The sequence below is a fragment of the Ranitomeya imitator genome, chromosome 2 (assembly GCF_032444005.1).
Source record: "Ranitomeya imitator isolate aRanImi1 chromosome 2, aRanImi1.pri, whole genome shotgun sequence".
Classification (NCBI taxonomy): domain Eukaryota; kingdom Metazoa; phylum Chordata; class Amphibia; order Anura; family Dendrobatidae; genus Ranitomeya; species Ranitomeya imitator.
This window is the reverse complement of record NC_091283.1, coordinates 445,866,782-445,938,870: the sequence shown is the minus strand read 5'-3', so window position 1 is coordinate 445,938,870 and position 72,089 is coordinate 445,866,782. Positions and strand designations below refer to the sequence as shown.

Sequence of the window (72,089 nt, the reverse complement as noted above, 5' to 3'; positions counted from 1 at the left end):
GACTTTTAGTAGTCGTATATCAGATGCTCTGATCTACTATATAATTGTGTAAGGGTCACTTCCGTCTGTCTGTATATTCATTGGTCGCGGCCTATGTCTGTCATGGAATTCCAAGTCGCTGACTGGTCGTGGCAAAACGCCCACGACCATTGCCACGACCAATCAGCGACGGGCAGAGTCCGGCGGCAAAATGGCCGCTCCTTCCTCCCCGCAGTCAGTGCCCGCTCCATACTCCCCTCCAGTCAGCCCTCACACAGGGTTAATGGCAGCGTTAATGGACCGCGTTATGCCATGGTGTAATGCACTCCATTAACGCAGCTTATTAACCCTGTGTGACCAAATTTTTTCTATTGATGCTACGTATGCAGCATCAATAGTAAAAAAAACTAATGTTACAAATAATAATAATTAAAAAAAAAAAAAAAAAGGTTATTCTCACCCTCCAACGTGCGCGCTGTCCTCGGCAGTGCAAGCGGCAGGTTCCGGTGCCAAGGATGCTATGCGAGAAGGACCTTCCATGATGTCATGGTCATGTGACCGTGATGTCTTCACAGGTCCTGCGCTCATACCAATCCTGGGACCAGAAGCTGCCGCGTGCACCGCACACAGGCGCCAGGACTACAAGGGGCCTTCAGACGGTGAGTATATGTTTATTTTTTATTTTAAGTCTTTTTTTTAACCACGCATATAGTGCCCACATTGCTATATACTATGTGGGCTGTGTTACATACTGCGTGGGCTGCGTTATATACTACATGGCTGCTATATACTTCGTGGGCAGTGTTATACACTATGTGGGTAATGTTATATACTGCGTGGGCTGCGTTATATACTACGTGGTCAGTGTTATACTATGTGGGCTGTGTTATATACTGTTTGGGCTGTGTTATATACTGCGTGGCCACAGTTATATATTGTGTGGCCTGTATTAACACATAGGGTATTCAAGAATATGTTGTGGCCTGTGCTATATACTATGTGGCTGCTATATACATACATATTCTAGAATACCCGATGCGTTAGAATCGGGCCACCATATAGTCAATACATCGTGTCAGCGGTATCATCCTGGAGCGTGCAGGTCTGGTGGGGAGGAGCATGACGCCTACCATTTAATAATGAAGTTAGCAGATAAAGTGGGGGTTCAGGTTGTGGCTGTTTAGTAGTTATTACTGATTACTAATTTTTGTGTGTACATACATAACACTACTTATCCTGTATTATACTCCAGAGCTGCACTCACTAATCTGCTGGTGGAGTCACTGTGTACATACATTACATTACTTATCCTGTACTGATCCTGAGTTACATCCTATATTATACTCCAGAGCTGCACTCACTATTCTGCTGGTGCAGTCACTGTGTACATACATTACATTACTTATCCTATACTAATCCTGAGTTACATCCTGTATTATACCCCAGAGCTGCACTCACTATTCTGCTGGAGGAGTCACTGTGTACATACATTACATTACTTATCCTGTACTGATCCTGAGTTGCATCCTGTATTATACTCCAGAGCTGCACTCACTATTCTGCTGGTGGAGTCACTGTGTACATACATTACATTACTTATCCTATACTAATCCTGAGTTACATCCTGTATTATACCCCAGAGCTGCACTCACTATTCTGCTGGAGGAGTCACTGTGTACATACATTACATTACTTATCCTGTACTGATCCTGAGTTGCATCCTGTATTATACTCCAGAGCTGCACTCACTATTCTGCTGGTGGAGTCACTGTGTACATACATTACATTACTTATCATGTACTGATCCTGAGTTACATCCTGTATTATACTCCAGAGCTGCACTCCCTATTCTGCTGGTGCAGTCACTGTGTACATACATTACGTTACTTATCCTGAGTTACATCCTGTATTATACTGCAGAGCTGCACTCACTATTCTGCTGGAGGAGTCACTGTGTACATACATTACATTACTTATCCTGTACTGATCCTGAGTTACATACTGTATCATACTCCAGAGCTGCACTCACTATTCTGCTGGTGCAGTCACTGTGTACATACATTACGTTACTTATCCTGAGTTACATCCTGCATTATACCCCAGAGCTGCACTCACTATTCTGCTGGATGAGTCACTGTGTACATACATTACGTTACTTATCCTGAGTTACATCCTGTATTATACCCCAGAGCTGCACTCACTATTCTGCTGGATGAGTCACTGTGTACATACATTACGTTACTTATCCTGAGTTACATCCTGTATTATACTGCAGAGCTGCACTCACTATTCTGCTGGTGGAGTCACTGTACATACATTACATTACTTATCCTGTACTGATCCTGAGTTACATCCTGTATTATACTGCAGAGCTGCACTCACTATTCTGCTGGTGGAGTCACTGTGTACATACATTACATTACTTATCCTGTACTGATCCTGAGTTACATCCTGTATTATACTCCAGAGCTGCACTCACTATTCTGCTGGTGGAGTCTGTGTACATACATTTAGCTTTCTGGATCAGTCAGTATCGCACATGACACCCTTGTATTCTTATCTTATCCCAGAACGATAGGTTGTAAGTGCAGACACGTGATCTCTGATCCTTTATCTGATTGGCCCATTTTTGATCTATGCTAATGAGGCACCTTTGCCAGATTACCGGGGCAGTGTTGCATTTAGTAGCTAGGATCCAGCTCTGGATCATGGAATTCACTGTGGTGTAGAAAATCCATCCTTCCCTCTGGGATCGCTTCTTTGTCACACGTCTTCAGTGCTGGGACATTTATATTCCTAGCTGTCACTGATATCATCCACTGCATTTATAATGCTTCAAGCTGCGTTTAAGACTGCCTACCCTTTAATAGTGATGCACCTGTGTGTAGCAGTATATGGGAGGCTCTGAGCATAACAGAAATAGCGTCTCTTCCTCTCCTGTGACCCACTTTGCTGGCACACTGACCTGAACAGGCGCTCTGCTCTCCACAGAGATGACATATGTTGTGCAGAGCCGCTGCGTAATACGCTACGTGCCAGATCACATGGAGGAATGCCAGAATCCACAGCAGACACCTCTACTCCTAGATTGACTTCAGTTAGGTTCACAATGTAATACTTTTTTTTGCATTTGTTCTTTTTCTTTGTCTGTAGGGTGGTAGTTGGAAGACTGGTAAAGTGACCTGGCGCTCCAGACCCAACAAACCAATACAAGATGTCTAAGTTAAAGAGCTCGGAGTCTGTGCGAGTTGTGGTGCGATGTCGGCCCATGAACAGCAAGGAGATAGCTGCCGGGTTCGATAAAGTAGTCGATGTGGATGTTAAGCTCGGTCAAGTGGCCGTAAGGATTCAGAAAGGAGCCTCTAACGAGCTGCCGAAAACCTTCACTTTCGATGCAGTCTACGACGGTAACTCTAAGCAGGTGGAGCTTTATGATGAGACATTCAGGCCTCTGGTGGACTCAGTCTTGCTCGGCTTTAATGGAACCATTTTTGCATACGGCCAGACAGGCACCGGGAAAACATACACAATGGAAGGGTTAAGGGGCGACATCGAGAAGAGGGGGGTCATACCAAACTCATTTGATCACATCTTCACTCACATTTCAAGGTCCCAGAACCAACAGTACCTTGTGAGAGCTTCATACCTAGAGATCTATCAAGAGGAGATCAGAGATCTTCTCTCTAAAGACCAATCTAAGCGGCTGGAGCTGAAAGAAAGACCAGACACAGGCGTCTACGTGAAGGACCTGTCTTCTTTTGTCACCAAGAGTGTGAAAGAGATTGAACACGTGATGAACGTGGGGAACCAGAACCGCTCGGTTGGCTCAACGAATATGAATGAGCACAGTTCCCGTTCACATGCCATCTTCATGATTACCATTGAGTGCAGCGAGCTCGGGTTAGACGGTGAAAATCATATCCGCGTGGGAAAGTTGAATCTAGTAGACTTGGCCGGAAGTGAACGGCAAACAAAGACCGGAGCCCAAGGGGAAAGGCTCAAAGAGGCTACTAAGATTAACCTGTCCCTCTCCGCACTAGGAAATGTGATTTCTGCCCTCGTAGATGGAAAGAGCACCCACATACCATACAGAGATTCCAAACTTACCAGATTATTGCAAGACTCTTTGGGCGGCAATGCCAAAACGGTCATGGTGGCAAATATTGGCCCTGCCTCATATAACGTTGAGGAGACACTGACCACTCTACGTTACTCCAACCGTGCCAAAAACATCAAGAACAAGCCTAGAGTGAATGAAGACCCTAAAGATGCATTATTAAGGGAATTCCAAGAAGAGATCGCAAGGCTCAAGGCCCAGCTGGAGAAAAGGGTTGTGGGTAAAAGACACAAAAGGGGAAAAAGAAGATTTGGCGCGGGGGAGGACGATGAAGATGGAGATTCTTGTGAAGGAGAGGATGAGGTGGAGGATAAAGAAGACTATTGGCGGGAGCAGCAGGAGAAGCTGGAAATTGAGAAAAAGGCCATTATTGAAGACCACAGTCTGGTTGCAGAGGAAAAACTGAAACTCCTACAGGAGAAGGAACGGAAGATGGATGACCTAAGAAGAGAGAAGGAAGCTATGGAAATGCTGACAGCTAAAGTGAAGGTAAAAGGACTTTTTTTTTTTTTTTTTTTTTTTTTAACGTCGCCTCCTAACTTGTCATAGAGAACTTCATTCTGGTGAGTTCTTCTGTTCTTGATACAGTAACAATAGTATCAGTAGTTGGAAGTGTTCATGACCTCGTATTGACTGTGTGTCTTGTGCCCACTAGGGTCAACTTAGTGTAGATTAAATACCCATCCCAGGAGCTGCCTTAGATCTCACAAGCCCCTACCCAACAAACGCAAAATTTGTGGCCAATGGTGTGGTAGTTCTCTAAAGGACAATGAATATTTCTCACTCACTTTTTGGAAAGGGTCATACAAGATGTTTTTGATTTCACCCTTTTGTATCACGTCATTACCTTTCATTTCTCGATAGTACCATTCACTACTTATGTTATGCCAAGAGGACAGAGTTCTCTGATCATAACTGATGATAATTAATTGGGCTGGTCATTGGTTCTTTCAATATTTTATTTTTCTTAGTTGCAGAAAGCCTATTGGTGGCTTAAATGCTTGGTCATGTTACAAGATCTTGTTCCCTTTCCAGTCATTGTCTATCACACTGCCTAGTGTCCATCTTCTTCACTGGTCCTCATCGTCCTTCTGGGTTTAATCAAAGCTCCACACACTAATTCTATTGATTGTGGTCCTTTCATGGTTGCAGGATGCCAAATGTAGGGTACCTTAGTGTTTGTACTAATGGCCACTCTTCATAATTCACACTAATTTTGAGTCAATCTCTCAGGCTATGGAGAGTAAACTTCTTGTCGGTGGAAAGAACATTGTAGACCACACCAACGAGCAGCAAAAGATCCTTGAGCAGAAGAGACATGAGATCGCTGAGCAGGCAAGTAATAAATCAGCTTGAAAAAGCCAATATTTTGGCTACAGAGGGGGGCACAGAGGTCTCACTTGTCTGTTTTCTAGAAACGTCGAGAGCGAGAGATGCAGCAAGAGATGGAAAATCGAGATGAGGAGACGCTGGAGCTCAAAGAGACTTACAGTTCTTTACAGCAAGAGGTTGACATCAAAACTAAGAAGCTCAAAAAGGTGAGGGCCATTTGCACTTTGCTTTTTTTTGCCGATAGTTCCAACACGGATGATTGAAACATGGTATGGTGGCACCAATGAAAGAGTTCATTCTTTCTCATTTGTTCTCCAGCTCTTCTCTAAACTTCAAGCTGTAAAAGCCGAGATCCATGACTTGCAGGAAGAACACATTAAGGAGCGTCAGGAGCTGGAGCAGACGCAGAACGAGCTCACCAGAGAGCTGAAATTAAAGTTAGTGTTTGGGGTCAGACCATAGTTGGCACAAGTGATATATCTGCCTGACAACAAATACACTATGGAAGCAATGGTCACACATGCACACTACAGCTACCTTATGGAAGCAATGGTCACACACGCACATTACCGCTACCTTATGGAAGCCATGGTCACACACGCACACTACCGCTACCTTATGGAAGCCATGGTCACACACGCACACTACCGCTACCTTATGGAAGCCATGGTCACACACGCACACTACCGCTACCTTATGGAAGCAATGGTCACACACGCACACTACCGCTACCTTATGGAAGCAATGGTCACACACGCATTATGGAAGCCATGGTCACACACGCACACTACCGCTACCTTATGGAAGCAATGGTCACACATGCACACTACCGCTACCTTATGGAAGCAATGGTCACACATGCACACTACCGCTACCTTATGGAAGCCATGGTCACACACGCACACTACCGCTACCTTATGGAAGCAATGGTCACACACGCACACTACCGCTACCTTATGGACGCTATGGTCACACATGCACACTACCGCTACCTTATGGAAGCCATGGTCACACACGCACACTGCCGCTACCTTATGGACGCTATGGTCACACATGCACACTACCGCTACCTTATGGAAGCCATGGTCACACACGCACACTGCCGCTACCTTAGGGTGCGGTGTGGGGTAACACATGCGCATTAATGGTTCATTCACACTGAGGATATGGGATGCTCGTTTTCGGCCCAGGTTAGGGATCATGTATTAATTGCCTATCCTATAGATAGGTGTTTAGTGTTGTATGTGAGAGAATGGACAGTGACTGAACTTTCTCCTTTAGACTTTCACATTGATTTTCCAAATGGGAACTATGGAGATATTGGGGTGTTGATCCCTGATCAGAACTCCCTAATGAGACCTGTGCTCTGGAGTTGGTGCATAACTGTAAATAATGTGAGCACTTGCCAAGTGCTATTCTAGTATGTCAAAGTGATGGTGTGAGGTTGTAATGTCGTTTAAGGTCATCCTCAGCAGATACATAGACAGTGTCTGCCCGACTGCGAGCTCATCTCACTTTACTCTGTTTCCAAAACAAAGTGAATCCGTGAGAACAGTGCTAGAACAGATTTCTTCATCACTCTGGCACCACAATACCTGCACATGATGCCACCCTGACATACGACACGTACTGGAATATGGCCATCTTTAAAGGGGTATTCCCATTTCCAAGATACCATCCGAATATGTAGTAGGTATAATAAGCATATTAGAAAATACCTCCAATTAGAAATGTAGTATAGTTCTTCTGATTCGCTATGTCACTTTCCCCATGTACAGGGCATTGCAGTAGCTTTGGTTATGATCACTCATATAGTGACAGTTAGCTGTTAGTGGTCATAACCATGGATGCCTAACAGCCAGCTAACTGTAATAATAATAATCTTTATATAGTGCCAACATATTCCACAGAGCTTTACAGCTTAATTGTAACTATATGAGTGGACGCAACCATGGATACCTAAAAAGCTGCCTTGCCCTGCCCATGCGGTAAGCAACATAGTTAATCAGAAGAACTATACTACATTTCTAATTGGAGGTTGTTATTATTATTTATTGGATAGGCCTTTTGGAGATAGGAATACACCTTTCAAGTACCCATGGCCTTTTCTGCCATTCAGCGCAACCAGTAGGAGCTTCATCTGTCACTTTGGCATTTGATGAGTTATTTAGTGGCCAGAATTGTGCCCGCCAATTCAGCCTTGATAATGCGTGGTACAAATGCCCTATTAAAAGGCAAAGTGCCCTGTACGGCTACATCAGCTGCTGAGGGTAGGGCTGAGGATAAGGGGTCTTCTTTAGGCCTTATTCAGACATACATAATTTTTCACTAAGAAATGGTACGAGAGTCATCAGTGCCATCCGTGTGCTGTCCATGATTTTCACTGACCCTTAAACTAGTATGGGTAACTTTCGTCCATGACACTGATAAAAACGGACACGTCTCTGTGATTTTTGCACTGACACATATAGTCTGCAGAAAAACGAATGAGACCTTACCGCTTGCTTTGGAAATTAGTGCCCGCTTGGTCGGGATTGGGGTCCGCTGATGTTCGGGGCTGACTGTTTCTTCTTGTGCTGCAGGCATCTGATCATTGAGAATTTCATTCCAATGGAAGAGAAAAATAAGATGATGAACCGCTGCTATTTTGAGGAGGAGGAAGATCAGTGGAAGCTTCACCCGATCAGCAGGCTGGAGTAAGTACTTGTGACCTGCCTCTCGTAGCCTGCGCCAATTCTCTGACACCCTCCCCTCTGCATCTTTGGTAATGGCGCACTTTTCTCCATAGCAATCAGCAGATGATGAAACGACCCACGTCTGCCATAGGCTACAAGAGGCCATTGTGTCACCAGGCCAAGATGTCCATGATGGTCAGACCTGACCCCAGATACCGGGTAAGAAAAGCTCTTCTTTAAGGGCTCGTCTGCTCTAAAGGTACCGTCACACTATACGATTTACCAACGATCACGACCAGCGATACGACCTGGCCGTGATCGTTGGTAAGTCGTTGTGTGGTCGCTGGGGAGCTGTCACACAGACAGCTCTCTCCAGCGACCAACGATCAGGGGAAAAAACTTCGGCATCGTTGAAACTGTCTTCAACGATGCCGAAGTCCCCCTGCAGCACCCGGGTAACCAGGGTAAACATCGGGTTACTAAGTGCAGGGCCGCGCTTAGTAACCCGATATTTACCCTGGTTACCATTGTAAAGGTAAAAAAAAAAAAAGCACTACATACTCACATTCTGATGTCTGTCACATCCCCCGCCGGCGTCCACAGGGTTAAAACTGCTTTCAGCAAGAGCGCTGCTAATGCACGCGCTGCTGCCGAGAGTTTCCCTGCACTGTGTGAGCGCCGGCAGTAACAGTGTTGACATCACCGCTGTGCTCTGCTTTACGGCCGGCGCTGACAGTCAGCCGAAAGCAGTTTTACTGTGCACGCCGGGGGACCTGACAGACATCAGAATGTGAGTATGTAGTGTTTTTTTTTTTTTTTAACATTTACAATGGTAACCAGGGTAAATATCGGGTTATTAAGCGCGGTCCTGCGCTTAGTAACCCGATATTTACCCTGATTACTAGTGAAAACATCGCTGGATCGGCGATGACAGCGGGTGATCAGCGACCAAAAAAAAGGTCCTGATCATTCCCCAGCGACCAACGATCTCACAGCAGGGGCCTGATCGTTGGTCGCTGTCACACATAACGAGATCGTTAGCGGGATCGTTGCTACGTCACAAAAAGCGTGACGTTGCAACGATATCGTTAACGAAATTGTTATGTGTGAAGGTACCTTAAGACTCTGCAAATTTCTAACACTTTTTCTGATTTAATTTGTATGTTTCTAAGATCCCAGGCTTGCTGTCATTGAATGTTAAAATTCCTTTTGTAGGCAGAAACTCCACAGAAATGCTTCACACAGCAAGAGGGTTTGTGACACTTGCATCCAGTCTTTACAATCCTCTATGAAGTGAAAAGTTTGGACTCCAGATTCATTGATTTATTTTGCCTGCACTGATACATTGCTACAAACTCCCAGGACAAGAGTGATATTTGTGCTTGGCTTACAGGCTGGATACATGTGTAACAAACCCTTAGGCTGCCGTAACACTAGCAATATTAGGTCAGTATTTTACATCAGTATTTGTAGCCAAAACCAGGAGTAGAACAAATAGAGGAAAAGTATAATAGAAACATATGCACCACTTCTGCATTTATCACCCACTCCTGGTTTTGGCTTACAAATACTGAGGTAAAATACTGACCAAATACTGCTAGTGGACGGCAGCCTAAAGGTACCGTCACACATAGCGACGCTGCAGCGATACCGACAACGATCCGGATCGCTGCAGCGTCGCTGTTTGGTCGCTGGAGAGCTGTCACACAGACAGCTCTCCAGCGACCAACGATCCCGAGGTCCCCGGTAACCAGGGTAAACATCGGGTAACTAAGCGCAGGGCCGCGCTTAGTAACCCGATGTTTACCCTGGTTACCATCCTAAAAAGTAAAAAAACAAATGCTACATACTTACCTACCGCTGTCTGTCCTCGGCGCTCTGCTTCTCTGGTCTGGCTGTGACGTCACCGCTCTGCTTTCCGGCTGACCGACGCTCACAGCCAGAGCAGGAGGAGAGCAGAGCACAGCGCTGGAGGACAGACAGCGGTAGGTAAGTATGTAGTGTTTGTTTTTTTACTTTTAGGATGGTAACCAGGGTAAACATCGGGCTACTAAGCGCGGCCCTGCGCTTAGTTACCCGATGTTTACCCTGGTTACCAGCAAAGACATCGCTGAATCGGTGTCACACACGCCGATTCAGCGATGTCTGCGGGGAGTCCAGCGACGAAACAAAGTTCTGGACTTTCTTCCCCGACCAGCGACAGCACAGCAGGGGCCTGATCGCTGCTGCCTGTCACACTGGACGATATCGCTAGCGAGGACGCTGCAACGTCACGGATCGCTAGCGATATCGTCTAGTGTGACCGTACCTTTAGGGTGAGTACCGTGTATAACCCCTGGATCTATTTATCAATGTCTCCATTCACTGACCGCAAGTGGAGATCTCGAGAACATTGATGGAACATATCTATTACAGACCCTTTCATTATGCAATTATTAAATGCCATCCACCCAATACCCCATTAAATATATAGGTTTGGATACCCTTAGTGTTGCCGCAGTCCTACATTGGCACAGTTGAGCTCCAGCCATCCGTTTTAGATGGTCGTACACAAAACGTGCTATCAGTGGTCCCATCCAACATTACCAAACTAATAGTCTATGTATCGGGAAATGATTAAGGGGTCGATAATATATTCTCATATCCACAGGCTGAGAATATTGTTCTTCTGGAACTTGATATGCCAAGTCGTACAACCCGAGACTACGAGGGTCCGGCTGTGGCCCCCAAGGTCCAGGCTGCTTTGGAAGCTGCTTTGCAAGATGAAGATGACATCCAAGTGGACGCCTCAACGTTTGAGAGCTCAGTCAGCAAGAAATCCAAAGCCAGGTGAGTGGTCCTGCAATATTTGGGGCTGTACAGGTTAGGCCAGCGCACCTAATGCTACGGATACTGACCAGTATATATTTTTGGTGTTGTGGAATAACGTGGTCTCCTACACTGGCAAGGTACAATGCTTTGGATCGCTCTGTCCAGTGGCTCCAGCTTAGCTGCAACGTCTGCTGGAGTCTAATGCAGTCAGAAATGTACCCTCCTGTCTTGGCTTTCTTTATTTTACAGCTTTGTCTTCTGTGCTTTACATAGCAGCTTTGCTTGTTCCTATTAACTGCTGTGTATAAGCTCAGTGGATTTTTGCTCCAATTGCAGCTAATTATTTCTCTTCTGTGCACTCATTTTTGTTTTTCATTATTTCTTCCCCATTTCCAGACCTAAGACCAGCAGCCGAAGAACAGCTCCACCTTCGGGGCCTTCTGGATCTTCACTGTTCCCACAATCGAGGGGGTTGGTTCCAAAATAATTAAAGATGATGACCCCAAAACCAAGACTCTCGAATAGATAGACAAAGTATTAGGATGGACTAAATAAAAGACAACCTGCACGTGCCCCGGGGCAGATCCCCCTCACCTCCTGTGGTTGTTTCCCAGGAGGTGAAGCTGTGGGGGGAGGGGGTCATCCATAAGCAAGCCTAAGGCGCTGGGCTTGTAATGTGGCATCGCCCCCGTGCTTGGCATGACTTCAACTGTGTGGAAAGTGTTTCTGTGTAGGACTTAATTTGTGATGGATCTGAGGACACGGAGACCACAAGTGTATACAGCTCCACCTGACATTGAGCGTCGTCTGTGCACATATGGTGTACTGGGCGCTCGGCCTCTGCACTGATCTCTCAACACCCCAACCTTTCTTCTTTGGTATTTATATGATTTTTTAGCTGTATATTTAGTTGTCATCTTTTATACTGTAAATTAGTGACTTTTTGTTTTGGATTGCAACCTGTGTCATCTCGAGTGACAGGTCCAGGTACGAAAAATATCAGTGGCTAAGCTCGCGTCCTTCCCTCTTCTGCAGATATCATAGTCTCCCATTAGGCGGATACCAGAAACCTTCCGACCACTGGTGGATACAGACAGAAAAGGGGCCCCTGTGCAAGAACAATACATGGGCCCTTTTCAGCCCAAGAGCTCCTTAAAAAAAAAAAAAGAAAAAAAGGTTATACTTGCTTTGGAGTTAGAAATGGGCACTTACATCTTGGACCCCTATGCAGCCACACAGGTTCCAGCAATGATATGTCTGCCCCCACCTCACGCTGTCTGCCATCTTGCTGCTTAGTAACATGTCAATACTCGTTAAATGTTCATGGCTTCCCGTGACATCTGCTTGCTGGTTTGTGTCCATCTATGCTTCCCTTGGTGACATTGAGCCCCAGAGGTGCAATGTGACCAGGAGACGCGGCAGCTCCTCGGCCTTATCTGAAGAAGCCATAGATACTGTGAATTTTATACGGCAACGCAGTGTGATGGCTCCTTCCCCGTCCAGGATCGCGCAGGGGGGAGATCTATTTATTTGTACCTTTCTCTATCAATGAATGTATATTTAAATAAAATCTCTTTACCGCCCCGCAGCATGTGTCCTACTTCACCATTAGCGTCACTCAGTGTGTCCTTAGACGCACATTCAGTTGAAATGTTGGACCTCCTGTGGTGTGGAGGTGAGGAGCAACAGCAGCAGTGGAGCTGCGGGTCACTGGAGGCAGGAGCCGGCTGCTATGGCTAACCACTGTGCCCGCTGCTAAAGAGAAATGCATTTTCACGACTCTCCACATCTATGGTAGTGGAGAGCAGTGAATATTCATTTCTCTTTAATAGCGGGCACAGTAAGCGCAGCGACCAGGAGATCACGTGTGCGTGCTACTAAAAATGAGTATTCACTGCTCTCCGCACCTATAGAAGGGGAGAGCAGTGAATATTCTTTTAAGTAGCAGGCACACGTGATCGCCCGGCCACAGGATGCCAGCTACTGTGCCCGCTATTAAAGATCAATGAATATTCAGTGCTCTCCACTCCTATAGTCCTGGCGTGGAGAGCAGTGAGTATTCTGGCAGCTGTCCTTTGCTTGTAGGCAGCGCATGACGTCACTGCCATGCGCTGCTTGGATGCATAAGTAAGCTGCTGGCATCAGAACAAGACGCTGCAAGGGAGCACGGGGAAGGTAAGTAGAATGTTGGGGGGGGGGGGGGTTTGCTTTTCTGATGGGGCTATGTATATGAGGATGAGGGGGCCATGTATACCTGGATTGGGGACATACCGTATATATACCAAGATGGGGGATATTCGTGCAGAATTGACCACATTTTTTGCCTCTTTTTTCTATTTTCCTCCTCTAAAACTTAGGGATATGACTACAATATGGGGACATGACTACAATATGAGGACCTGGATGTGGATATAACTACAATATGGGGATCTGGATGGGGACATAACTAAAATATGGGGACATGACGACAATATGGGAACATAACTACAATATAAGTGCACATTTGTTATCTTCACATCCATAATGACCCAAGCTCTAAAAAAATATATAAGAACAAGGCAAAAATGTTCTAAGTGGTGTGTAGAAAAAAAAATGGTATCACTAAAGGATATTGGCCCATATTTATCAAAAATGGTATAATTTGTTTAAATTAATAATTTATATTTATATATATATATATATATATATATATATATATATATATATATATATATATATATATATATATATATTTTGATCAAATAAACGCAGTGGTTGGCAGTGTTATGCAGTCTCTTTTAGTGGGTGCTGCATCACAGTTTCTGTTCACGTTTGCCCAAGAACATGACAGATGCATATTGCGCTCACTGACATAACAGCAATACTGCATAAATGTATGATCACCAGGGGTTCAACCAAGCAGCACTATAAGGCCGGTTTCACACTTGTGTTTGGGTAGAGCGCGTAGGGCTGCGTACTTCCTCCCTTAAGCCCCGCAACATGTTGCGCTCCCGTGCGGTCGGCGGGCATGTCAAAACGACGCTTCCACAAACAACGCATGTCCCTGCGTACCTAATGTTAAAGCTGAGTATGCAGGACGCATGCGGACGTAGGCGAAGCTTAAGGGAAGAAGTGGGCAGACCTTAAAGGGACTCTGTCACCTGAATTTGGTGGGACTGGTTTTGGGTCATATGGGCGGAGTTTTCGGGTGTTTGATTCACCCTTTCCTTACCCGCTGGCTGCAATATTGGATTGAAGTTCATTCTCTGTCCTCCATAGTACACGCCTGCACAAAGCAATCTTGCCTTGTGCAGGCGTGTACTATGGAGGACAGAGAATGAACTTCAATCCAATATTGCAGCCAGCATGCAGCCAGCGGGTAAGGAAAGGGTGAATCAAACACCCGAAAACTCCGCCCATATGACCCAAAACCAGTCCCGCCAAATTCAGGTGACAGGTTCCCTTTAAGGGAGGAAGTACGCAGCCCTACGCACTCTACCCAAACGCAAGTGTGAAACCGGCCTAACCTAGAAGAAGCCCTGAGATAAAACTGAACCAGTTAAAAATGATAGAGCAAAAAAGGGGAGAAGCCAGCGCAGCCTAAGGTTAAGACGCAATACATAAAGTGCAAATGCACATATTAATTTCTAACTGTATTATCAAAATGAGACATTTAGCAAACAATTGATCAATTCTATGAGCCACCCCGCCTCTTCACGGCAATCTCATATTGGGGCAGTCCTACACTACGTTTTTTACATTCGCTGTGCCATAAAGGCCTCCTAAATGAACTAAAAGCAAGACCACATTAAAAGCATGCTGTACCTGGAGCATTACTGAGTCACCCCCATGGCGCCAGAGTAGGCAAGCGAGGATAAAGGTTGACCAGGTCCAGACAGACATTTCGGATCCAACCTCCACACTGCCCATCCAGAGCCGCGCCTGGTTATGTGCGCCATTCTTTCTGTGTCTCAGTGATTGATAGGCTGCTGTACACACACATAGCAGCCCTGCCCTGCCTCAGGCTTTGTTTAATTATGCACCTGTGCCTCAGCCTGTCTCACTCTTCATCTGTGGTACTGGATGGGCAGTGTGGAGGTTGGATCCGAAATGTCTGTCTGGACCTGGTCAACCTTTATCCTCGCTTGCCTACTCTGGCGCCATGGGGGTGACTCAGTAATGCTCCAGGTACAGCATGCTTTTAATGTGGTCTTGCTTTTAGTTCATTTAGGAGGCCTTTATGGCACAGCGAATATAAAAAACGTAGTGTAGGACTGCCCCAATATGAGATTGCCGTGAAGAGGCGGGGTGGCTCAAAGAATTGATCAATTGTTTGCTAAATGTCTCATTTTGATAATAGTTAGAAATTAATATGTGCATTTGCACTTTATGTATTGCGTCTTAACCTTAGGCTGCGCTGGCTTCTCCCCTTTTTTGCTCAGTTAAAAATGATGGTTCGCTTAATCCCTTCATTCCCCAAGGCTGTGCACGTTCATGACCAGGCCAAATTTTACAACTGTCACTTTATGGAGTAATAACTCTTCAACGGAGCCCACTGATTCTGAGATATCTTTTTTTGTGACATATACTTTGATAGTGGTAAAATTTCTTCGATATAACTTGCGTTTATTTGTGATTAAAAACAAAAATTTAGAAAATGTAGCAATTTTTAAAGTCTTAATTTTTATGCCCTTAAAACACAGCTTTATATCACACAAAATAGTTCATAAATAATTCCCAAATATGAACTTTACATCAGCACAATTTTTGAAACGTAACTTTTTTTTTTGTTAGGAAGTTAGGCCGGGATCACACATACGCGAGATACGGCCGAGTCTCGCAGGTGAAATCCCTCCTCTGGCGCCGGCACTCCGGAGCGGAGCGTGCAGCCGCACAGCAATACATGGAGCTGCACGCTCCACTCCGGAGTGCCGGCGCCAGAGCTATTTAATGCATTGGGAAGCTCCGGAAAAAAACAAACGCATGAAACGCGCAAAAAACGTGAAAAAACGCATGCGGATTTCTTGCAGAAAATGTCCGGTTTTGTTCAGGAAATTTCTGCAAGAAATCCTGACGTGTGCACATAGCCACTGAACCCCAGACGCGAAATGATCCCTAAGGCTAACTCCGTTAGAGGATGTGATCACAACGGACGCAAGCGGTACGGGATGGGGTGCACATCTAGGGACCCTCTCGATACAGGGGTCCTGGTCCCAACCAGAAAGACATCAGACGTCCAATGTAAGAGAGTTATGGGCTGTAGAAAGGGCTGTAAAACATATCCTCCCTATCCTTCAGGGTCGTCATACCAGGATTATATCCGACAATTATGCAGTGGCAGCTTCTATCAACCACCAGGGGGGAACAAGGTACTTTTCCCTTATGGGGGCAACATCTGCCCTTCTCCAGTTAGCAGAACATCACCTACTGTCCCTCACAGCTCTGCACATAAAGGGTGTCGAAAACACGAAAGCAGACTACCTAAGTCGCAAAAGGCTAAGACAGGGAGAATGGTCGCTGAATCCCCGAGTACTCCAACAGATAGTACAGGCCTGAGGCAAACCGGTATTAGACTTATTTGCCACTCTTCACAACAGGAAGGTGGAGAGATTCTGCTCGTTGGACCCGAGAGGGAACCCGTTTGCGGTAGATGCCCTTCAAATTCCGTGGAAATTCAGCCTCGCTTATGTGTTTCCACCAATAGCATTAATTCCGGTAGTATTAAGAAAGATCAGAATGGAGCAAGCGAGGGTGATTCTTATTGCTCCATTTTGGCTGAAAAGACCATGGTTCTCCCTCAGACAGATGTCTGTAACCGATCCATGGATTCTACCAGAGGTTCCGGACCTGCTTACCCAGGGACCAGTATGCCACTCAAGTGAAAGGTTTCCATCTGGCCGCCTGGAATTTGAGAGGGCATTACTAAGTCGGCAGGGATTCTCACCAGGGCTAGTCGCCACCCTGTTGAAAAGTAGAAAACCGATCACTTCAAGAATTTATGGTAGGACATGGAAGAGGTTCCTAGAGTTTTTGGGACAACCTTTGGGGAACGAGGCTACTGTGGGTGCTATTTTATTTTCTACAAGCAGGCTTACAACTAGGGTTGGCAACCAATATGTGCAAAGTACAAGTATCGGCTTTAGGAGCCTTATATAATTGTAATTTAGCCTCCAATAGGTGGGTGTCCTGCTTTATTAAATCATGTAGTAGATCTAGATCAGTGGTAATTCAGAAAATTCCCCCTTGGGATTTGAATCTGGTTTTAGAAGCTCTAACTTGGGGTCCTTTTGAGCTTTTGCAAGAATTATCAGCAAAACTTCTCATTCTTAAAACAGTGCTACTGGTAGCTTTGACATAAGCACGTAGGGTGAGTGACTTGCAAGCCCTGTCTATTTGCCCTCCATACACACAGATATGACAGGGTGGTTCTAAGGCCAGACCCAGCTTATCTACCTAAGGTAGTTCTTAAATTCCATAGGAGTCAGGAGATTGTATTACCCTCATTTTGTTATAATCCTAGAAATCCAGGAGAGGAAAAGTTTCATACACTTGATGTAAGAAGGTCTATGTTACAGTATATATCCTTGACCAGACAGTGGAGGAAGGATCAGTCCCTATTTGTAGCTTTCCAGGGTAGCAGGAAGGGATATGGGGTGTCCAAAAGTACTATTGCTAGATGGATTAGGGAGGCCATTAGCTTATCATATGCTGTGTGGCACCCCGATCCCTGAAGGCATCAAGGCTCACTCCACCAGAGCTGTGGCTACTTCCTGGGCAGAGAAAGCAGAGGTATCGATTGATCAGATATGTAAGGCTACCTGGTCCTCACCGTCTACCTTCTTTAAACACTACCGACTGAATCTATCCTCCTCGACTGACCTTACCTTTGGCAGAAGGGTGCTGCAAGCGGTGGTCCCTCCCGAAGGTGTTCCTTTCTCCAAAAATCTCTCAGGTGTGCTGTCATGGGGGAAGGGAAAACACCAAGGTTACTTACCGGTAGCTGTTTTTTCCGGAGCCCATGACAGCACCTGTATATTCCCCCCCTATTTTTCACCCTTTGGTGTGCACTTTTAGCTGGGTGGTTTTTGTTATTAATATGATGTGGTGGTAGTTTGCCATGTGAACTAACCAGGGGGGCTCTCATGCTCCGAAAACCAACTGAAGCGAGGGAGAGGTACCGCCCTTTAATTTCAGTAGGTTTCCTGTCCTTGCTGGGCGGATCCCTTTCCCAGGTGTGCGGTCATGGGCTCCGGAATAACCGGCTACCGGTGAGTAACCTTGGTGTTTTTCAATGCAAAATTTGCTGGAATAATTAGTGGACGTCATGTCACATTTGGAGAGCCCCTGATGTGCCTAAACATTGGAAACCCCCGACAATTGACACTATTTTGGAAACTATACTTGCAGATGTGTGGTGAGCACCTTGAACTGGCAGGTGCTTCATAAAAGTTTATAACATTGAGCAGTGAAAATAAAAAAAATCACATTTTCCCCACAAAAATGTTATTTTAGCCCTATTTTCTCAGTCGCCCATGACAGCACTACCAGAGAGAGGGGATCCGCCCTTCAGGGACATGAAACCTACAGGATAAAAGGGAGGTACCTCTCCCCTGCATCAGTTTGGTTTCCTGTCCCTGACGGGGAACTTTCTAGGACGGTACCTGAGAAGACCGGAACCTGAAGAACCGAGGAATCCGGAGCCGGCCAGTCCGAGTTCTGGCAGCGGGGAGGCCCCTGCCACGGCTGGTCCAGTATCCGAGGCCGCCACGGCTACGACCGATGGGTCTGGAAGCGTGAGCGGGGGAAAGCGCAGCCGCCACTCCGGATAGGAGTTAGGGGCTCCTGGCATTCTGCCGCGCTCGGGACACCGGTGATCCAAGATGGCGCCGCAGCGGAAGTGGCAGGAGAGCTTCCGGTTCAGGGGCGGCGCGGTGAGTGAGGTACACCAAGATGGCGCTGCCCCGGAACCGGATTTCTTCATTTCCGGGTCCCTGTCTGCGCGCGCGCGCGCGCGCATGCACAGTAGAGTTCTTTAAAAAAAAAATAAAAATGAACGCTTCCTCTATCGTGCAGCCACAGGGGGAGGGGCTGATAAGCACCAAATTTTAAAAAGGTGCACATGGGAACTCTTGCTGCACACCGCCCCAAGGTAGTACCATGGAAGACGGCGATCAGCAGCTCCAGCCACCGCCACAGCAGCAGCAGTGCCACCATCAGTGACCGAAGCCGGACACACAGAAAAAACTATCTTCTGCTGGCACCCGGAGTTCTCGGTCTGGTAGCCATTCCACACAGCATAGCAAGATCTCCAGCGTGGTGAACCAGCTACCGCCTACGGATCCCACACCTCAGGATCCTACCCCTCCTCCAGAACCTGTACCTGTGGCTGCGTCAGATTGGTGAGTGATCTTTATGAAAGCTCACTTTTTATAATTGGGGTTCCCCCTTCTCCGTTTACCCTAGGGAAGGAAGAGAACGGGGAAAATAAAACACAGAACCTGCCCCCTGTGCGAAAAAAATGTACCGCCATCTTGGGATAAGAAGCTCTGTGACTCCTGTATAGGACGAGTCCTCTGTGAGGAGACCCCAAACTTCGCCTCTGAATTACGATCCGTAATTAAATCAATGGTGGAAATTGTGTTTAACTTCCTTAAAAGCGAAAAGAAAGCCAGTAAGAAAGAACCTATTCCTTATAGGAATTCTGATTCTTCCAGCTCTGTGAGTGGAAACTCAGTTACACAGGACTCCTCCTTCTCTTCTTCAGATAATGAGGGTGGAGGTCGGCATTGCTTTCCCTTAAGGTACCTTCACACTGAACGATATTGCTAGCGATCCGTGACGTTGCAGCGTCCTGGCTAGCGATATTGTTCAGTTTGACAGGCAGCAGCGATCAGGATCCTGCTGTGATGTCGCTGGTCGGGGAAGAAAGTCCAGAACTTTATTTCGTCTCTGGACTCCCGCAGACATCGCTGAATCGGCATGTGTGATGCCTATTCAGCGATGTCTTCACTGGTAACCAGGGTAAACATCGGGTTACTAAGCGCAGAGCCGCGCTTAGTAACCCGATGTTTACCCTGGTTACCAGTGTAAACGTAAAAAAAAAAAAACACTACATACTTACATTCCGGTGTCTGTCCTCTGGCGCTGTGCTTCTCTGCACTGGCTGTGAGCACCGACCTGACAAAACTGTACAGGACATCGTTTGGAGGACTATGCCAAAAAAAGCGTAACGTTTTTCCCCTTAATGAAAACGTACAAGCGTTAATTAAAAAGGAGTGGGAAAAACCAGAGAGGAATAATGCATCGTTTCCCTCTATTAAAAGGAAATATCCATTTGAAGAAGAGGCCTCTACTTCATGGGATAAAGCCCCCAAACTCAACGTTGTGGTAGCTAAGGCCTCAAAAAAATTTGCGTTACCATTCGAGGACATGGGAACCCTGAAAGATCCTCTTGATAAGAGAGAAGATACTTTTCTTAAAGGGGCCTGGGAGTCGGCAGGGGGATGTTTAAGACCAGCCATAGCAGCTGCTTGCATGTCACGATCCCTAATGATCTGGGTTGACAACTTAGAAAAACAACTAAGAGATGGGGTGCCCAGAAATAAGATATTAGAGTCTATCCCTATGATTAGAGGAGCCGCAGCATTTTTGGAGGACTCTTCTGCCGACTCAATTAAACTAGTATCTAAATCTGCAGCTCTTTCAAATGCAGCGCGTAGAACCCTATGGCTAAAAAGCTGGCCAGGTGATTTACAAACCAAGCAGAAACTTTGTTCAATCCCATGTGAGGGCAAGTTTCTTCTTGGAGAAACTCTGGACGATATCCTGCAGAAAGCAGGTGACAAAAAGAAAGGGTTCCCCAACCTGGCCCCAACTTTCGCTAAGCAGCCCTTTCGGAACAGAAAGTTTTTTTAGGAAAAGACCACCAAGGGATCAAAACCGATGGGATGATGGGAAAAGAAGAGCCGGGGTTCCTTTCGGCAATTCCTCACGAGGCAGGAACCACCCCCCCCCCCCAAGTGACGTCTTCCCCAGGGTGGGAGGGAGATTGTCTCAATTCCTCGCGGCCTGGGAGAAAATTTCAACCGGCCCTTGGATACTAAATTTAATAGGTGCAGGGCATCGAATAGAATTTCTATCCCTACCCACCTCCCCCCCCGAAACTATGTGGTAACAACGCTGAGATCCTCTCCTCAACAACAGGAAGCTCTAGAACTAGAAATCTTAAAACTGATAGACAAAGCTGTCATCCAGGAAGTTCCCCCTATGGAGAGAGGGAAGGGATTTTACTCCCCGTTATTCCTGGTTCCCAAGCCAGACGGGACCTTCCGGACTATAATAAACTTACGGAAGTTAAATACTTATGTAAAGAACCAGAGATTCAAAATGGAGTCAATAAAGTCAACAATAAAAAACTTGTTTCCAAACTGTTTTATGATGGTTCTAGATCTCAGCGACGCATATTATCCCGTTCCCATCCACGAGAACTCTCAAAAATTCCTCAGACTGGCAGTAGTCATAAGAAGACATATAAGGGAATACCAATACAGAGCTCTTCCCTTTGGTATATCAATTGCACCTCGCATCTTCACCAAATTGGTAGCAGAGATGATGGCACATCTAAGAGAGGAAGACATTTTAATTATCCCATATTTGGACGACTTTCTGATCATGAGCAACTCAGCCCAACTCTGCCGTCAGCAATGCGACAGAGTGATAGACATTCTAAAAAAATTAGGCTGGCTGGTGAACCTTCAGAAGTCAAAGCTAGAACCAACCAGGGTTCAGGAATTTTTGGGTCTCACTTTGGACTCAAGTTCTCAAGAATATCGCCTCCCAGACCAGAAAAACCAAAAGATAATACATCTAGTGTCAGAAGCTTGCTCAAACCCATCCATGTCTCTGAGAAAGGCGATGTCGTTACTGGGGTCCCTCTCTGCTTGCCTTCCAGCAGTTCAGTGGGCTCAGCTCCACACGAGACCCCTCCAGTGGGACATTTTGAGGAACCAGAAATTGCTAAGGTGACGGTTAGAGGGTCGCAAGTTTGCCTACTATTCATTCCCTAGCTTGGTGGTTAAATCCCACCAATCTATCAAAAGGGATTCCCTGGGTGGTAGAGGTGTCCCAGATAGTTACCACAAACGCAAGTCCCACAGGGTGGGGGCTCATCTGGACAACAAAGTCGCTCAGGGGCATGGACAAGTCAGGAACTGGGGGTTTCCTCAAATCAAAAAGAACTGAGGGCAGTGAATCATGCACTACTATTCTTCCTACACAAATTACAAGGGCATCATGTCCGAATATTTTCGGACAACAGAGTAGTAGTAGTCTACGTAAACCACCAAGGGGGGACCAGGTCCCAGACATTAATGAAAACCACCTCCGAAATCTTCAGCCTGGTACAGAACAACTTTCTATCCCTATCGGCCCTATATATAAAAGGTGTAGAGAACCAGAAAGCGGACTTCCTAAGTCGTACCCAACTAAAGCAAGGGGAATGGTCTATAAATCAGGATATCTTCAACAAAATTACAGATCTATGGGGAATCCCTGTAATAGACCTCTTCGCAAACATACACAACAGGAAGGTAAAAACCTTTTGCTCCTTAGATCCCAAGGGGAACCCTCAGGCTGTAGACGCATTCACGATTCCCTGGACACAGACTCTCGCATATGCATTTCCTCCCACCATCCTCATTCCAGCAGTTCTGCGAAAAATCAGACAGGACAGATCCAGACTCATCCTAATAGCCCCCTTCTAGCCCAAAAGAGCCTGGTTCTCCTGGCTGAGGATGCTTTAAATCACCGATCCCTGGGTCCTTCCGGATCTTCCGGCCCTCCTGTCACAGGGACCGGTGTTCCACCCTCAGTCAGAGAATCTCCATTTGACAGCGTGGAATTTGAGAGGTCACTATTGAAGGAAAGGGGGTTTTCTGACAAGCTAGTTTCTACACTAATGAAAAGTAGAAAACCTGTGACCACAAAAATATATGGCAAAACTTGGAAAAAATGTTTGTCCTCCTCTGGGGTTAGCTTGAAAGATGGGGTCCCAGTTGCTGAAATATTAGAATTTCTTCAAAAGGGGTTAGACCTAGGCCTTTTATTAAGTACCTTTAAAAGTACAGATAGCTGCCCTAGGAGCACTGTACTGTGAAAACATAGCGGCCAACCCTTGGGTAATACGGTTTGTCAGAGCAGCCGCAAGGTCTAAACCTGTAACTATATGTAGATTACCAACCTGGGATTTGAACTTGGTCTTGTCAGCTTTAACAGAATCCCCATTTGAGCCTATAGAATCAGTACCACTTAGGATTCTATCACTTAAAACGGCCCTCCTGATAGCCCTGACATCGACCCCCAGAATAAGTGATCTCCAAGCCCTGTCTGCAAACCCTCCCTTTTCACAAATCCTGGATGATAAGGTTATACTAAAAACAGACCCTGCCTATTTACCCAAAATTGCGTCCACATTCCACAGGTCTCAGGAAATAATCCTTCCTACCTTCTGTCCAGACCCTAGAAATAAGAAAGAAGAAAAGTTCCACACACTAGATGTGAGAAGGTGTCTAGTTCAATATATTAAAACCACCCAGCAGTGTAGGAAGGAAAGGTCTCTTTTTATCTGCTTCCAGGGACCTAGGAAAGGATTCGGGGCCTCCAAAGGCACTATAGCACGGTGGATAACAGATGCGATAGTCCTGGCGTACTCGTCCACCAAGAGGGTCTGAAAGCCCACTCCACAAGGGCTATGGCGACCTCCTGGGCCGAAAGGTCGGAGGTACCATTAGATCAGATTTGTAAGGCGGCCACCTGGTCATCACCTTCAACCTTCTTTAGACCTAGCCTCTTCGTCTGACCTAACCTTCGGAAGAAGGGTTCTGCAGGCTGTGGTCCCTCCCTAAGCAATAATCTCTGCAATTCTCTCTGGTAGTGCTGTCATGGGCGACTGAGAAAAGCGTAGTTACTCACCGATAATGGTGTTTCTCAGAGCCCATGACAGCACCTGCTTATTCCCCCCCTCATAACGTGTGCGGTGAGCACATTATTTTGGATAAAGTGTTTTTTCTATATAGACACGGTGTTCACTTGTTAAGCAATATGATTAAGTTGTATATTTTTTGTTGTTGTGACTAACCTGGAGGACCTCCGATGCTCTGATGCGAGGGAGAGGTACCGCCCTTTTATCCTGTAGGTTTCCTGTCCCTGAAGGGTGGATCCCCTCTCTCTGTTAGTGCTGTCATGGGCTCTGAGAAACACCGTTATCGGTGAGTAACTACGCTTTTTTTATTTTCACAAGGATAGCAGGACAAATGAAACCCAAAATTTGTTGTGCAATTACTCCTGAGTACGCAGAGTTCAAAGCTTAGAAAGGAAGAAGGGCCATATTGGACTTCACATTTTAATGGACTAGATTGAGGGTGTTATGTCACATTTGCACAGCACCTGAGGTGCGAGTACAGCAGAAACCCCCCCATAAGAGACCCTATTTTACAAACTCTCAATGAATTTATCTAGGGGTGCAATGATCATATTGACACCACAGGCAGGTCACAGAATTTTATACCCTTGGGTAGTTAAGAAAAAAATAATTATATTTTTTACCATCAAAATTTTGTTTTAGTTCCAGATTTTACATTTTCACACTGGAAATTGGGTAAAAATGGCACCAAAATTTGACCCACAATTTCTGCTGAATGTAGACCTACCCCAATGTGGTTGTGGCAAATAGTGTTCTATGCCTCCCCAGTCTCGCCGTATGGCTAAGCAGTTCTCTTTTACAGGAGGCATCCTGAAGTGCAGAATTTTCTATAATAGTTTGTGGACTCCATATACAGAGCCCCAAAGTGCTAGAAGAGCAGAATTCCCCCCCCCCCCTCAAGTGACCCCATTTTGGAAATTATACACCACTGGGAATTTATCTGTAGGGTCATGACAATTTTGACTCCATGGGCGTTTTCCAGAAACAAGAAGCAGCAGATGATGCTGCGTGAAAATTGCAAACTATCATTGTAGTGTCTAGTATGTTGCAGTGACCAGTACATTGTAGTGACCAGCACATTGTGCAAAGTTCATGCACCCGTAAATTAGGTGGGATCCCATCGCTACAGAAATTCCAAACATGTGGACACTATATGTGGTTTAGGCACACTGGGGCTCAGAATGGAGGAGGCATTTGGATTTGGGAGCGGAGAATTTGCTGAATTTCGTTTGGGGAGTGAGGAGCCATTTCGCTTTTCCAGAGCCTTTGTGCTACCAGTATGGCCGGGGTCACACTACAGCGTAATACGGATGAGTGTTAAGCGAGAAAAAAAAAAAATCGCATAGCCCTCGGACCAAAGTGAATCTATGGGGCCGCTCCCATCATCCGTTTTTTTCTCGTCCGTATTACACTTGCTAGTGAAATCACAGCATGCTGGGATTGTCCGCGTATCTCAGCTGAGAAACGCCAATGCAAGTCTATGGGGCGAGAAAAATACGGATTACACATGGACCACATGTGTCACTTACGAGAAATTCTCAGGCATTGGGCAGGTGACAGGAAATGCTCAGCCATTATTTACTCATTTTGCAAGTGTGTGAGAAAATCTCACCATACGGATGACATACAGATGACACACGGATACTTTTTTGAGAAAAAAACGCATCCTGGCATTCTACAAAGATGAGATACGGATCACCATACGGAGAACATTTGTGCGATTCTCAGCAGACAAAATCGGACAGATTTTTTTATACATTGTGTGTGACCCCGGCCTAACGTGGAAGCCCCTATATTTCCGTTAACAGATGATGGACCTGAGTGGAGACTTATTTTGTGGATTGCGCTGAAGCTTTTATTTGGAACATTTTGAATAACATTTTGGATCACAGTTATCCAGCTCTCTACACCGAGCACTTACTTTGGGGTTTCCCCTTAAATTTCTGAGTGACGTACCGTATTTTGCGAATTATAAGGCGCACCCAAGTTTTGAGGAGACATATAGGAGAAAAAACTTTTTTTTAGTAAAATGGTGATTCTCATATAATCCATGCATCTTATTGCTTACCGGTGGCTGCAGTGAAGCTGGGTCCTAGAGTCGCCGCTGGAGGAGGCAAGAGTGGAGCGTTGTTGCAGGAGCAGGCTGGTATGAGGGGGTGTTCGGATGTGTGGTGTGGTGTGGCGGAGGCTCTGGGCTTTCACAAGATGTCGGCAGAGCCCCCGCAGCATCGGTCATCCGCAGCGGCGCGCCGCATCGCACATCTGAACACCCCCTCATCCCAGCCTGCGGCCAGTAAAGTATATCCACATTATAAGACGCACCCCCATTTCCCCAAAAAAATTTATTGGGGACAAAACGCGTCTTAATTGAAAAATACAGTAATTTAGATGAAACCCCCAAGGGATTCATTTACTATGATGAGGCAGTAGAGTTACTCTGGACTCCGTTTAGTGGTGTCCTTTTTTCTTTTCAGAGGTGCACAAAAAAAAAGCAGTCATCACTTTTTTGTGCACTCCCAATAAAAAGACGGACACCGCCAGATCACAGGTCCTAGGCTCCATCTGCCTCATTATAGGGAATCTTCCTCCAGGGGTTTCGTCTGAATCACGTATTTCAGAGACTTACACGGAAACCCCGGTGTAAGCGCTCGGCGTAGAGTGCAGGATAAATGTGAGCTGAGCTTTACTGTGAACTTTGGAAGCAGAATGAACAAATGAACAGCAGATGAAGAATTGGTTCTATTTAATTTTTACGTCGTTCTTCGTGCGGTATAAGTGTTTAAATGACTTTATTCTTTGGGTCATTGCGATTCCAGTGATAACAGATTTATATAGTAAATTCACTGCTGACTGGATGGAAAAATGTCTCCAAAAATAATTAACACACTTTCACTGACTAATCCAATTGGAGTAATACAACCCCTGGCAAAAACTATGTAATCATTGGCCTTGGAGGATGTTCATTCAGTTGTTTAATTTTGTAGAAAAAAAGCAGATCACAGACATGGCGCAAAACTAGAGACATTTCAAATGGCAACTTTTTGGCTTTAAGAAACGCTAAATAAATCAAGAAAAAAAAATAGGGTAGTCAGTAATGGTTACTTTTTTTTTAACCAAGCAAAGGGTAAAAATTATGGAATCACTTAATTCTGAGGAAAAAAATTATGGAATCACCCTGTAAATTTTCATTCTCAAAACTAACACCTGCACCAAATTAGATCTGCTTGTTAGTCTGCATCTAAAAAGGAGTGATCACACCTTGGAGAGCTGTTGCACAGAGTGGACTGAAATTAATCATGGCTCCAACATGAGAGATGTCAATTGAAACAAAGGAGAGGATTATCAAACTCTTAAAAGAGGGTAAATCATCACGCAATGTTGCAAAAGATGTTGGTTTTTCACAGTCAGCTGTGTCTAAAATCTGGACCAAAAACAAACAACATGGGAAGGTTGTTAAAGGCAAACATACTGGTAGACCAAGGAAGACATCAAAGTGTCAAGAACGGAAACTTAAAGCAATATGTCTCCAAAACAGGAAATGCACAACAAAACAAATGGGGAACGAATGGGTGGAAACTGGAGTAAACTTCTGTGACCGAACTGTAAGAAACCGCCTAAAGGAAATGGGATTTACAAACAGAAAAGCTAAACGAAAGCCATCATTAACACCTAAACAGAAAAAAACAAGGTTATAATGGGCTAAGGAAAAGCAATCGTGGACTGTGGATGACTGGATGAAAGTCATATTCAGTGATGAATCGCGAATCTGCATTTGGCATGGTGATGATGCTGGAACTTTTGTTTTGTGCCGTTCCAATGAGATTTATAAAGATGACTGGCTGAAGAGAACATGCAAATTTCCACAATCATTGATGATATGGGGCTGCATGTCAGGTGAAGGCACTGGGGAGCTGGCTGTCATTACATCTTCAATAAATGCACAAGTTTATGTTGATATTTTGGACACTTTTCTTATCCCATCAATTGAAAGGATGTTTGGGGATGATGAAATAATTTTCCAAGATGATAATGCATCCTGCCATAGAGCAAAAACTGTGAAAACATTCCTTGAAAAAAAACACACATAAGGTCAATGTCATGGCCTGCAAATAGTCCGGATCTCAGTCCAATTGAAAATCTTTGGTGGAAGTTGAAGGAAATGGTCCATGACAAGGCTCCATCATGTTATAGGGTCAGATCGCTGATCTGACATTTTGCACAGTACTGTGTCAGATCAGCGATCTGACATGCAGGGCTGCAGGCTTACCAGCGCTTGGTCTGAGCAGGCGCTGGTAAGCCACCTCCATGCAGGACCCGGATGCAGCCCCGCGGCCATTTTGGATCCCAGGCCTGCAGGGAGAATGTAGGAGACCCTCGGAGCATCGCGATCACATTGCGTTGCTTCGAGGGTCTCAGGGAAGCGCGCAGGGAGGGGATGCTTCCCTATGCCGCCGATTTACTGCAATAATGTTTGATCACAGTGTGTCGGGGGTTAATGTGCCAGGCGCGGTCCATGACGGCTCCTGGCACATAGTGCCGGATGTCAGCTGCGATAGTCAGCTGACACCCAGCCGCGCTTTCCCCGTGAGTGCGGCCGATCGCATATGACGTTCTATCCCGTCACTGGGAATTAAGTTCCAGGTCACCTCGACTGGATAGTATGTCATATGGGATTAAGGGGTAAAAAAAAAGTAACCATTACTGACTACCACATTTTTTGTTCTTGATTTCTTTGTGTTTCTTAAAGCCAGAAATTTGCCATTTGAAATTACTTTAGTTTTGTGCCATGTCTGTGATCTGCTTTGTTTCTACAAAATTAACCCCTTAGCGACCGCCGATACGCCTTTTAACGGCGGCCGCTAAGGGTACTTAAACCACAGCGCCGTTAATTAACGGTGCTGTGGAAAAAGTGAATAGCGCCCCCCAGAGTCGGATTTTCTCCGGGGTCTCGGCTGCCGGGGGTAGTCGAGACCCCAGAGAACATGATTCGGGGGGTTTTGTACCGACCCCGCATTTGCGATCGCCGGTAATTAACTGTTTACCGGCGACCGTAAAAAAAAAAAAAAAAGTGTAATTCTCTGTCCTCTGATGTGATCGCACATCAGAGGACAGAGAAATAGGGGGATTCGGGGACCCTGCCATACTCACCTGTGTCCCTGGATCCTCCTGCTGCTCCTCCTGGCCGCCGGCAAAAGAAAATGGCGGGCGCATGCGCAGTGCACCCGCCATCTGTCTCCATCTGCTGGCCGGCAGGAGAAGAGCAGTTGGGGCTAAAATTAGGGGTAGGGGTAGGGCTAGGGTTAGGAGCAGGGTTAGGGGTTGGGTTAGGGCTAGGGTTAGGGCTAAATTTAGGGTTAGGGTTGGGGCTAAATTTAGGGTTAGGCTTCTTTCACACTTACGTCGGTACGGGGCCGTCGCAATGCGTCGGCCCGACATACCGACGCACGTTGTGAAAATTGTGCACAACGTGGGCAGCGGATGTAGTTTCTCAACGCAGCCGCTGCCCAATCTTTGTCCTGGGGCGGAGTTACGGCAACGCATGTGCGGTCAGAAATGGCGGATGCGACGTACAAAAAAACGTTTCATTGGACTTTTTTTGTGCCGACGGTCCGCCAAAACAACTGATCCAGTGCACGACGGACGCGACGTGTGGCCATCCGTCACAATCCGTCGGCAATACAAGTCTATGGGCAAAAAACGCATCCTGCGGGCACATTTGCAGGATCCGTTTCTTGTCCAAAACTACGGATTGCGACGGATGCCAAACGACGCAAGTGTGAAAGTAGCCTTAGGGCTAGGGTTAGGGTTGGGGCTAAAGTTAGGGCTAGGGTTGGGGCTAAAGTTAGGGTTAGAGTTGGGATTAGGGTTAGGGTTTGGATTAGGGTTGGTATAAGGGTTAGGGTTGGCATTAGGGTTACGCTTGGGATTAGGGTTAGGTTTGGGATTAGGGTTAAGGTTAGGGTTGTGATTAGGGGTGTATTGGGATTAGGGTTAGGTTTGAGGTAAGGGTTGAGATTAGGATTAGGGGTGTGTTGGATTTAGGGTTTTGATTAGGGTTATGGTTAGAGTTGACATTAGGGTTGTTTTGGGGTAAGGGTTGTGATTATCGTTAGGGTTAGTGATTAGGATTATGGATCAGGTTGGGATTAGGGTTAGGGGTGTGTTGGAGTTGGGTTGGAGCTAGAATTGGGGGGTTTCCACTGTTTAGGTACATCAGGGGGTCTCCAAACACGACAGCCAATTTTGCGCTCAAAAAGTAAAATGGTGCTCCTTCCCTTCCGAGCTCTGCCGTGCGCCCAAATAGTGGTTTACCCCCACATATGGCACATCAGCATACTCGGGATAAATTGGACAACAACTATTGCAGTCCAATTTCTCCTGTTACCTTTGTGAAAATAAAAACTTGGGGGCTACAATATCTTTTTTGTGAAAAAAAAAAATATTTTTTATTTTCACGACTCTGCATTCTAAACTTCTGTGAAGCACTTGGGCATTCAAAGTTCTCACCACACATCTAGATAAGTTCCTTGGGGGGTCTAGTTTCCAAAATGGGGTCACTTGTGGGGGGTTACTACTGTTTAGGTACATCAGGGGCTCTGCAAACGCAACATAACGCCCACAGACCATTCTATCAAAGTCTGCATTCCAAAACGGCGCTCCTTCCCTTCCGAGCTCTGCCGTGCGCCCAAATAGTGGTTTACCCCCACATATGGCGCATCAGCATACTCGGGATAAATTGGACAACAACTATTGCAGTCCAATTTCTCCTGTTACCTTTGTGAAAATAAAAACTTGGGGGCTACAATATCTTTTTTGTGAAAAAAAAAATATTTTTTATTTTCACGACTCTGCATTCTAAACTTCTGTGAAGCACTTGGGCATTCAAAGTTCTCACCACACATCTAGATAAGTTCCTTGGGGGGTCTAGTTTCCAAAATGGGGTCACTTGTGGGGGGTTACTACTGTTTAGGTACATCAGGGGCTCTGCAATCGCAACATAATGCCCACAGACCATTCTATCAAAGTCTGCATTCCAAAACGGCGCTCCTTCCGAGCTCTGCCGTGCGCCTAAACATTGGTTTACCCCCACATATGGGGTACCAGCATACTCAGGACAAATTGGACAACAACTTTTGGGGTCCAATTTTTCTTGTTACCCTTGTGAAAATAAAAACTTGGGGGCTAAAATATCTTTTTTGTGTAAAAAATTTTTTTTTTTTTATTTTCACGACTCTGCATTATAAACATCTGTGAAGCACTTGGGCATTCAAAGTTCTCACCACACATCTAGATAAGTTCAATGGGGGGTCTAGTTTCCAAAATGGGGTCACTTGTGGGGGATTTCTACTGTTTAGGCACATCAGGGGCTCTCCAAACGCGACATGGCGTCCGATCTTAATTCCAGCCAATTCTACATTGAAAAAGTAAAACGGCACTCTTTCTCTTCCAAGCTCTGCGGTGCGTAAACAGTGGTTTACCCCCACATATGGGGTATCAACGTACTCAGGAGAAATTGCACAACAACTTTAGTGGTCTAATTTCTCCTGTTACCCTTGTGAAAATAAAAATTTGTGGGCAAAAAGATCATATTTGTAGAAAAAATGCGATTTTTTTTATTTTCACGGCTCTACGTTATAAACTTCTGTGAAGCACATGGGGGTTCAAAGTGCTCACCACACATCTAGATAAGTTCCTTAAGGGGTCTAGTTTCCAAAATGGTGTCACTTGTGGGGGGTTTCCACTGTTTAGGCACATCAGGGGCTCTCCAAACACGACATGGCGTCCAATCTCAATTCCAGCCAATTCTACATTGAAAAAGTAAAACGGCGCTCCTTCACTTCCAAGCTCTGCGGTGCACCCAAACAGTGGTTTACCCCCACATATGGGGTATTGGCGTATTCAGGAGAAATTGCATAACAAAATTTATGGTTACATTTTTGTTTTTACACATGTGAAAATAAAAAAAATGGTTCTGAATTAAGATGTTTGCAAAAAAAAGTTAAATGTTCATTTTTTCCTTCCACATTGTTTCAGTTCCTGTGAAGCACGTAAAGGGTTAATAAATTTCTTGAATGTGGTTTTGAGCACCTTGAGGGGTGTAGTTTTTAGAATGGTGTCACACTTGGTTATTTTCTATCATATAGACCCCTCAAAATGACTTCAAATGTGATGTGGTCCCTAAAAAAAATGGTGTTGTAAAAATGAGAAATTGCTGGTCAACTTTTAACCCTTATAACTCCCTAACAAAAAAAATTTTGTTTCCAAAATTGTGCTGATGTAAAGTAGACATGTGGGAAATGTTATTTATTAACTATTTTTCGTGACATATCTCTCTGATTTAAGGGCATAAAAATACAAAGTTTGAAAATTGCAAAATTTTAAAAATTTTCGCCATATTTCCATTTTTATCATAAATAATCGCAAGTAATATCGAAGAAATGTTACCACTAACATGAAGTACAATATGTCACGAAAAAACAATCTCAGAATCAGCGGGATCCGTTGAAGCGTTCCAGAGTTATAACCTCATAAAGTGACAGTGGTCAGAATTGCAAAAATTGGCTCGGTCATTAAGTACCAAATTGGCTCTGTCACTAAGGGGTTAAACTGAATGAACATCCTCCAAGGCCGGTGATTCCATAATTTTTGCCAGATATTGTATATAAAATTTAACTTAATAAAAAAAAAAAATCCTAAAATTGACAATTATAATGAAGGACTCACTCCCACAAACACACACAGTATAGCGCAGCCCCCTTCACACACAGTATAATGTAGCCCCCCCACACACAGTATAATGCAGCCCCCCTCAGAGTATAATGCAGCCCCCCACAAACACACACAGTATAGTGCAGCCCCCAACACTCTCACAGTGCAGCGCCACACACAGGACAATGCACAGTACAATGTAGCCCCCCCACACACTATAATGCGCACACACCTTACCTCTCTTCCTTGTACCCCTTCTGCTCTTGCTTCTGCAGAGTGTCTCATCAGCTCCACTGCTGAAACATGCTGAGTCACAGGCAGAGGGGAAGTGAAGTGAGAGGGAGTGTCAGCTGACGATCTCTCCTCCATCACTGCTTTCAGCTTTATTGGCATCTATGATGCAGATAAGTTGAATGTGCAATGCGGGGAGGGGGCAGGGCCGGGCCCCATAGCGGCCACTGGCTGGGGGCCCCTGGAGGAGTGGGAGCCCTAGGCGGCTGCCAAGTCTGCCTGCCCCCAACATTGGCTGTGTCTGACCGTACAGGGACATGGTCTGTTCATACCACACCTCCTGGGCAGCGAAGGAAGAAAAAGAGATGATACAGACATTACAGAAGAGGATTGCAAATAATTATTTCTTTGAGGTAAAATATTGATTAAAAAAGGCAGGGAAATTTTTTTTTTTTTTCAGAAAGAATCATTTGTGGTCTCCTGCTGTCCTGTCAGTATACTCCGAGACATTGGCCTACTGAAATGTATGTTCAGTAAATGCACTCAATATTTGGTCCGGGCTCCTTTTGCATGGAGGCGATCAGCCTGTGGCACTGCTGAGGTGTTATGGAAGCCCAGGTTGCTTTGATAGCAGCCTTCAGCTCGTTTGCATTGTTGGGTCTGGTGTCTCTCATCTTCCTCTTGACAATACCCTATAGATTCTCTATGGGGTTAAGGTCAGGCGAGTTTGCTGGCCAATCAAGCACAGTGATACTGTTGTTTGTAAACCAGGTATTGGTACTTTTGGCAGTGTGGACAGGTGCCAAGTCCTGCTGGAGAATTAAATTTCCATCTCGAAAAAGCTTGTCGGCAGATGGAAGCATGAAGTGCTCTAATATTTCCTGGTAGACTACTGTGCTGACTTTGGTCTTGATAAAACACGATGGACCTACACCAGCAGATGACATGGCTCCCCAAACCATCACTGATTGTTGAAACTTCACACTAGACCTCAAGCAGCTTGGATTGTGGCCTCTCCACTCTTCCTCCAGACTCTGGGACCTTGATTTCCAAATGAAATGCAAAATTTACTTTCATCTGAAAACGACACCTTGGACCACTGAGCAACAGTCCAGCTCTTTTTCTCCTGTGCCCAGGTAAGACGCTTCTTGCATTGTCTATTGGTCATGAGTGGCTTGACACAAGGAATGTGACACTTGTAGCCCATGTCCTAGATACATCTGTGTGTGGTGGCTCTTGAAGCAATGACTCCAGCAGCAGTCCACTCCTAGTGAATCTTCCCCAAATTTTTGAATGGCGTTTTCTTAACAATCCTTTCAAGGCTGCGATTATCCCGGTTGCTTGTGCTCCTTTTTCTACCACACTTTATCCTTCCACTAAACTTTCCATTAATATGCTTGGATACAGCACTCTGTGACCAGACACCTTCTTTAGCAATGACTTTTTGTTGCTTACCTTCCTTGTGGAGTGTGTCAATGATTTTTTCTGGACATCTGTCAAGCCAGCAGTCTTCCCCATGATTGTGGAGTCTGCTAAAACAGACTAAGGGACCTATATAAACACTTAGGAAGATTTGCACGTGTTTTTATTAACTATTCTAATTTACTGAGACAATGACACTTGGATTTTCATTGGCTGTAAGCCATAATCATCAACATTAACAGAAATATACACTTGAAATAGATCACTCTGTCTGTAATGACTCTATATCTGAGTGTCACTTTTTGATGATACTCTGATTTAGTGAGAAGCACCTGTCTCTGTCAGCCTCTGCAGCTGGGAAGGTTTACAGATTTAGGGTATCCAGAGGACAAGAGAGAGATTTCCTCCAGTGTTATTTGTACCCTAGGTGTATGTGTTATTTCCAGTGTTATTTGTACCCTGGGTGTATTTGTCATTTCCAGTGTTATTTGTACCCTAGGTGTATTTGTAATTTCCAGTGTTATTTGTACCCTAGGTGTATTTGTCATTTCCAGTGTTATTTGTATCCTGGGTGTATTTGTCATTTCCAGTGTTATTTGTATCCTGGGTGTATTTGTCATTTCCAGTGTTATTTGTACCCTGGGTGTATTTGTCATTTCCAGTGTTATTTGTACCCTAGGTGTATATGTGTTATTTCCAGTGTTATTTGTACCCTGGGTGTATATGTGTCATTTCCAGTGTTTTTTGTACCCTGGGTGTATGTGTCATTTCCAGTGTTTTTTGTACCCTAGGTGTATATGTGTCATTTCCAGTGTTATTTGTACCCTGGGTGTATATGTGTCATTTCCAGTGTTATTTGTACCCTGGGTGTATATGTGTCATTTCCAGTGTTATTTGTACCCTGGGTGTATATGTGTCATTTCCAGTGTTATTTGTACCCTGTCCCCTGGGTATATATGTGTCACTTCCAGTGTTATGTGTACCCTGGGTGTATATGTGTCATTTCCAGTGTTTTTTGTACCCTGTCCCCTGGGTATATATGTGTCATTTCCAGTGTTATTTGTACCCTGGGTGTATATGTGTCATTTCCAGTGTTATGTGTACCCTGGGTGTATATGTGTCATTTCCAGTGTTATGTGTACCCTGGGTGTATATGTGTCATTTCCAGTGTTATTTGTACCCTGGGTGTATATGTGTCATTTCCAGTGTTATTTGTACCCTGGGTATATATGTGTCATTTCCAGTGTTATTTGTACCCTGGGTGTATATGTGTCATTTCCAGTGTTATTTGTACCCTGGGTGTATATGTGTCATTTCCAGTGTTATTTGTACCCTGTCCCCTGGGTTTATATGTGTCATTTCCAGTGTTATTTGTACCCTGGGTGTATATGTGTCATTTCCAGTGTTATTTGTACCCTGGGTGTATATGTGTCATTTCCAGTGTTTTTTGTACCCTAGGTGTATGTGTGTCATTTTCAGTGTTTTTTTGTACCCTAGGTGTATATGTGTCATTTCCAGTGTTATTTGTACCCTGGGTGTATATGTGTCATTTCCAGTGTTTTTTGTACCCTAGGTGTATGTGTGTCATTTCCAGTGTTTTTTTGTACCCTAGGTGTATGTGTGTCATTTCCAGTGTTTTTTGTACCCTAGGTGTATGTGTGTCATTTCCAGTGTTTTTTGTACCCTGGGTGTATTTGTCATTTCCGGTGTTATTTGTATCCTGGGTGTATTTGTCTTTTCCAGTGTTATTTGTACCCTGGGTGTATTTGTCATTTCCAGTGTTATTTGTACCCTAGGTGTATATGTGTTATTTCCAGTGTTATTTGTACCCTGGGTGTATATGTGTCATTTCCAGTGTTATTTGTACCCTGGGTGTATATGTGTCATTTCCAGTGTTTTTTGTACCCTAGGTGTATGTGTGTCATTTTCAGTGTTTTTTTGTACCCTAGGTGTATATGTGTCATTTCCAGTGTTATTTGTACCCTGGGTGTATATGTGTCATTTCCAGTGTTATTTGTACCCTGGGTGTATATGTGTCATTTCCAGTGTTATTTGTACCCTGTCCCCTGGGTATATATGTGTCATTTCCAGTGTTATGTGTACCCTGGGTGTATATGTGTCATTTCCAGTGTTTTTTGTACCCTGTCCCCTGGGTATATATGTGTCATTTCCAGTGTTATTTGTACCCTGGGTGTATATGTGTCATTTCCAGTGTTATGTGTACCCTGGGTGTATATGTGTCATTTCCAGTGTTTATGTGTACCCTGGGTGTATATGTGTCATTTCCAGTGTTATTTGTACCCTGGGTGTATATGTGTCATTTCCAGTGTTATTTGTACCCTGGGTATATATGTGTCATTTCCAGTGTTATTTGTACCCTGGGTGTATATGTGTCATTTCCAGTGTTATTTGTACCCTGGGTGTATATGTGTCATTTCCAGTGTTATTTGTACCCTGTCCCCTGGGTATATATGTGTCATTTCCAGTGTTATTTGTACCCTGGGTGTATATGTGTCATTTCCAGTGTTATTTGTACCCTGGGTGTATATGTGTCATTTCCAGTGTTTTTTGTACCCTAGGTGTATGTGTGTCATTTTCAGTGTTTTTTTTGTACCCTAGGTGTATATGTGTCATTTCCAGTGTTATTTGTACCCTGGGTGTATATGTGTCATTTCCAGTGTTTTTTGTACCCTAGGTGTATGTGTGTCATTTCCAGTGTTTTTTGTACCCTAGGTGTATGTGTGTCATTTCCAGTGTTTTTTGTACCCTAGGTGTATGTGTGTCATTTCCAGTGTTTTTTGTACCCTAGGTGTATATGTGTCATTTCCAGTGTTTTTTGTACCCTAGGTGTATATGTGTCATTTCCGGTGTTTTTTGTACCCTGGGTGTATATGTGTCATTTCCGGTGTTTTTTGTACCCTAGGTGTATATGTGTCATTTCCAGTGTTTTTTGTACCCTGGGTGTATATGTGTCATTTCCAGTGTTTTTTGTACCCTAGGTGTATATGTGTCATTTCCAGTGTTATTTGTACCCTAGGTGTATATGTGTCATTTCCAGTGTTATTTGTACCCTGGGTGTATATGTGTCATTTCCAGTGTTATTTGTACCCTGGGTGTATATGTGTCATTTCCAGTGTTTTTTGTACCCTAGGTGTATATGTGTCATTTCCGGTGTTTTTTGTACCCTGTGTGTATATGTGTCATTTCCAGTGTTATGTGTACCCTGGGTGTATATGTGTCATTTCCAGTGTTATTTGTACCCTGTGTGTATATGTGTCATTTCCGGTGTTTTTTGTACCCTGGGTGTATTTGTCATTTCTTCTTGCACCATTCTACTTCTGGTCTCTACGTTACATAATAGCGGGGTCATCTCATGATTAGCTCATTCTTGTCTCATCCCCCATGGAAAAAGATATGTCCAGAGTATACGGAAATTTTAATCGGTTCCTTGAGGTCATAAAAAAAGAGAAAAATAGACTAATAATTTTCAGAACTTTCCCCAATATCAGCTAAATAAAAATGACAAAAATTACGTCCTATTCATTTTTTTTTTTTTACATCTGTTGAAATAAACACCATAAATGTGACTGGTCAGGAATTGGGCAAAAATGGCCTGGTCCTGAATTAGTTAAACAAAGCTCAAATAAAAATAAAAAAATAAGTTGCAAATGAAAAACCCACAGTACAAATTAGAGCAAACGTGCGGCTGAATCGGCCCTAAGTCTAGACTTTGGTTTCAGACATGTTCACAATCCGAAGGAAAAAAAATCTGCAGTAATTACCAAGAGGTTTTAACGATCATAAATATCGCATCACGCGTGAACGCAACAGAACCGCACCGTACACACAACAGTACATAGGATGCATTGCGGTGGGCGGAGCAGAGTTTTCCCCACCCTTCCTCCCACGTGACGCTTTGCCCCGCCTTCCAATGCGCAGTTATGCAGTGACGTCACGGCGGGTGTTTTGAGTCTCGCGATAAGTGAGCTTTGCGCTTCAGCCAATCTCGTACTCTGGTCCCGCCTACGTGTTTTTTCCTGAGGCGGGGCGGAAGTGGCTATCGCAGTGCATTGTGGGGAGTGTGGTTCCGGTGTGTAGAAGCAGCCCGGGCCGGAGCGGACTACAACTCCCGACATCCCTGAATCGAGCGACCTCTGCGGATACTAAGACCACCCCGGAGACCCCCGCAGACCTGCCCGGCGACCGGACAACATGAGAGATAAACAGAAGCGCCGCAGGGAACGCACGTGGGCCGAGGCCGCCAAGATGGTACGGAGAGGGGCGGGAGACGTGATCGAGGGGAGGCGAGGGCAGGAGGTTATAAGCAGGGACTGTTCTGGGGGAGGGACCGGCGCGCCTATTGTGGGGTCTCCCGAGCAACGTGTCTGCTGGGAGTGATGGGCGAAATAATACCGTGGGGAGGATGGGGGCGATGGGAGAAATACTACAGGGGGGCGATGGGAGAAATAATACAGGGGGGAGGATGGGGACGATGGGAGAAATAATACAGGGGGGGAGGATGGGAGAAATAATACAGGGGGGGGAGGATGGGAGAAATAATACAGGGGGAGGATGGGAGAAATACTACAGGGGAGAGGATGGGGGCGATGGGAGAAATACTACAGGGGAGAGGATGGGGGCGATGGGAGAAATAATACAGGGGGGCGATGGGAGAAATAATACAGGGGGGCGATGGGAGAAATAATACAGGGGGGAGGATGGGGACGATGGGAGAAATAATACAGGGGGGGGGAGGATGGGAGAAATAATACAGGGGGGGAGGATGGGAGAAATAATACAGGGGGGGAGGATGGGAGAAATAATACAGGGGGGGAGGATGGGAGAAATAATACAGGGGGGAGGATGGGAGAAATAATACAGGGGGAGGATGGGAGAAATGCTACAGGGGAGAGGATGGGGGCGATGGGAGAAATGCTACAGGGGAGAGGATGGGGGCGATGGGAGAAATACTACAGGGGAGAGGATGGGGGCGATGGGAGAAATACTACAGGGGGGATGATGGGGGCGATGGGAGAAATAATACAGGGGGGAGGATGGGGGCGATGGGAGAAATAATACAGGGGGGCGATGGGAGTAATAATACAGGGGGGAGAATGGGGGCGATGGGAGAAATAATACAGGGGGGAGGATGGGGGCGATGGGAGAAATACTACAGGGGAGAGGATGGGGGCGATGGGAGAAATACTACAGGGGAGAGGATGGGGGCGATGGGAGAAATACTACAGGGGAGAGGAGGGGGGCGATGGGAGAAATAATACAGGGGGGAGGATGGGGACGATGGGAGAAATAATACAGGGGGGACGATGGGAGAAATAATACAGGGGGGAGAATGGGGGCGATGGGAGAAATAATACAGGGGGGCGATGGGAGAAATAATACAGGGGGGAGGATGGGGACGATGGGAGAAATAATACAGGGGGGAGGATGGGAGAAATAATACAGGGGGGGAGGATGGGAGAGGATGGGGGCGATGGGAGAAATACTACAGGGGAGAGGATGGGGGCGATGGGAGAAATACTACAGGGGGGAGGATGGGGGCGATGGGAGAAATACTACAGGGGGGAGGATGGGGGCGATGGGAGAAATAATACAGGGGGGAGGATGGGGGCGATGGGAGAAATAATACAGGGGGGCGATGGGAGTAATAATACAGGGGGGAGGATGGGGGCGATGGGAGAAATAATACAGGGGGGAGGATGGGGGCGATGGGAGAAATAATACAGGGGGGAGGATGGGGGCGATGGGAGAAATAATACAGGGGGGAGGATGGGAGAAATAATACAGGGGGGAGGATGGGAGAAACAATACAGGGGGGAGGATGGGAGAAATAATACAGGGGGGAGGATGGGAGAAATAATACAGGGGGGAGGATGGGAGAAATAATACAGGGGGAGGATGGGAGAAATAATACAGGGGGGAGGATGGGAGAAATAATACAGGGGGGAGGATGGGAGAAATAATACAGGGGGGAGGATGGGAGAAATAATACAGGGGGGAGGATGGGAGAAATAATACAGGGGGAGGATGGGAGAAATAATACTGGGGGGGATGGGAGAAATAATACAGGGGGGAGGATGGGAGAAATAATACAGGGGGGAGGATGGGAGAAATAATACAGGGGGGAGGATGGGGACGATGGGAGAAATAATACAGGGGGGACGATGGGAGAAATAATACGGGGGTAGGATGGGTACGATGGGAGAAATAATACAGGGGGGTAGGATGGGGACGATGGGAGAAATAATACAGGGGGGTAGGATGGGGGCGAAAGTAGAAATAATACAGGGGGGGAGGATGGGGGCAATGGGACAAATAATACATCCCATCGAAATAATACAGGGGAGGATGGGAGAGAGAATACGGGGGGGGGGGGGGGAGGATGGGGACAAAGGAAGAGATAATACCAGAGGGAGGATGGGCGAGATAATACATGGGGGACAATGGGAGAAATAATACAGGGGGGATGGGAGAAACATGGTATTATCGCCCCAATTCTCCCCCCTCTGTTATATCTTCCATCGCCCCCATATTCTCCTCCCCCCTTGTATTATTTCTCTCATCTCCCCCATCCTCCCCCTGTATTATTTATCCCATCGCCCCCATCCCCTACCCCTGTATTTTTTCGATGGGAGAAATAATACGGGGGGGAGGATGGGGGTAATGGGAGAAATAATACAGGGGGAAGGATGGGGGCGATGGGAGAAATAATACAGGGGGAAGGATGGGGGCGATGGGAGAAATAATACAGGGGGAAGGATGGGGACGATGTAAGAGATAATACCAGGGAGAGGATGGGGGCGATGGGAGAAATAATGCAGGGGGGGAGGATGGGGGCGATGGGAGAAATAATACAGGGGGGAAGGGGGCGATGGGAGAAATAATACAGGGGGGGAGGATGGGGGCGATGGGAGAAATATGGTATTATCTCTCCCATCCCCCCCCCCTGTATTATTTCTCCCATCTCCCCCATCCTCCCCCCCTGTATTATTTCTCCCATCTAAATAATACAAGGGGGAGGATGGGAGATATAATACGGGGGGAAGGATGGGGGCGATGGGAGAAATAACGCAGGGTGGGAGGATAGGGACGAAGGAAGAGATAATACCAGAGGGAGGATGGGCGAGATAATACAGGGGGGACGATGAGAGAAATTTGGTATTATCGCTCCATTGCAAGCGGCAGCTTCCGGTGCCGTCCCAGGGCTGGTGTGCGACAAGGACCTGCCGTGACGTCACGGTCATGTGACCGCGACGTCATCATAGGTCCTGCTCACACCAACCCTGGGAACGCAAGCTGCTGCTTGCAATGGAGCGATCCCGGGAGCGGCGGGCTATAGGTGAGTATATGTTCCTTTTTTTTTTTTTTTTTAAGTCTCTATACTACGTGGCTCTGTGCTGGGCAATATACTACGTGGCTGGGCAATATACGTGGACATGCATATTCTAGAATACCCGATGCGTTAGAATCGGGCCACCATCTAGTACTGTTAATGATGGTGATCGCAACACTGAGGTCGGTAAAAACTGATCCGAATCGTGTTCTTTGAAGTCATAGCCGAGACCCCGGAGAAAATCCGACTCTGCGGGGGGAAATGGAGGGGGGAGGGGAGCGACATTTTACTTTTCAATGCAAAATTGACTGGAATTAAGATGGGACGCCATGTTGCGTTTGGAGAGCCCCTGATGTGCCTAAACATTGAAACCTCCCACAAGTGACACCATTTTGGAAAGTAGACCCCCTAAGCAGGGTGGATTTGATTTAAATCTAACTGATTTAAATCACGATTTAAATCACTAGTCAGTAAGGCTTGATTTAAATCGGTGATTTAAATCAAAGTTTCTACCTAAACTAGTTCTTGCTACTTTAACATGCAAGTAGATGAAGATTTTTAGAATCACTTTTTATATTACTTTTTTCTCCCCAGTTTAATGGGTTAATCATTCATATTTGAACACCACTGTTCTGTTGTACTTAGGAAGGAGAAAAATAATCCTGACCTTAATAACAATTTAAATAAGATTTATTCAACTGAAACAATAACAACATTACAGCATAAGTTATTTGCTTAAACAAACATCCATGTTTAACTAATTTGGCTAAACAAAATATATATATATTATAAGAAACTTAGACTGTCAGCCCAGCTGACACATGAAAAACTTAAATACTACTGTCCCTGCTGTCCTCTGTAGCTCACTTGTCGTCCTCTTCATCATCATCTTCTTCTTTGTTCCTATTCATAATCTGGAAAAGAAAAACAAGCTTTCCTGCTTTATTGGGTCCCAACCGATTTCTCAATTTAGAATGAATGAGTCCAAAGGAAGAGAATATTCTTTCAACGCCTGCAGAAGAAGCTACTGCTGTTAAAAGTGAAATCATTACTTGAACAGCCTCTAAATCCAAGCGCTTAAGTGACTTCCACCAGTTTACTGGTGTGACCTTCCTTAAAATATCTTCAGCAAACATATATTTCTTGAATGGTTCCCCCTTAGCTCTGAAGTTTATTATAGTTGGCATTAAAGATGGATGATTGCTGGATACCCATGTCATAGCTAACTCCTCTTCCTCAGCACTTAGGTTTTGACCCCGATATTGGATATTGACAATATTTGCCAAAAAATGAGCTGGAGTCAGTGCTTGTCCCATTCGTTTGTTTACTGCTTGTAATTTAATTCTGTCCATGTGTAGTTCTGTTTTTAAGTGTTCACTCAGTTCCTTCCAAATTTCAACAGCATCCGCAATAAAACAGCTATTTTTCTGTATTTTGTTTAAAGCTTGAGAGATGGGTTTCAGGAAGCTCAGCATATGTTCAACATTTCTCTTAAGCCCAATGTTGAGGATTTTGGCCGTGACAGTGCCATCTATTTTATCTCGATTTTCTTCACAAAGTGTCATCAGAATAGGCCAGTTTTTGATATACTGCTCAAAACAGTCTACCACAGAGTTCCATCTAACATCTTGTGGGAGCGTTAGCTTGGTTCCACCCATCCTTTTCAGAGCTGCTGCAGCAAAATGATTATTACGGAAGTATTTAGCAATTTCAACAACATTAGCCTTTATTTCTGGAACACTTAAGTCTTTGGCTAAGAGGTGCAGCAAATGAGCACTGCAACCATATGTTATTAGCAGCTTTGTATTCCCTCCCTGCTCTTCTAAATCTCTTCTCATCTTGGATACGTTTGCAGCATTGTCAGTGACCAAACTGCGTACTAGACATTTGAATTTTTGTTCACATGTCGTTATAGCTTTTACTGCCACTTCCTGTAAGTATTCTGCTGTGTGTGCATTTCTTGACGTATCAGTTGTTTGGGCAAGGAATACTTTACCTTCTTCTGTTGTTATACAAGCACATACAATAGGATCATTGTGGATATTACTCCACCCATCAATACTTAGGTTAACAATTTTACCCTCCAGAGCTGTTGCACATTGCTCCATTTCTCTGTCATACACTTGATCCAGCAGTTTCCCTGCAACATCAGCTCTGCTGGGTGGACTGTATCCTGGTCTCAGTGACTGAACCATATTAATGAAATGTGGGTTCTCAGTCAGACGGCAAGAAGAGTTTGTTGCATAAATAAACTGGGCAATTTTTTCATCAATCAACTCTTTTTCTAATCTGCTAGTTCTTATCACAAACCTATCTATGGTGGTCCCAGGAGGTAAAGGTTTTTTCTTCCTTTTGGGTGATGGTGATATGTGGCTGTGGGTGTCTGATGATGATGCTGCTGCTAATGAAGCACTATCCTGGATGGATAACTCTGAAACTGTAGAACAGGATGATGGTGATCTTGGAGGTGGATAGTTTCCAGAATCCATGAATTCCCCTAAACAAAAAAAGTCAATGCTGTTATTTTATTGTTTATACAATTTCTGCTTATTGTACACAACACATCACTGCCCCTGCCCCAAAAGGAATATTTGTTTTTCTTCATAACTGTACCAAATGACAGTAACAATCAGTAATAATAAGAAATATAATTTTTCTCACACATGACAGTTCAGTCTTTAGAAATAGGATTCAATAAAAATGTTTACCAACCTGAAGATCCTGCCTGTTCAGAAGTGTTTCTTTGGTCATCTTCATCACCGCACTTCTCATGATGTTGCCTCATTCGCGCCACCAGGCCTTGCATCTCTTTGTTGCATCGTTTGCATTTTGCACGCATGCCTGCCTTACCGATAGGCGAAGGAGCTTCATTAAAAATATTCCCAATATTCCCAAACTGGGTCTCTTTTACGGCCTGCTGCCATTATAAGAAAAGAATGTAATAAACCTCAGATCGTACACACAAACAGATCCAGACTTGTCTGTCTGTGGCTATGCTGCAGTATTGTGCTCAAAAGTTTCACTTTCATTTTCTTGTCTGCTTGCCCTTCCTCCTTCTCACACTTAGATTCACATTCTTCTTGTGTTGTGCAGATCTATTCCACTCCAAACAATCAGAAACATATTGTCTAACTTCTTGGACTTGGCACTGAAGGGGTTGATTCTTCATAGGTTTGTAGAACAATAGGATTAAGGTCTTTTTCTCAACTCTGTTCATGTTGTAACATTTTTGCCGTGAAGAAGAGGCTGGGACCCCTGCGGAGTCAAATTCAGTTTTGAGAACTGCGTAAGTAAAGCCAGCGTCTGTGATAATATAGGAGAGAAACTGCCCACTAATCCTACAGAAACCCCTGGAAGAGCATGGCATTGTGAATGTTACACATATACAGCCTTTATTCTACTGAGTTAAACAACTCAGCTTTATCTCATGATGGAAGAACCTTTGGATGGTAAAATATTTTCCTCAAAAAGCAGTATATTGAAAAAAATCCGATTTCAATCAAAAAAAATCCGAATTTTTTTTATTTTTTAAACATTGATTTTTATCCACCCTGCCCCTAAGGAATCAAACTAGATGTGTGGTGAGCATGGCAGAGCTCGGAAGGATTGGATTGGTCTGCAGGCGTCACGTCTGCATTTGCAGAGCCCCTGATGTACCCAAACAGTAGAAACCCCCCACAAGTGACCACAAGTGATTGGAAACTAGTCCTCCCAAGGAACTTATCTAGATATGCTGTGAGAACTTTGAAGCCCCAAGTGTTTCACTACAGTTTACAACGCAGAGCCGTGAAAATAAAAAATCTTTTTTTTCCCACAAAAATGATTTTTAGCCTCCCAAATTTTTATTTTCCCAAAGATAACAAGAGAACTTGGACCCCAAAAGTTGTTGTCCAATTTGTCCCGAGTACGCTGATTCCTCATATGTTGGGGTAAACACCTGTTTGGGCGCACGGGAGAGCTCGGAAAGGAAGGAGCACTGTTTTACTTTTTCAACGCAGAATTGGCTGGGATTGAGATCGGACGCCATGTCGCGTTTGGAGAACCCATGATGTGCCTGAACAGTGGAAACTCCCCAATTCTACCTGAAACCCTAATCCAAACACACCCCTAACCCTGACACACCCAACCCTAATCCCCACCGTAAATGTAATCCAAACCCTAACTTTAGCCCAAACCCTAACTTTAGCCCCAACCCTAACCCTAACTTTAGCCCTAACCCTAGCCCCAACCCTAGCCCTAGTTAGTAGTAAATTTAGGTCAATAATTTTTGCATTTATTTGTGAAAAAAATGGAAATTTGGCTTAAATTTTGAAAATTTCGAAATGTTCAAATTTTGAATTTTTATTCTGTTAAACCAGAGAGTTGTGACACAAAATAGTTAATAAATAACATTTCCCACATGTCTACTTTACATCAGCACAATTTTGTAAGCAACATTTTTTTTTTTTTTTTTTGCTAGGAAGTTATAAGGGTTAAAATTTGACCAGCGATTTCTCATTTTTACAACGAAATTTACAAAACCATTTTTTTTAGGGACCACCTCACATTTGAAGTCAGTTTGAGGGGTCTGTATGGCTAAAAATACCCAAAAGTGACACCATTCTAAAAACTGTCTAAAAATGAACCATACGGCGCTGCTTAGTTGCTCCAGGTGAATAAGCAGCAAATACCGGTATATGGACGAAATCACTCCCAATTGTCCCAGAAGTGGTTAATCAAAGAAAACTATATGTGATATTTGCGCTAAGTTCACCTATATGAAGCCATAAATAGTTAAAATACTGGGAAATGTCATAAACAAGGTTCCCCATACAGGACTGTGATTAACAAGATGGGTTTACCTTAATATCAAAGAAAAGGAAATCTGTGTCCAGTGCTGACATGCGGGAAGGTCTTTCACTCATGTGCTGTAAGGTTGGTATCTGAAGCCTTCTCTGAATCTCTGTTCCAGAAATATCCAATATGTTGCAGAGCAAATAGTAGTATAGGAGACGCTGTCCCGGCCGGTGACTAGCGTACTCCCCCAGAGCTTGGTAACTGCCGCGCACAGGCAGTGGCGGCCGCGTGTATAGAGCTGAAGCCGACAAGGTGCAGGACCTTGTGTGACGTCACAGTCACGTGATGTGTACACGTGACCAGCTGCGGAGCTACGAATAGCACAAAGGACCAACTAATCCTACGCGTTTCAGAGTCACTGACTCCTTCATCAGGGATGGTGCTGTGTGCAAGATGTGTGCTTTATATAGCGTGCCGCCTTTTTTAAATTTTTTTATTTATTTGCTCATTGGATAAAAGCAAACAGTTCTATCTCAGTATTAAGACCGTGGGGTGCCAGAGTATTCAGTTCAAATATGTACCTCATTTCTTCTCTTGACATTTGGTGAATAAAGTTGCCACCCCTCCAGTCTTTTTTCACTATTTTCAGTCCAGTGACTAAGATGTCCTCAAGTGAACCCCCGTGATATTTGGCAAAATGTTGAGATAAAGGGTGTTCTGAGAATTTTTTACTAATGTTGCACAAATGTTCTCTAATCCTTACATTCATAGGGCGAATAGTGCGACCTATGTATAATTTCTTGCAAGGACACTCACATAATACTGTAGATAACTCCTTTAGTGGAGCAGGTGATTAAATCTTTAATATTAATTACTGTTGACTGGTTGGAGATGGAGATTTGTTTTTTTGTGCCTAATTTCTTACATAAGCATTTTTTGCATGGGAAGAAGCCATTGGGGCGTTTTGATAAAAAATGATGATTTTTTTCTTCTTTCTCCGGAGGTCTACATATCGTTGGGGCAATTAGATTCCCCAAATTTTTTGCCCTTTTGAAAACGAATTTTGGACGCACTGGTAATAACTCCCCAATTATCTTATCCTCTTTGCGTATGTTCCAATATTTATTTACAATCTTATTCAGCAGTCCACTTTTAGAATTATATTGCATTATAATTGGAATCTCATAATCTCCCCATTTTTCTCCATTCATTTTTTCTGACTTCTTTTCTATCTGCATCAGGAACCTTTCCCTCGGGTGTTCACCAACCTGTTCCTTAGTTTCTAACAGGAATTTTCTGTCATATCCTTTGATTACAAATTTCTCCACCAAGAGGTTTGCTTCCTTATTATAGTCGTCCAGTCTAGAGCAATTTCTGTGTGCCCTGATGAATTGGCTCTTTGGAACATTGAGAAGCCAACTGGGAAGATGACAACTGTCCAAAGTTTCCAGAATCAGTGGGTTTATGATATATTTGAGTATGTATTTTGTTACTATCAATAAAAATTCTTAAGTCTAAAAAATGTATTTCTTTATTATTTATAACTGAAGTGAATTTTAAAAAGTAATCATTTGTGTTTAAGTGTTGAATAAAATCATTTAATAAAATGGGGCCCCCAGACCAAATAAATATATCGTCAATGAACCTCTGCCATAGAACCAGGTTCGCCCGTAGCTCACCCCCCGCTGAAGATGGTTTCTTCTTCCCACCTCCCTACGTAAAGGTTGGCGTAACTAGGGGCGAACCTGGTGCCCATGGCAGTACCCCATTCCTGGGAGTAGTAGTCCGCCCCGAATTTAAAATAATTGTGAGTGAGTATAAAATTGATACAATTTAAAATAAAAAGATTCTGATCCCTGGGTGTCTGGCTTTTCTTTGACATAAAATATTCAACTGCTTCACATCCCTTTTTTGTGCTCAATCACAGTGTAGAGGGAAGTTATATCTAAAGTCCCCATGATATAGTGTTCTTCCCATTGTATCTTCTGCAGAATATTTAAAATGTGTGCACTATCCTTCAAATAGGATGGAAGGTGGGGACACAGTCTCTGTAGGTAGCAATCCACAAATTTAGAAAGGTTAGATGTGAGGCCTCCTATGGCGGAGATGATCGGTCTGCCTGGTGGATGCAGCGGATCTTTGTGGACCTTAGGTAAATAATAAAAATATGGATCCCGGGGATAATAATAATATAATAATAATTTTTATTTATATAGCGCCAACATATTCCGCAGCGCTTTACAAATTATAGAGGGGACTTGTACAGACAATAGACATTACAGCATAACAGAAATACAGTTCAAAACAGATACCAGGAGGAATGAGGGCCCTGCTCGCAAGCTTACAAACTATGGGGAAAAGGGGAGACACGAGAGGTGGATGGTAACAATTGCTTTAGTTATTCGGACCAGCTATAGTGTAAGGCTCAGGTGTTCATGTAAAGCTGCATGAACCAGTTAACTGCCTAAGTAGGTAGCAGTACAGACACAGAGGGCTAATACTGCATAAAGTGTATGAGAACATGATGCGAGGAAGCTTTTTTTTTTTTTTTTATTATAAATAGGCCACACAGGGATCGTTAGGTTAATGCATTGAGGCGGTAGGCCAGTCTGAACAAATGAGTTTTTAGGGCACGCTTAAAACTGTGGGGATTGGGGATTAATCGTATTAACCTAGGTAGTGCATTCCAAAGAATCGGCGCAGCACGTGTAAAGTCTTGGAGACGGGAGTGGGAGGTTCTGATTATTGAGGATGCTAACCTGAGGTCATTAGCGGAGCGGAGGGCACGGGTAGGGTGGTAGACTGATACCAGGGAGGAGATGTAGGGTGGTGCTGAGCCATGGAGTGCTTTGTGGATGAGGGTAGTAGTTTTGTACTGGATTCTGGAGTGGATGGGTAGCCAGTGTAATGACTGGCACAGGGTAGAGGCATCGGTGTAACGGTTGGTGAGGAATATGATCCTGGGATGCATGTTATTTACAAAATCAAATTCATTCTTATTTAAAAATCCCTTTTGGAAACCTGTTTGTATCAAGCTTTGCATTTCTTTTAAATAGTTAGCTGATGGGTCCATGGTTAGTTTTTTATAGGTGCGATTGTCACTCAACAGCTGTAAAGGTACCGTCACACTAGACGATATCGCTAGCGATCCGTGACGTTGCAGCGTCCTCGCTAGCGATATCGTCCAGTGTGACAGGCAGCAGCGATCAGGCCCCTGCTGTGATGTCGCTGGTCGGGGAAGAAAGTCCAGAACTTTATTTCGTCGCTGGACTCCCCGCAGACATCGCTGAATCGGCGTGTGTGACACCGATTCAGCGATGTCTTCACTGGTAACCAGGGTAAACATCGGGTAACTAAGCGCAGGGCCGCGCTTAGTAACCCGATGTTTACCCTGGTTACCAGCGTAAAAAAACAAACAGTACATACTTACATTCAGCTGTCTGTCCCTTGCCGTCTATTTCCTGCACTGACTGCTGGCCGCAAAGTGAAAGTGAAAGCACAGCACAGCGGTGAGTCACACAGCGGTGACTCACCGCTGTGGCTGTGCTCTGCTTTCACTTTGCGGCCAGCAGTCAGTGCAGCAAACAGACGGCAAGGGACAGACAGCTGAATGTAAGTATGTACTGTTTGTTTTTTTACGATGGTAACCAGGGTAAACATCGGGTTACTAAGCGCGGCCCTGCGCTTAGTTACCCGATGTTTACCCTGGTTACCGGGGACCTCGGGATCGTTGGTCGCTGGAGAGCTGTCTGTGTGACAGCTCTCCAGCGACCAAACAGCGACGCTGCAGCGATCCGGATCGTTGTCGGTATCGCTGCAGCGTCGCTAAGTGTGACGGTACCTTAAGGATTCTTTATCATAATCGGGAGTGTTGAGTATAACTATACCACCCCCTTTATCGGCCGGTCTGATGGTTATTTTTGTTATCTTGAAGTGGTTGAATCGCCCTACGTTCTTGATTAGACAAGTTATACTTGAACTGAGAACATTTTCTGTCCGAAATTTTTCTAATATCCCGAGTCACATTATTCTGAAAGGCCTCAAACGCCTCAGAATATTCCTGGATCGGGTTGAAATTTGATTTCTTTTTGAGATGGGTGTGTTCATACGGATCAAAAGTATCCATTAATCCATCATTATTTGTCATGCTTAGCTTCTTCTTTAGATAGTGTTTCTTAATAGCCAGTTTCCTCATGAACAGTTTCACCCCTATATAGGCCTGAAATTTATTGAACTTTGTACTCTGTGCGTATTTAAGGCCCCTATTGAGTAAGCAAACCTCATTGTTGCTCAATGTGTGATTGCTCAGATTGAAGATCTTCTGTTTTAATTGCGCTGAGATGTTTTCCTGTTGTTGATGTACTGATCTCTCTTTTTTGGTTGATTTCCCGCCCCTACATCCGCTTTTTCATTTTTTCTTTGTCCCTTTTGAAAAAAAGGAGGGAGATGGCTTTGTGTGGTTTTTGGTTTAATTTTATTTTTTTGTAATTTGTTATCTTTCTGTCCTAACGTGAAAGATGGCGCCTGTTTCTGTCGTAAAGGTTGTGAATTAGATTCTTCCCCGGAATCTATTATGTGTTTCAATAGCCAGTATTGGGGTGGAGATATCTGGGGCAGTATTTGATTGAATGAGATTATCTTCCATATTGGTGTCTTCTGTGCCGTTATTTACATTTATTTCGTTAATTGTGAAATACTCTGGCACCCCACAGTCTTAATACTGAGATAGAACTGTTTGCTTTTATCCAATGAGCAAATAAATAAAAAAATTAAAAAAAGGCGGCACGCTATATAAAGCACACATCTTGCACACAGCACCATCCCTGATGAAGGAGTCAGTGACTCTGAAACGCGTAGGATTAGTTGGTCCTGTGTGCTATTCGTAGCTCCGCAGCTGGTCACGTGTACACATCACGTGACTGTGACGTCACACAAGGTCCTGCACCTTGTCGGCTTCAGCTCTATACACGCGGCCGCCACTGCCTGTGCGCGGCAGTTACCAAGCTCTGGGGGAGTACGCTAGTCACCGGCCGGGACAGCGTCTCCTATACTACTATTTGCTCTGCAACATATTGGATATTTCTGGAACAGAGATTCAGAGAAGGCTTCAGATACCAACCTTACAGCACATGAGTGAAGGACCTTCCCGCATGTCAGCACTGGACACAGATTTCCTTTTCTTTGATATTAAGGTAAACCCATCTTGTTAATCACAGTCCTGTATGGGGAACCTTGTTTATGACATTTCCCAGTATTTTAACTATTTATGGCTTCATATAGGTGAACTTAGCGCAAATATCACATATAGTTTTCTTTGATTAACCATTCTAAAAACTGCACCCCTCAAGGTGCTCAAAACCACATTCAAGAAGTTTATTAACCCTTCAAGTGCGCAGCAGCAGAAGCAACATGGAAGGAAAAAATGAACATTTAACTTTTTAGTCACAAAAATGATGTTTTAGCAACAATTTTTTTTATTTTCGCAAGGGTAAAAACAGAAACTGGACCCCAAAAGTTATTGTACAATTTGTCCTGAGTACGCCGATACCCCATATGTGGGGGGGGGAACCACTGTTTGGGCGCACGACAGGGCTCGAAAGGGAAGGAGCGCCATTTGACTTTTTCAATGAAAAATTGGCTCCAATCCTAAACATTGGAACTCCCCACAAGTGACCCCATTTTGGAAACTAGACCCCCTCAAGGAATTTATTTTGATGCATAGTGAGCACTTTGAACCCCCAGGTGCTTCACAAATTGATCCGTAAAAATGAAAAAGTACTTTTTTTAACACAAAAAATTTCTTTTAGCCTCAATTTTTTCATTTTCACATGGGCAACAGGATAAAATGGATCCTAAAATGTGTTGGGCAATTTCTCCTGAGTACGCCGATACCTCATATGTGGTCACAAACCACTGTTTGTGCACACGGCAGGGCTCGGAAGGAAAAGAGCGCCATTTGACTTTTTGAATGAAAAATTAGCTCCAATCGTTAGCGGACACCATGTTGCGTTTGGAGAGCCCCTGTGTGCCTAAACATTGGAGCTCCCCCACATGTGACCCCATTTTGTAATCTAGACCTCACATGGAATCTATATACATAATTGTCTAAGGGGTACTTCCGTCTGTCCTTCTGTCACGGTTATTCGTTCGCTGATTGGTCTCGGCAGCAGCCTGTCATGGCTGCCGCGACCAATCAGCGACGGCCACAGTCCGATTAGTCCCTCCCCTACTCCCCTGCACTCACTGCCCGGCGCCCGCTCCGTAATCCCCTCCACTCACCGCTCACACAGGGTTAATGGCAGCGGTAACTGCCCCCGGTGTAACGGACTCCGTTACCGCTGCTATTAACCCTGTGTGTCCCCAACTATTTACTATTGATGCTGCCTATGCAGCATCAATAGTAAAAATATGCATGTTCAAAATAATAAAATAACAAAAAAACTGCTATACTCACCCTCCGCCGCCTTTCTCGCTCCCCGGACCGCTCCAATTGCGAGCGCCAGCCTCCGGTCCCGTCCCAGGGCTGGTGTGCGGCAACGACCTACCGTGACGTCACGGTCATGTGACCGCAACGTCGTCATAGGTTCTGCACCAGCCCTGGGACTTGCAATGGAACTCGGCTTCAAGAAAATGGCCGCCGCGATCTCCATCTGCGCACGCGCGGCATCCCGCGGCCTTTTTCCTAAAGCCCCGGGCGACCTCCGGAAGATGGCCGCCGCCAGCGATAATCCCTGGACACTGCTACAACGCGCCGGCGGAAGGTGAGTATGTGTTTATTTTTTATTTTTTTTACCCTGTGTCATACGTGGCTGGCCAATATACTACATAGCTGTGCAATATACTACAAGGCTCGGCAATATACTATGTGGCTCTGTGCAATATACTACGTGACTGGGCAATATACTACGTGGCTCTGTGCTGTATACTACGTGGCTGGGCAATATCCTACGTCGCTGTGCTGTATACTATGTGACTGGGCAGGGGGGTTTGGGAAGTACCACTCCCCCTGTCCCTGCAGATTGGATGAAATTGGAGTTAACCCTTTCACCCGATCTGCAGGGACGCGATCCCTCCATGACGCCACATAGACGTCACAGGTCGGATTGGCACAAACTTTCATGACGCCTACATGGCGTCAAAGGTCGGGAAGGGGTTAATGGTGAATGGCCAATAAATCCTCTTTGTTCTACATCATCTGAGTGCCACGTACTTTTTTAGATATTCTACTATGGCTTGCGCTCCTACTTATGCTCCTGCTGACACGAGTGCCGTGTTCTACTACTAAATCCTGACTGATGATCGCCCATTTTCTAATCAGTGCTTGGAGTTTATTACAATTTCTGTGTTTTTGTTATCCTGTGAATAAAAAAAAATAATTTGTCAAAACTACAGTAAGCAGCCCAGTGACACATCACTGGAATAAAGATTCTTTACTCCTACCTCATGCTGCTCTCAGATTAGGTAGCACATTCCCCCTTTGTATTCGCACTGCTTTAAATGGCAGGTTACATAACATTTTTGATTTAGTATAAAATCCACATTGCAAGCAAATGAAATGGCAAATTAATATAAATTGATTGCTTCTCTGGTCCTGATGCAAGCGGCAACAAATCCAAAGTTACTCTGTGCAAATGTAGATAATGCTGGTAGATTTATGACACTCAATAAATGATGTAACTCAGGATCAGTAATTTATATACACAGTGACTGCACCAGCAGAATAGTGAGTGCAGCTCTGGAGTATAATACAGGATGTAACTCAGGATCAGTACAGGATAAGTAATGTAATGTATGTACACAGTGACTGCACCAGCAGAATAGTGAGTGCAGCTCTGGAGTATAATACAGGATGTAACTCAGGATCAGTACAGGATAAGTAATGTACAGTATGTACACAGTGACTGCACCAGCAGAATAGTGAGTGCAGCTCTGGAGTATAATACAGGATGTAACTCAGGATCAGTACAGGATAAGTAATGTACAGTATGTACACAGTGACTGCACCAGCAGAATAGTGAGTGCAGCTCTGGAGTATAATACAGGATGTAACTCAGGATCAGTACAGGATAAGTAATGTACAGTATGTACACAGTGACTGCACCAGCAGAATAGTGAGTGCAGCTCTGGAGTATAATACAGGATGTAACTCGGGATCAGTACAGGATAAGTAATGTAATGTATGTACACAGTGACTCCACCAGCAGAATAGTGAGTGCAGCTCTGGGGTATAATACAGGATGTAACTAAGGATCAGTACAGGATAAGTAATGTAATGTATGTACACAGTGACTGCACCAGCTGAATAGTGAGTGCAGCTCTGGAGTATAATACAGGATGTAACTCAGGGTCAGTACAGGATAAGTAATGTATGTACACAGTGACTGCACCAGCAGAATAGTGAGTGCAGCTCTGGGGTATAACACAGGATGTAACTCAGGATCAGTACAGGATAAGTAATGTGATGTATGTACACAGTGACTCCACCAGCAGAATAGTGAGTGCAGCTCTGGGGTATAATACAGGATGTAACTCAGGATCAGTACAGGATAAGTAATGTAATGTATGTACACAGTGACTGTACCAGCAGAATAGTGAGTGCAGCTCTGGAGTATAATACAGGATGTAACTCAGGATCAGTACAGGATAAGTAATGTATGTACACAGTGACTGTACCAGCAGAATAGTGAGTGCAGCTCTGGAGTATAATACAGGATGTCAGTCAGGATCAGTACAGGATAAGTAATGTATGTACTCAGTGACTCCACCAGCAGAATAGTGAGTGCAGCTCTGCAGTATAATACAGGATGTCACTCAGGATCAGTACAGGATAAGTAATGTAATGTATGTACACAGTGACTGCACCAGCAGAATAGTGAGCGCAACTCTGGATTATAATACAGGATGTAACTCAGGATCAGTACAGGATAAGTAATGTAATGTATGTACACAGTGACTCCACCAGCAGAATAGTGAGTGCAGCTCTGGAGTATAATATAGGATGTAACTCAGGATCAGTACAGGATAAGTAATGTATGTACACAGTGACTCCACCAGCAGAATAGTGAGTGCAGCTCTGGGGTATAATACAGGATGTAACTCAGGGTCAGTACAGGATAAGTAATGTAATGTATGCATACAGTGACTGCACCAGCAGAATAGTGAGTGCAGCTCTGCGGTATAATACAGGATGTAACTCAGGGTCAGTACAGGATAAGTAATGTAATGTATGTACACAGTGACTCCACCAGCAGAATAGTGAGTGCAGCTCTGGAGTATAATACAGGATGTAACTCAGGATCAGTACAGGATAAGTAATGTAATGTATGTACACAGTGACTGCACCAGCAGAATAGTGAGTGTAGCTCTGGGGTATAATACAGGATGTAACTCAGGATCAGTACAGGATAAGTAATGTAATGTATGTACACAGTGACTGCACCAGCAGAATAGTGAGTGCAGCTCTGGGGTATAATACAGGATGTAACTCAGGATCAGTACAGGATAAGTAATGTAATGTATGTACACAGTGACTCCACCAGCAGAATAGTGAGTGCAGCTCTGGGGTATAATACAGGATGTAAGTCAGGATCAGTACAGGATCAGTAATGTAATGTATGTACACAGTGACTGCATCAGCAGAATAGTGAGTGCAGCTCTGGAGTATAATACAGGATGTCACTCAGGATCAGTACAGGATAAGTAATGTATGTACACAGTGACTCCACCAGCAGAATAGTGAGTGCAGCTCTGGAGTATAATACAGGATGTCACTCAGGATCAGTACAGGATAAGTAATGTAATGTATGTACACAGTGACTCCACCAGCAGAATAGTGAGTGCAGCTCTGGAGTATTATACAGGATGTCACTCAGGATCAGTACAGGATAAGTAATGTAATGTATGTACACAGTGACTCCACCAGCAGAATAGTGAGTGCAGCTCTGGAGTATAATACAGGATGTCACTCAGGATCAGTACAGGATAAGTAATGTATGTATACAGTGACTCCACCAGCGGAATAATAAGTGCACCTCTGCGGTATAATACAGGATGTAACTCAGGATCAGTACAGGATCAGTAATGTAATGTATGTACACAGTGACTGCACCAGCGGAATAATAAGTGCACCTCTGCGGTATGCAGACTGTGAGCCCTCGCGGGCAGGGTCCTCCCTCCTTATGTACTCGTGTGCCTTGTTATCTGCTCATGTTTAATGTATTTGTCTATATTTGCCCCGTATTCACATGTAAAGCGCCATGGAATAAATGGCGCTATAAAAATGTATAATAATAATAATAATAATAATACAGGATATAACTCGGGATCAGTACAGGATAAGCAAACCCGAGTAATATTTGGAGTAAAATGCACATGATTCATAAGTCCCATATGTATAAAGGAGTAGATAAGTGGTGGGAGTCCACTGATTAGATTTCTATTGTGCAGAGGTCGTTGTAGTGTTTTCTTTGCAGCAGAATACAAGGAATGAAATCCCAAATATGTCTTTAATACTGCTGCCCATCGTCCTAGCACTGTAGTGCTGTAACTGTATCTAAGGTGCAGCTGCTGTATTTATTATATGGGGAAGTTCATAGATGTTGGCGATCTGGTTATTGCCCAGTTATCATACACATAATGCAGCAGATGGAAAGGTGAAGTAGGCACTGATCATTGCTCTTCCCTAATAGAGGAGAGCTGCAGTGTAAATCATGGTAGGACTGGGCAGATCAGCCACTGGATTTATTTATTTTACTCACTCTTATAGCACCATTAATTTCACAGCGCTTTACAGACCTTGTCGGCACTCTCCCCATTGGGGCTCACAATCTAGACTCCCTGTCAGTAGGTGTTTGGTGTGTGGGAGGATTCCTATGCAAACACGAGAACATAGATACCCTGCCTAAAACTAATACAATTGATTAGTTCAGGATCCGAGGGGTGGGGCTTCAAAATAAAATCCTTCATGCTCCGCCCATGCAGAACCCACACTCGGCAGAGCACAGTGGATTGTTTGATTTCCTTTATGAATGTCTTGTGACTCTGCATGGTTGACCACTCCTCTCCTTGCAGGTTTTGGAGAATTACTCAGATGCACCAATGACTCCTAAACAGATCCTGAATGTGATTGAGGCCGAGGGGCTTAAGGAGACAAAGTAAGTTTTGCAAGGCAGGAAAGTGCGGGGCGGGGGAGAAGAGTGGTTTACTCGCTGGAGATTTCTATAGCTGTCATGAGTTTCTTATGTTGCTTTCTGCTTTCAGTTGATTTTATTACTCACAAGATGACTAATATTTTATTGACTGTGACCTTTTCTCTTTTTTGTTTCCTTATTTATTGCTCGTCTTTGTCCGTGGTATCTACAGAAGGTAAGACTGTGTGACCGTGGTGGAGTGGCTGGTCCAAGATTTCACGGGCCCGTCTTATGTCAATCCAGGTCTAATTATTGCATGCTTACAAGTTCTGCTTCATTCTGATTTACTTTTGAGTTACAATTTCTCACTGGTTTTAGTATCACCGCTTGCTTTGAGTGAATAAATAAAATCTTAAAACCTGTGTAGACCTAAAATTTCTCACATCTGAGGGGTTTTTCTCAATTGTGCCCAGTCTAGGTGATCAGCTGGAGCTAAAGACTCCTCCATTTTCTTTGGACTGACACATTGTAACAGACTAGACAATCCTCTCAATACAGAAATACACTGGATACCACTGCAATCATTATTTCATCTCTACAGGTTTCCAGTGAATTGTGTCAATTCACCAACGGCAATCCGAGATGCTAAAATTGTCAAGACACTTAGTTGCTGATCTTTTAATCAACACTTTCTTTGCCAAATACAGCTCTGGCAAAAGTTACGAGACCACCACATCAAATCCCTGTCATGGGCAGCCCAATCTCCAGACCTGAACCCCATTGAAAACCTCTGGAATGTAATCAAGGGGATGGTGGATAGTCACAAGCCATCAAACAAAGAAGAACTGCTTACATTTTTGCACCAGAAGCAGTGTGAAAGACTGGTGGAAAGCATGCCAAGACGTATGAAAGCTGGGATTAAAAATCATGGTTATTCCACAAAATATTGATTTCTGAACTCTTCCGGAGTTAAAACATTAGTATTGTTGTTTCTAAATGATTATGAACTTGTTTTCTTTGCATTATTATTATCATCTGAAAGCACTGTTGTTGTGTTTTTTTTTTTTTTTTTTTTTTTTTTAATTTTGACCATTTTTCTTTGTCAGAAGAAAAAGCAAAATTTATTGCTTGGAAATTCGGAGACATGTTGTCAGAAGTTTATAGAATAAAATAACGATTTACATTTTACTCAAAAATATACCTATAAGAGAAAAATTAGACAAACCGAACATTTTGCAGTGGTCTCTTAATTTTTGCCAGAGCTGCATGTATATCATAAATGCTTGCAGGGTCCCCACCCAAAATGAGCCATGATTATTTTTACAGCAGTTATTTGTGCTCATTCCCATCTGAGCCCTCAGAGGCACTTGAAAAAAAATAAAAATCTATGACCTCTACGTCGATACTGTGCCCGTCGCTGAATCAGAAACGTGGGATTTCTACGTCCTTTATGACATCATCGTCGCTGTGCCCATTGCTGATTGGTCGAGGCCTGGCGGCCTCGACCAATCAGAGACGCAGGATTTCTACGTCGATACTGTGCCCGTCACTGATTGGTCGAGGTCAGAGACGCGGGATTTCCAGGACAGACAGACGGAAAAACCCTTAGACAATTATATATATAGATATCTGTATGTCATCTCCTCCTGTATTAGACCGCGTTCACACGTTATTTGGTCAGTATTTTTACCTCAGTATTTGTAAGATAAATTGGCAGCCTGATAAATCCCCAGCCAACAGGAAGCCCTCCCCCTGACAGTATATATTAGCTCACACATACACATAATAGACAGGTCATGTGACTGACAGCTGCCGTATTTCCTATATGGTACATTTGTTGCTCTTGTAGTTTGTCTGCTTACTAATCAGATTTTTAGTTTTGAAGGATAATACCAGACTTGTGTGTGTTTTAGGGCGAGTTTCATGTGTCAAGTTGTGTGTTGATTTGCATGTGACGACATGCATGTAGCGACTTTTGTGAGATGAGTTTTGTGTGGCGACATGTGTGTAGCATCTTTTTGTGTGTCGAGTTGCATGTGAAAGGTTAGTGTAGCAAGTTGTGTGCAGCAAGTTTTGCGCATGGCGAGTTTTGCGTGTGGTGCGTTTTGTGTGAGGCAACTTTTGCATGTGTTGCAGCTTTTGTGCATGTGGCAATTTTTCCGCGTGTGGAGAGTTTTCCATGAGGTGAGTTTTGCACGTGTGGCGAGTTTTGCATGTGGCGAGTTTTGAGCGGCGACTTTTGTGTTTCGACTTTTATGTGGCGAGGTTGGTGTATGTGTGGTGAAATGTGTGCTGAGGGTGGAATATGTGTTCAAGCACGTGGTAGTGTGTGGCGCATTTTGTGTGTGTGTTCATATCCCCGTGTGTGGTGAGCATCCCATGTCGGGGCCCCACCTTAGCAACTGTACGGTATATACTCTTTGGCGCCATCGCTCTCACTCTTTAAGTCCCCCTTGTTCACATCTGGCAGCTGTCAATTTGCCTCCAACACTTTTCCTTTCACTTTTTCCCCATTATGTAGATAGGGGCAAAATTGTTTGGTGAATTGGAACGCGCGGGGATAAAATTTTGCCTCACAACATAGCCTATGACGCTCTCGGGGTCCAGACGTGTGACTGTGCAAAATTTTGTGGCTGTAGCTGCGGCGGTGCAGATGCCAATCCTGGACACACACATACATACACACACACATTCAGCTTTATATATTAGATTTGACATATAGACCTAAGCCTAGGTGCTACATGGACTCTGTCGTGTCTAATTTTCTATTTTTGTCATAAATTAAAGTTTTTTAATGCTTTTTTTTTTTAATATTATTATTTGATGCAAAATTGCATGACGTTGCTTGTGTGTGTATAAAGCACTAAATGACATTCTGGCAATATGCCAGAAAATATATCATTATGGGGGTTTAATATCAAATTATTTTATTCTTGGACGTCAAAAGTACAGAACTTGTCCTCTCTGCCTGAGGTGCAAAAAAGTAAAAAATAAAAGAACCGCTGGCAGTGAATTCCCTCTTGACAGTTTAGTACAGCGTTGTATTACTGATAGCGCAGCAGTTCTTTAGCGCACCTTTCTACGCTTCTGTGCTGTTCTTCTGTTGTTCCGCCTGGAAATTACTAAGTGACAAGTGTATTGTCCCAGTTCCGGTGTGTGTCCCTGAGCAGGGAATGGTGGCAATTGTTAATTTATACGTTTCCAGGAGGAATAACCGAGAGACAGCACAACACGAGGGTATTAGAAAAGAGAATGCTTTATAGTATTTACCAAAACCGAGACGTCCAGTGAAGATGGGTTCTCCTTAAATGGTTGGGTAAACCAGACCCCCTCATCTCGATTTTCTTCATCCTTTGCAGCATTTCCTCCCCTCTGGCTTGTCTGAACGCCATGTTGCAGTCCAACTCCAGGACACGAGAAGCCATGTTTTACAAGCTCCCCGGCCGCATCAGTCTCTTCACTATGAAGGTTAGTGCTGTCATTAGTCATTATACTGGTGTATTCACGTTGATAGGTGCCAGATTACCAAGTATTCTAGATTATCGACCTGCAAAGTATTGGCGGGGTTTACCAAATTTCTCTATATAGCAGAAAACGCCGTTTATGGAGGTTGGAATTCCTCTTAAATCTCATGCTCTATTATTATGAGATAAAAATAAAATGGTATAATATTATAAACCGCAATCCTAATGTGTTTACGACATGCCGCCCACCTTTTATATTTTGGACTTGATAGAAAATTCTGGACCCAAAAGCATCTTCATAGGGACTAGAGCACTTTTTCAGGGCTCCCGACCTCCTGCTTTATCACGTAAAAATTTCAAAGTTCTACCTGCAGTGACCACTAGGTGGAGCTCTGCCACTGAGGCCAGTAGATGCAGTGTAACTGTATGTGGTGAGCTCCCCCTACTGGTGGCTGTTGGTATTTAGACTTTGGGTAGTGTAAATATATGCAGTTCTATGCCACCCGATTGTGGGGATTGGGAGCAGTGGATCAGTAAAAGGAGCTTCAACCACCATAATGTTTTTTGAATTAATCAAAACAGAGTTTTGGACTTGATATTTATTGTTAATGGTTAAATAAGTAAGGCTGAACCTGTGAGCAGGGGTCAGTGTGTGACACCGCCGGCTTTTGGTACAGTTGTCGGAAGCAGTGAGGCTTGTTCTCCTTCCCCGGAGGGCTGCTCATATTGTAGTTTTGTGCAGCCTTTCATGTGTTCTTTTTCTCTGGCAGAAGAACGCAGTACAATGGTCTCGTGTGGTGTCGCTGCCGGACGAAGGGGACACGGAGGACACTGCAGATGAGGAGGGAAGCCAGTGGACAGAGGGCGGCTTAGTGCCTGCAGGTGAGATCTATGACGGGGGCAGGGAGAGATCGGCAGAGTGCGATCACAATGCTTTGCACAAAAATGAATGAAACCAGGCCAAGCAACATGTTTCTTTTTTTCATTCTTTAAAAAAAAAAAAATATTAAAACTTTTTAAAACATTCTTGCTCTGCAGCATTTTTTTGCGGGACAGTTCTGTGCATAAACATTTTATGACATGGGTGACCTTTTTAAGAATCTCCATTTTTAACACTGCAGACTACATTTCAAGCTGGTAAACTGCTATGGAAGCATAGTTAAAGGGGTTGTCCACTTCTTGTACAACTCCTTTTCAAGCCATATGTTTCCACCCAGTAAAATAATAAGTTCTACTTTCCTCCGGTGTTGGCACTGGCTCTCATGATGTAACAATGTAACGCTAGCCCCGGGACAGCCAGTGCCAACACTGGAGGTGAGTATACATGTAGGTGTTATTGTTTTACTGGGGGGGCATAGGGCTTGTGTTGTCAGCATCATGGACAACCCGTTTAATATTAGAGTGACTGAATAACTTCATTAAGTTTGGCCTTTTTTTTTTTTTTTCCCTCTGCGGCCTCAGAAACCTCCGTCAGCGCGTCCTGTTCTCGAGAGTCGCACGTCAGGGAAACCAGGTCGCTAGTACAGGTCAGTACTAGATCGCACACTACTGTGAAGTGCAGCAACCGGATCGGCGTCGCCTAAATTAGATCACTGTGTTGCTTTTGCAATCAGGTGGACACTGTTATGTCGGATTCGGACCCTATTATTCGTTGGGCTGGATTCTTACATTATCTTTGCGTTTTTAGATGAATAAGCAGAAGAGAAGAAGTGGGGTGCTGCTGCCTCGGGTCGTCCTTACACCTCTCAAAGTAAATGGGGCTCATCTGCCATCCACTTCAGGTGAGGACATTCGCCATACGGTCCGGTGTCATTCTGTATGTGGTGAGCTCCCCCTTGTGGTGGCTGCAGGCAGAAAGAAATGTATCACTATAAGAAGGTATTTGCATCTACTTTATTATAGATTATAATACCATAATAAACTATATTGTGGCTTATAAAGCTGTTTTGGTTTGGGATTTCACTGTACTGTGATTCGTCAGAAGCGAATGGTTTTGGTAGACATTTAATGTATCATTAACACTTGGATGCTGCCCCCATAGTAACTGCTCCCAAAAAAGTACCGTGTTTTGCAGATTATAAGATGCACTGACGCATAAGACACACTCCAAATTTTGGGGAAGAAAATAGGGAAAACATTTTTTTTCAATAAACCGATGGTGTAAATTTTAGTCCTCTTTTTCATTAGCTTACGCTAGAGCAGTGGAGACGGTATAAGGAGTGGGGTGATACTGAGGACCCCGGGCTGGAAGGAGGGGGTGTTCCATGGTGCGAGGCTTCCTAGACTATATACTTTCAGAAAATGTTGGGAGTCCCCACACGTACCATCCTTTTCACTGCAGTGGACTTTGGGAGCCGAGATCTCAATCGGCGCATGCATCTCCTCTGGCGGCCATTTTCCTAAAGTCCACCACAAGGAAAAGGATGGGAAATGCAGGGGACTCCCGAAAATTTCTGAAAGTCTGGAGGCTGCACATTGCCGAACACTCTCCGCCTCCCAGCGCCAGCAGTATCTCCCCATTCCTGCTGCCGCCAGCTTCCTGCAGCAGTGCCCTTGCCTCCTGGGACCCCGCTCCACCGCAGCAGCCCTCCCCCAGTAAGCTACATTCAGATTATAAGATGACCCCCCCCCCCCCCCCCCGTTTCCATCACAAATTTGTCATGTAAAGTTTACAAGCGAATGTTTTCGCAACTGAGATGGGAAATTTAAAAATACGTTTTTCTAAGGTTTTCAGCAACTTGACCTTGGTGGGGCCAGTTTAGCACGTAGCATGTGGTTCCTCTGTAAGACAACATATCACTATCATTTTGGCTCCAGGTTTGTCCGTTTCCCGTGTAGAAAGCGAGTCGTCCAGCAGCTCATCTTTGAGGGGCAGCCTGGCATTTCGCAGACTGAGTGGCACCTCCACCCATCATCTGAGAAACCTAAAGAACATCTCTGCTCCAGGTTGGTCGAATTACATTGTGCAGTCTGCTGAGCCGTATTATCAATCAAGTTCTGCAGCTTTCATAATGAGTTTGTTTCCATTCTATCCAGGGTAGAAAACCTTCTATGTCAACAGCACAAATCTCTCCTGATTGTTACATCTGACCTATGCTAATACTTTTTCTGTAGCCAAGAGGGATTTAGCTCACAAAATGGTTGGAAATTGCAGCATAAAATGTGAATAATCCCAATCCGTGTTAACACTTTGTTTTCTTTTTGCAGGACAAGTGAAGAAGAAGGAGGAGGAGATTGATTTTGAGACTCCCGGCTCCATATTGGTGAACACTAACTTACGTGCCCTGATTAATGTGCGGACGTTCAACGCTCTCCCGTCTCACCTCCAACAGCAGCTCCTACTGCTCCTCCCAGATGTGGATCGACAGGTGGGTGCACTATGTGGAGGTTGGGCGCCCTAGGCGAGAGGTTGGGTGCATTTGGATTTCTGTAACTGGGGCTCTGATGGATGCTGTAGTTAGAAGCAGTACAAATCAATGATCTTTGGGGATATTACATGTTTATAACTCCAAGGGGAACATAAAATAAAAAATCAATAAATTAAAAAATGTGAGGGCGTATATTTTTAGTAAAAATAAATAAATAAAAGATACCATATATACTCAAGTATAAGCCGAGGCACTTAATTTTGTCACGGAAAACTGGGTAAGCTTATTGACTCGAGTATAAGCCGTGTATGTATTGTCCCCTCATCCCTGTCCTGGTATGTGTGGCTCCCCTGTTGTGTGCATGGCTCCTCCGCCCTCCCCCTGTTGTGTGCATGGCTCCTCCGCCCTCCCCCTGTTGTGTGCATGGCTCCTCCGCCCTCCCCCTGTTGTGTGCATGGCTCCTCCGCCCTCCCCCTGTTGTGTGCATGGCTCCTCCGCCCTCCCCCTGTTGTGTGCATGGCTTCTCCGCCCTCCCCCTGTTGTGTGCATGGCTCCTCCGCCCTCCCCCTGTTGTGTGCATGGCTCCTCCGCCCTCCCCCTGTTGTGTGCATGGCTCCTCCGTCCTCCCCCTGTTGTGTGCATGGCTCCTCCCGCCCTCCCCCTGCTGTGTGCATGGCTCCTCCGCCCTCCCCCTGTTGTGTGCATGGCTCCTCCGCCCTCCTTCTGTTGTGTGCATGGGTCCTCCGCCCTCCCCCTGTTGTGCGCTTGGCTCCTCCGTCCTCCCCCTGTTGTGTGCATGGCTCCTCTGCCCTCCCCCTGTTGTGTGCATGGCTCCTCCGCCCTCCCCCTGTTGTGTGCATGGCTCCTCCGCCCTCCCCCTGTTGTGTGCATGGCTCCTCCGCCCTCCCCCTGTTGTGTGCATGGCTCCTCCGCCCTCCCCCTGTTGTGCGCATGGCTCCTCCGTCCTCCCCCTGTTGTGTGCATGGCTCCTCTGCCCTCCCCCTGTTGTGTGCATGGCTCCTCCGCCCTCCCCCTGTTGTGTGCATGGCTTCTCCGCCCTCCCCCTGTTGTGTGCATGGCTCCTCCGCCCTCCCCCTGTTGTGTGCATGGCTCCTCCGCCCTCCCCCTGTTGTGTGCATGGCTCCTCCGCCCTCCCCCTGTTGTGTGCATGGCTCCTCCGCCCTCCCCCTGTTGTGTGCATGGCTCCTCCGCCCTCCCCCTGTTGTGTGCATGGCTCCTCCGTCCTCCCCCTGTTGTGTGCATGGCTCCTCCGCCCTCCCCCTGTTGTGTGCATGGCTCCTCCGCCCTCCCCCTGTTGTGTGCATGGCTCCTCCGCCCTCCCCCTGTTGTGTGCATGGCTCCTCCGCCCTCCCCCTGTTGTGTGCATGGCTCCTCTGTCCTCCCCCTGTTGTGTGCATGGCTCCTCCCGCCCTCCCCCTGTTGTGTGCATGGCTCCTCCGCCCTCCTTCTGTTGTGTGCATGGCTCCTCCGCCCTCCCCCTGTTGTGTGCATGGTTCCTCCGCCCTCCCCCTGTTGTGTGCATGGCTCCTCCGTCCTCCCCCTGTTGTGTGCATGGCTCCTCCGCCCTCCCCCTGTTGTGTGCATGGTTCCTCCGCCCTCCCCCTGTTGTGTGCATGGCTCCTCCGTCCTCCCCCTGTTGTGTGCATGGCTCCTCCACCCTCCCCCTGTTGTGTGCATGGCTCCCCATCCTCCTCACCCTGCTCGTGCTGTCGCTACACATCCCTGCATCTCTGTTTTCCCAGGACCGGAAGTCACATGGTACCACTCACTAAAGTAATGAATATGCGCTCTACGCCTATAGAGACGGAGTGGAGACTCATCCATATTCATTACTTTAGTGAGCGGTACCATGTGACCGCTGAACACAGGAAGAAGCTGCCTCGCCGGGACAACAGAGTGATCCAGGGACGTGCAGCGATCGCGCTAGGAGTGGGTATGATGTGACAGCCGCCGACTCCTGCTGCTCCCCCTCCCCCGCGGACCCCCTGGGACCATTGCTCATATATAAGCCGAGGGAGACGTTTTCAGCACAAAAAAATGTGCTGAAAATCTCGGCTTATACACAAGTATATACAGTACATATTGTGTCCACATCACCCTAATAACCTGGTGAGTTAATTACTATTCAGGTTATTTAGTGTGAAATATCAACTGTATAAAAATCTGAATAAAGAAAACTATTACAAGAATAGCTGTAGTTGTAATATATATGATTACTAGATATCCACATATTATATCCTCATATTTCCACAACCGTGAAAAAGAAAATGTCAGCTGCTCCAATGTGGAGAAGTAAAAACGCTAAAATATTGGGCTGGTCATTAAGGGGGGTGTCCATGTTATAACCAAAAATAAAAAAAACACTAAACTACTAATACTTTAAATAGTTGGCAAATCCCTTTTTAAAGGTTATTCCCGTCTTCCTACATGCGCATTGTCAGAGTGCCCGTAAATACTGGCAATTTTGTAATTTGCTGCTATTTTAAATGTTCAATTTTTGACATAACACTTTTGCTTACATCTCAGTGCCCTGGAGACCGATTACCACTGTTAGCAGAATTGGTGCAGTGCTTACAAGCTCTTGTTTATTGATCTTGTAAACACTGGTTTGACACTGGCCAAAACTTGCTGGGGCTCGTCACCTTGCGCTAACAAACTAGACTGCTGCAGTGGTCGGTCCCCGAGGCAGTGACCTAACCCTACGAAAACCTAAGAAAAGTCTTCATATCTCAAGAATGGCTGGACATTTTTTAGAAGCAATAAATTGTAAATGTGCCTATTTTTTTCAATATCTATGTGCTATGAAGATGGGAATAACCCTTTTTAAGGTTTTCTCAGCTCTTCCACTCGTTTTCTCATCAGGAGATGAATGGGACAGGTGGTATCATGTCTAGTGATACTCGCTGGTACGTTGTGTAGACGTCAACTCCCGATGTGGAAGCGATTGGAACAGTACTCAAACTATCGTGAAAAGTTCAGCAACTTTCTAATGTAATTTGTTGATAAATTCACCAAGATTTCAGCTTCTGCTTGTAGGTAGGAAAGTTGTGTACATCCAAACCTGTTCTGACTGTGCATGTCGCACAGCTGAGGGTTTGGTACAGTTTTATCTGTTCTCTGATAGCTGTTACCTGCTCTGATACATTGTAGCAAACAATCAGGACAGTAGAGAAATTGATCTTAATGTGTTCATGTTGTTTCCCCGGGATACAGTTGTAGGGACAGTGAGACATTTTAGGACCGTTCAGGTTTTCAGCCTTTGAATGCTTGAAACACAAAAAAAAAAAAAAATCTCTCTTCATAATTGGACTGATCATTCATGTACATTCCCCATCGGTCCACAGGTCAGTCCAGAAGGGCAGTTGCGGATGAGTGGTAGCGCCCTGAATAATGAATTTTTTGCTCACGCTTGCCAGAGATGGCGGGAGAGGCTGGCAGAAGGTAGGCGCCTGGCACATGAAGTTTGTGTCTTTGATCTCCTTTTTAAGGAGCCTCTTAGGTGATTGTTCTTGCGTTCCCTGCAGGTGAATTCACCCCTGAAGCTCAGCTCCGGATGAGGCAGGAGATGGGGAAGGAGAAAAAAGTCGAGGACTGGAAAGAGAAGTTCTTTGAAGATTTCTATGGACAGAAGTAAGTCATTTTCTGGGTGTAATCCCTCTGGGATAAGGTCTGGACTGCACCAGTGCCCCCTGTAGTCCGGACCCATCGCATGCAGTTCTGCACTGAAAACCCTTCATCTTTTTGGGGTTCTCGTGGCAGGGACCTTCCAACACCTGAGACTTGTGTGTATGAACAGTGACAACCTATCTATGGATGAGGTTGTCACAGCCCACCCTTTTTCTTGTCGACAGTCTTAAATATTTTGGTCTTATTGCACCCCACCCATTTTATATTACAGTTTCTGGTAGATCATATTTGTCTTGACTGCTAGCCTATGAGTAAGGTGGTCATGGCCCTGACAACTAATGATGATGTGCCTTGGTTTTTCTTAGGCTTGGATATTCTGAGGAGCTGGGATCTGATCCAGAAGAGAAATCTAATGAGATGACGCGTCTTCACCAAGAAAGGCCAAGAACAATCCCAGAATCTGCTCAGAACCACGAGGCTGCTCCTGAGGTCCGCATGAGAACTCGCAGGAGTCTCTACAGGAATGTCGGCAAGATCCAACATCATCTCCCAGCAGCTGCAAAAGCTGCCACCTCCCCTCCCCAAGAGAAAACAGAATCTGATCCATTACCTGCGGAGGACAGACTGGGGCCAAGAGTTGACATGAACCTCCCATCCACCTCCGAGAGAGTGCCCGAGCTTCACCCCGAAACTACCTCCGAGCAGAAACGGAAGACCACAGAACCAGAGACCTCCAGCCCCTCCCTCGATAAGAAGCCACGGATGGAACAGCGTCAGTCCTTTCGTAACACAATTCAGAGTGTTCACCCCGAAAAGCCACAGCCCACCAAAGAAGAACCAAAAGTCCCACCAATCCGGGTATGAGACCGAATGTTCCTTCATTTTATGAACTTAAAAATGTATTCCTGTCTAATATTATACATGTGTGTATGATATATTCATATATGTAATGTGTGTACATATATTTGGGATTGTGTAATACTTTATTGTGCATTATATATTGTAAAATCACACTTTTTGTACTTGAGCCCTGCTGATATAACCTGGGTGTGTGCAGTATGAAGTAAATGGACTAACTTTAGCTTTTTCTCCCTGCCGCCCTTTCCCCAGATACAGCTTTCTCGGATCAAACCTCCCTGGGTGGTTAAAGGTTTGCCAGCTTACCAGATCTGCCCCCGGATCATCCCAAACCTTGATCCCACTGGGTGCTGGCCTTCTCCCTGCTCGCCTGCTGACAGTCAGACCGGTGACAATCACTCCCAAACCACCAGTGGCGACGGTCGAGGTAGCGTCAACAGTGGTCTCCAGCACCCGAACAAAAGAAGAAGCCGATCTAGAGGCTCCAGAAGAAGAAGCAGAAAGCGAAGACACCAAGAGAAATCAGCAAATTGCTGCCGAACACAATTACTGCCGGCCGTTACAATGACACCGGAAAAACCAGAGGTCCCGCGAGTCAAAATCAGCTGGGTGTCAAGTGCTACGGCTGACTGCAGTGATGAGCTTAGCATGACCGACTCCCTTACCAAAGAACGACACCTGGATAAGGTGGGTGTCCCAGGGGACAACTCCCTGGGTGGTGAGAAGGATGTTCAGGTGGCAGACACAGAGGAGGAGAACATGTGCACAGGCCAGTGCAGTGATGAGAGGATGTTGGTGACACCCATGGAGGGACATGTCCTGGGTGATGTTTCTAACACTTTTCAGAACCGGATCAAGCAAGTCACACCGTGCTCGACCGAAAAGGATTGTCCTGAAAAGAAGCCGGATGCAGCGCCAGCGGACTGCACCGAGCACCTGGTGCTCCCTACGTCCTCCATAGTGCATACACACTTATTGGACACAACTAAAACCTCACCCCTGGGGCTATTGCCAGTGCATGCCAATGACCCCTCAACACCCAACCCTATATTGGACTATGCTGGTGACCCATGTTGTTACGGCTGTCATCAGGACAATGTTTTGTCTCCGTCAGTCAACAACTCGCAGGAGCCAAATGAGTTGGACCCACGCCATGGTGCTATTCAGGCAGGGTCCGTGCAAGAGACATTGGTGACCCAACAGTCACCCGCATCTGAGACCCCTAGCGAGCGTACTCCCATTTCTGACTCCACAAATGGTGATTTTAAGGGAAATCTGGCAACCTCTTTACCCCTCAGTGCTGTCCCTTGTATAACGAACACGGTTCTGGAGGACGAATTCCCTGAGCCCACAACCAAGGTTGGCAGTTTTTTAGTGGGCACTAATGATGGGCAGGTAAGGTTATGCCTGCCTTCTGGTTTGTCACCCACCAATCTGGAGGCAGAAATGCATGGCAGCGCTGGCACCCCTACTGAGCCATCATCCAACCATCGCCCCTTGAAAGAGATGTTGCACCAGGACAGCTCTGGACAGCATAAACACTCGCTCAATAACCTGTCTGGCTTTACCAGTAAAGTCCCCTCATTACTGGATATGTCCTTCATCCAGTTTCCTAAGGAGGTGGGGGTCCGCGTCCAGCTGCCTGCAGACTTGGCCATGTCTCCCCCTCACAAGATGAAGGACGCCTTCCTGGAGATGCTGTCACAGGATGTGGAGTCTTACTGTTACGCCGCTGGGGTCCGTCTCTCTTCCTCACCTGGAGATTTTGCGATTACGGGCAGCGCCTCACTCTCCGTAGAAGTCTTCTCTGAACAAGGAGACGGTGGGGAAGAGCAGGTGGCGCTGAGATGTTCCTGCAGCTTCAAAGCCATGACCATGTGCGAGGGCTGTGGGGCCTTCTGTCACATCGACTGCATCGGACCCTCCAAACTGTGTGTCTCGTGCCTTGTCATAAGATAATCTGATGGCTCTGGGGGGCAATCTTTTAGATTAGCAAGATGGTCACCAACCTGCTGTATACAAGATGGTGGTGGTGGAACTACAGCACCCAGCAAACTGATGGTTATAGTCCCACCACTGCCCGGGTTGCAGAGCCGGTGGCGACCCGTTGTTTTTAGTGTTGGTATTTTAATATCCACAGCTCCGAGATGTTAATATTGTATTATGCTTTATTTTGTTAGAAATTGAAAAACCTGCTGATGAATATTACTCGGCTCTTATCGGGATACCGACCCTACTGAAGGGGTAGTAATGGCCATCAAGGGGTGCTGCAAGACCACCTGCTCAGTTTATACCCATGCTTTTTATCCAGCCCCATAAATGAACACTTTTCAGTTTTTTTCTGCAAATGAAGCAAACCCTCAGCTGTTAACAGGCAGACGTTTCCTGCATAGCTGGGAGGTGTACTTACATTTTTATATTCACTTAGTTAATTTCTAATAAACATTTCACGTGCATGGATGGTGGCTGGCACGCTGCCCCCATGGTCGGGCATTTACAGTATTGGTACCCATCTTGTTTTGACCGTTGCTCCATTACTGCCTCTTCAAGCCTTGCACGCTCATGGAGGTGAGTGTACGGAGGGGATGGGAGAGGGTCGGGGAGGGGGGTTCTCCCCTGCCTTGTCTATGGTTTGGGCTGCATGGCAGGGCTATGATCAGTGTTTAGGGGGTGGGTTTGGAGGGGCGGGGAGGGTTATTGGGGCGTCCATCTTTTGTAATGCATGGACAGTATATCTGGAAGCAGGAAGCGCTGTGTGACGTGAACGGGTTGTACATAACCGGAGGAGATATGACTTCTGCATCCCAGTGTTTTATCCCTGTACTTATTATTATGGTGTACACATTTCTGGCCTATAATATAAATGTATATTCTGTATACACAGCTGTGTGTGGTCATTTACTGTGCTGCTATTGACTGATGCCACTTGCCTACCTCAATTCATATTCCCTCCCCCAAATTCTCATGGAGTTGGATAGGTTCTGCAAAGCCACAACTATGCACCCATTCCTACACCCTTCTGACTGCAGGGACCCCCCAATACTCAGACTTTGGGGGGCTGTGGACCAGATGCCTTTATAAATGATCTAGATCCCACTAATCAGATTTGTGCTGTATATGATGTAATGAGCAGTGTACCTCTGTGTCCTTTACATCCCCAGGACGTTAGCCACTCGAAGTAACAAAGGTTTATATTGAATGATGGCAAGCGGAGATCTTGACATTCTGAGGAACTGATACTAATGATGTGTAAAAGTGTAG

General features: G+C 45.1%; 2 protein-coding genes across 3 annotated transcripts in view; both read left to right on the top strand.

Moving 5' to 3' along the window:
• Positions 1-12,500, top strand: part of KIF3B (kinesin family member 3B) — a 21,804-nt gene extending 9,304 nt beyond the window's left edge. Inside the window, exons 2-9 of the mRNA XM_069750985.1 lie at positions 3,133-4,585; positions 5,330-5,431; positions 5,512-5,634; positions 5,747-5,865; positions 8,011-8,124; positions 8,217-8,322; positions 10,754-10,932; positions 11,311-12,500. Of these exons, the coding sequence (XP_069607086.1) occupies positions 3,194-4,585; positions 5,330-5,431; positions 5,512-5,634; positions 5,747-5,865; positions 8,011-8,124; positions 8,217-8,322; positions 10,754-10,932; positions 11,311-11,401 (2,226 nt within the window). The 5' untranslated portion in view covers positions 3,133-3,193 and the 3' untranslated portion in view covers positions 11,402-12,500. The remainder of the gene's footprint in view (positions 1-3,132; positions 4,586-5,329; positions 5,432-5,511; positions 5,635-5,746; positions 5,866-8,010; positions 8,125-8,216; positions 8,323-10,753; positions 10,933-11,310) is intronic.
• A 25,802-nt stretch (positions 12,501-38,302) lies between these two features.
• ASXL1 (ASXL transcriptional regulator 1) lies at positions 38,303-71,707 on the top strand. 2 transcript variants are annotated; one of them, XM_069750983.1, is made up of 12 exons: positions 38,303-38,503; positions 57,432-57,514; positions 60,850-60,958; positions 61,725-61,836; positions 62,416-62,480; positions 62,642-62,735; positions 63,772-63,900; positions 64,162-64,322; positions 67,688-67,784; positions 67,868-67,973; positions 68,336-68,828; positions 69,081-71,707. In XM_069750983.1, the coding sequence occupies exons 1-12, from the start codon at positions 38,447-38,449 to the stop codon at positions 70,785-70,787; spliced, it is 3,213 nt and encodes a 1,070-aa protein (XP_069607084.1). In that variant the 5' UTR covers positions 38,303-38,446; the 3' UTR covers positions 70,788-71,707. The 2 variants fall into 2 exon arrangements, with proteins under 2 accessions (XP_069607084.1, XP_069607083.1); XM_069750982.1 differs by lacking the exons at positions 38,303-38,503; positions 57,432-57,514 and having other exon boundaries at positions 60,082-60,958; positions 69,087-71,707.
• The last annotated feature ends 382 nt before the right edge of the window (positions 71,708-72,089 follow it).

Bases quoted from the DNA above. Each gene is read 5' to 3' on its own strand.
- ASXL1 (XM_069750983.1), top strand. From the start codon at position 38,447: ATGAGAGATAAACAGAAGCGCCGCAGGGAACGCACGTGGGCCGAGGCC. The intron at 57,515-60,849 runs GTAAGTTTTGCA...CATCCTTTGCAG, and splicing joins GAGGGGCTTAAGGAGACAAA to CATTTCCTCCCCTCTGGCTT. The intron at 67,785-67,867 runs GTAGGCGCCTGG...CGTTCCCTGCAG, and splicing joins GCGGGAGAGGCTGGCAGAAG to GTGAATTCACCCCTGAAGCT.